Source organism: Hyaena hyaena, unplaced genomic scaffold (assembly GCF_003009895.1).
Source record: "Hyaena hyaena isolate Hyena2069 unplaced genomic scaffold, ASM300989v1 scaffold_27, whole genome shotgun sequence".
NCBI lineage: Eukaryota > Metazoa > Chordata > Mammalia > Carnivora > Hyaenidae > Hyaena > Hyaena hyaena.
Genome location: NW_024080659.1, coordinates 433,647 through 505,067, shown reverse-complemented (window position 1 = coordinate 505,067; position 71,421 = coordinate 433,647). Strand labels below are relative to the sequence as shown.

General features: G+C 48.2%; 1 protein-coding gene across 1 annotated transcript; it reads left to right on the top strand.

Moving 5' to 3' along the window:
• The first annotated feature begins 36,923 nt into the window (after nt 1–36,923).
• Nucleotides 36,924–71,134, top strand: TNFRSF13B (TNF receptor superfamily member 13B). Its single transcript, XM_039227405.1, has 6 exons — nt 36,924–36,981; nt 55,267–55,404; nt 59,440–59,685; nt 69,909–70,085; nt 70,510–70,762; nt 71,074–71,134. The coding sequence occupies exons 1-5, from the start codon at nt 36,924–36,926 to the stop codon at nt 70,758–70,760; spliced, it is 870 nt and encodes a 289-aa protein (XP_039083336.1). The 3' UTR covers nt 70,761–70,762; nt 71,074–71,134.
• The last annotated feature ends 287 nt before the right edge of the window (nt 71,135–71,421 follow it).

Sequence of the window (71,421 nt, the reverse complement as noted above, 5' to 3'; positions counted from 1 at the left end):
TGCCAAAGGCTGGGAGCACCTGTGACTGCTCCTCCGGGCCTTTCTCCAGCTGTGAGGGCAGGTGGGTTAGACCAGCTGGGGGCCTAGGGAGTTGCTGCTCAGCCAACAGGTTTGTGGGATCCGTGGACAGCTCCCCAGCTCGGCCCCTCTCTTGGGAGACATCCTCCATGCTCCCTCCCCAGGCTCCCCCGTGGACTGAGCCCCAGGGATGCAGGGGCTCACACAATGACAAGCACTTCATTGATTCCTTTGCTTCCCTGCCCTGCTTGTCCACTGTCCCGACCGCACCTCTCAAGCCAAGTCCTCGCCGTTGAGTCCTTGCCCCAGGGTCCGACTCTGGGACTCCGACCCGCCAGGTCAGGAGGTGGGCCCAGTGGGCTCCAGAACACACATTCTTCAGCACAACTGTGAGGCATCCCGTTGAGAGGGTGTGGCCTTCCCTGTGAGGCCGAGCCCCCAGGAACAGCGTGACACGAGGTAGAGGCTAGAGTTAGCTGGATGGGGTTTTGTCTGGGGTAGGAAGGCCCCCACTCTGGAAGGTCCCTCCTGGCTCCTGCCTTCCAAGACTCTTTACGTGGTTACAGGTGGCCTGATGAGTGTCATTTCAATGAGGATGAAATGTTTCAAGAGGATGTGGACCCAAGATTCCTGAGCCTCTGAGATCTTCCAAGGGGTCTTCCTTCTAGCGCCTCACCCTGTGCCTGCCTCATAGTATCCCTCACCGATGAAGGGCTTTGAGCCTCCACTTGCATACCTTCGGGGACAGGGGGCTCACCACTTACCTAGGCTACTTCTGTAATCATTTGAAAGCACGTCTCTCTACAGAGCTAATGCCGGCCACCCCGCTAGCCTGGCTTTGCCATCTAGAGAGCAGCCCTGCTGGGACGGAAGAGCAGAGGTCCAGGCAGGGTGACACTGGGGCTGTCACCGTCCTTTTTCAGCTCTTCGATTCCTGAGTTGCAGGCAGACAGACCAGGCCCGGCAATTCTTCGCTTCTTCCTCTTCCACCTCCTCAACATGAGCACAGTCTCTGCCCCTGAATGCACGAGGCAGATTTGCAGTGTTTACATGTCACGTGAATACAGTTATATAACTATCACGTGTGCGTGATTTTGAGGCTCATGAGTGCAGAGGTTTCAAGGTGAAAAGATTCTGTCTTTTTTTTTTTTTTTTCAGAAAAGATATTTGAACGTGGGACATTTTGGGAAGAGCGTGACAGGTGTAGGTGGTTCTGTTTCGGAAACCTGCCTTCCCTGGCTTCTAGGCTCAGCTGGACGGCTGCAGGATTAATCAGTTGCAAATCTGATCATTCTCTCCCCGCTCTGGGTTTAGAGCTCACGTTGCAAGCACAAGCCCACATTCCTGATGTGAGAGAGTGGGCTTATTCTCCGATGATGGGCACCCACGCTTCTAGAGGGTCCTTTAGAAACAGGCTCTGGAGAGACAGAGAGACCTCCCACGCGGAGCCAGTAGCCAATGGTCTGGCAGCAGAGCTGACTGCTAGCATCACCTGTCACAGCAGGGCCGGAGCCTGGAAGGAGAGCTGCACAGAAATCCGACAGCTCCTACTGGGGACGTTTGTTCTACTCTGGGCGAAAGCTTCCCGGAGGAAAGAACTTGTTTTATTTTTACTTCTGCTGCCATACAAAGTACGCACCTCTAAGTACACAGCTTGATGAACTCTTACCAGTGTGCAACCACCATCCTGACAGAGATACAACATTTCCAGCTCCTCGAGGGCCCCCCGCACCTCCTCCCAGCCAGGATTTGCCTCCAACAGCAGCCATTCCTCTCAGCCCTTTTCCCACAGATTAATTGTGCTTCTTTTTGAGCCTCATATGAGCAGAAGCATATGGAATGTGCTTTTTTGCGTCTGGCTTCTTCCCTGAGCAATTATGTCTGTGAGATGCACACGCGTTGTTGCACGTGGTAGTGAGCCGTGCTTTTTCGTTGCCATGTAACATTCCATTGGGTGAACACAGCGTCAGTTGTTGGTATGTTCTCCTGCTGATGGATATTTGGGTTGTTCTGAGTTTCACCTACTGTGAATAAGAACGTTAGGAGAAAGTGGCGTTTTCAGCTGAGTAGAGGTTAACTTGATGTCTGGAGGTAGCGGGGATAGGAAGGAACATTTGAGAAGGATGGAATGACACCTGCAAAGGCCTCTGGAGAGAGGGGTCCTACAGGCATGTGTGGCTGAAGAGGAGCCACTTCCTGGCATCACGTTTCCGGGAGATATCAACAACAGCGCCTGGGCCCCGAGCCTCTGCTCAACTGGCACAGTGCATGGCCCTCTGCGTCCCTTCCCACTCCTCATGTGCCTTCCTGGCCTGCAGAGGCTAGAACGCTAAAAGGCCGCATTTGCCAGGCTCCTTTGCAGCTAGGCTCTGGAAGTGGGTTAGGGTCCATCAAATAAACACAGCAAGTGAGATGAAGGGGGCAGAGGAAGGAAGGGCTGTCTTCTTGCTGCTTTGGCTGTGTTCTACTGTCCAGCAAGGCCACTGGGTCGTGGGATTCTCTGCAGCAGCATCCCAGGATCTGGTCTCGGGCTGCTGAGCTATGGGACAGAGCCCTGATCCCAGCTCTCTGCACCAAGGGAGATGTGCATGGTGCCTCCCACTGTCCCCCTGGTGGTGATGCAGGAGGCAGCGCCCTCCCACCCTGTAGACAGGTTCTGCAGGGATCTGGGAGCTCCCCCCTCCCTCCGGAGGCCTGGCGAAGGGCCTCTCGCCCAGCCTTCCCAGCGACTTCGTAAGTACCCATCACTATATGAAAGCCAGTGTGCTCCAAACACCTGGGGGGGTGGGGCATCTCACATCCATGGGGATGGCCCCTATAAAAAAATAACGCAGAAAATAACAAATGCAGGTGAGGATGCAGAGAAATCGGAACCCTTGGCATTGCTGGTGGGAATGTAAAACGGAGCAGCTGCTGTGGAACACAGTTGGTAGTTCCTCAAAAATTAAAAATAGACTCACCATATGATCCAGCAATCCCACTTCTGGGTCTGTATCTAAAGAATTGAGAGCAGGTTCTCGAAGAGATATTTGCACATCCCTGTTCATTGCAGCATTATTCACAGTAGCCAAGGGTGGAAGCAGCCCAAATGCCCATCGACAGGTGAATGGATAAACAAAATGTGGGGTGTGCACAGAATAAAGTATTATTCAGCCTTAAATGCCAACGAAATTCGGATACCTGCTTAACACAGATGAGCCTTGAGGACAGTATGCTCGGTGAAGCAAGTCAGTCACAGAAAGACAAGCACTGTACAATTCTATTTATATGAGTTTTCTAGAGTAGTCAATTTCACAGGGACAGAAAGCAGAATGGTGGTGGCCAGGCACTGCGGGGGAAGGGAATGGGGAATTAATGTTGAATGAGGACAGAGTTTCAGTTTTGCAAGGTGAAAACAATTCTTTTCATTAAAATGGTACATTTTATTTTATGTGTATTTTACCACAAGCACCTCACCACCACCACCCAAAAAACCCTCCAAAACACCTGGAGAAGTTTCACTTGTGCCACAGCTTTGCCCTGTGGTCAGTCTTTGCACATGTTGTCTTGATGGGTTCACACAACCTCCCTGAAAGACAGATGCACTGATCTGGGTCCATGTTACAAGCAAAAAGCTGGAGCTCAATGAGAAGTGTGATCGGCATGGCTGGGGATAGTACATCCGGAACTGGCTTTCAGCTCTGACTCCAGACTCTGCTCTTTCTGCTACAAAACACTTAACTTTTCCACCGCTTCAGCCCACCCACTGGCCCTATAAAGAACGGGAGGTGATCAGTCCTTTGGGGAGCCAGCATTTCCTGGCCGTCAGGGGCCTGCCCAGGGGGAAGAGGAAGACCACTGCCCAGTGATTCCTTAGGAGGACGGTGGGGTGATTTTCACACCCAGCATCTGCCCTCCTGACGTCCCGGGGGGCAGACCCCTTCCTCACACTCAGTGCCTGTGGGTCAAGCCAACTTGGGGATGGGGCATGGGCTCCAGGCAGCCCAAGGCTGAGCCTTCGAGCAGCTCCAGCCAGGCCATCCCAATGGTTCAGGACACCCCAAAGCCCCTGTGGACATTTTCTATAAGGTCACACATTCCAGGGATTTCTAAGCAGGGACACCGATGGGGGAGCAAGGGGGACCATTCGCCCTCCAGCACTCTGGCTAAGGGGGCAACGACCCGTTTCCCTGGCCAGGATCCTGTATCCCTGGGAAGTGTCGTCCCCCGCCACCTCCATTCCACCCTTACATGGAACAACAGGGACTCTCTGAAGCCCACACTCTCGGAAGGGAGAAGAACTCATCCCATCTCGTCCCTCCCTGGCGGATTAGTGCCCCGCAGAGGGAGGCAGCTCAGCCCCTGTCTGAGGCCTCATCGGGAAGCAAAGCAGTCGGGCCCATTGTCGCTCACCCCTCAACGCCAGCCAGCCTGGAGGCAGCAAGCCCAGGTCAGGCCACCCTGTGCTCCTCTCAGCTTGAACCAGGGTGGGGGTGGACGAGTGCTGGCGTGTAAACCAGGGGTGCCACCTGCTGGTGACAAGCGGGAAAGCCTGTGGCCCTTTGGGGAGGGACCCACTTGCAAGGAAGGGACTGAGGCGCTTTCTTGACAAGGTTTTCCTCAAGGCCGCAATGGCTTGCTGGGGCTGCTGTCACAAAGTACCCCAAATGGGGGCAACAGAATTTCATTCTCTCAGTTCTGGAGGCCAGAGTCAGAAATCAAGGTGTCAGCCAGGCCACATGCCCTCCTCAAGCTGTAAGGTCCTTACAGCCTCCAGCGGGGGCTGGCATTTCCTGCCATTCCTCCGCTGCAAACACAGGCCCCTTCAATCTCTGCCTGTCTTCAGGTGGCCTCCTTCCCTGTGTGTCCTCATCCAAATTTCCCTCGTCCTGTAAGGACACGGGTCATTAGATCGGGGCCCTCCTAATCCAGTATGGCCTTTCCTTAAATTGGTAAAGTCTACAAAGATTCTTTTTCCCAATATGGTCATATTCGTAGGTACCAAGCAGACATGAATTTCAGGGGTACACTGTTGAGCTCACCACAGAGACCCGATTCAAATGCTGCCTCCTCCAGGCAGCCCTTCCCTGCCCATGGGGACCACCTCCTGTCCTGAGCCCCAGCGAGGCACGTGGGGCCTCGGGGGCAAGTTCTGCATCACATTGCACTGGACACGTCCATTGTGTAGCGTTCTCTCCCCTATATCTGCCTCTCAGCACCCAGGGGGCATTGCCTGCTCTGGGAGCCCAGTCTGTGTCTCCAACCCCTCTCTTGTCTTGGTCTTAGGTGTATAAGTGGGACCGTCCCCAGGTCAGTGCTCAAACTGCAGCAGGATTCTTGTTTTCCTCTCATGGCGTCACCTTCATTGATGCCTAGACTCAGAGTACTTGAAGTGGAACTCAGCTTTTACAAGATGAGCCCATGGAAAGAACTCTCCGATTTCCATGGTGCGGCATCAGCTTCATAAAACCAATCTCAGAAAGGTCTGCGTGTATCCAGGTTGCTCAGCGAAAGGGCTATAGCTGGCGTGGTTTAAAGCAGCAGCAGCAAATACTGTCTGTTCATGGTGCTTCATTCTTGAAGAGGTGCAGTCCCTGCCAGCCAGCAGTGCCAAACACGATCTTCAAGATGGTTTTGATTCAAGTGTTTATGATGAATAGGGATGCTTTGGGTAGGGGAGTGGATTTCTGCCCAAAGTAGTTCCCATATACGACAGACAGGGCAAACTGACATGGCCCACATAAGCAGCAAAAGAGAAATTGGTATATGGAAATGTGCCTTTGAGATATAAACAGTTGAAAATGTGAATCAAGGGGCCCCTGGGTGGCTCAGTTGCTTAAGCATTCAACTTGATTTTGGCTCAGATCGGGGTCTCTCAATTTGTGAGATGGAGCCCTCTGCACTGACAGCAAGAAGCCTGCTTGGGATTCTCTCTCTCCTTCTCTCTCTGTCACTCCCCCACTCTCTCTCTCTTTCTCAAAATAAATAAACATTTAAAACTAAGTAAATAAATAAATAAAGTAAACAAATAAATAAAATGTGAATCAAATGTGGAGAGTGCCAGGGCTCAGTCGGTTAAGTGTCTGACTTCAGCTCAAGTCATGATCTCACAGGTCGTAGGTTAGGGCCCCACATCAGGCTCTGTGCTAACAGCTCGGAGTCTGGGGCCTGCTTCAGTTCCTGCTGTCTCTCTCTCTCTCTCTCTCTCTCTCTGCTCCTCCCCCACGCGCACTCTGTGTGTGTCTCTCTCTCTCTCAAAAATAAACATTAAAAAAATGAAAAAAAGTTTAAAAATATTTTTTAAAATGTGGAGAGTGCCAAAAAAAAGTTACATTACCATATTATGCCAAATTTGGAAACTAGAGTGGGGGGGGCGGGGCAATTGATCTGTTGTTGAGCCCACCTGACCTAAACAATAGGAAGGCCTTGGGGATCCTGTCTGCAACTTGTCATAAGGGGGAAAAAGCATAATCTCGTAGTAGACAACAATTATGATTATATTGAATGATAATCACTAATATTGTATCACCTGTATCTGTTGATGATATTCCACAGTTTTCATGAAAACTATTGTAAGTGGCTACAAAGCATTCTTCCCACTGGGTGTACATGGCCCTTAGCCGAGCTCTATTGCTGGATATTTGGGAATTTTCCAGCTTTGGGCTTTAAAAATGATACATCAGTGTATTATGTCTTCTAGATGGATCCCTGGAAGCGGAATTCCTAAGTCAAAGGGAAGAATGATATTTAGATTTCTTTATCAGAGATTTCAAATTGTTGGTGAGAGAGCCAATTTGGCTCTTAGATGAGTTGGGTTTGGCCCATGCAAAACTTAAAAAAAAAAATGTTTAAAAGTAAGACTATGTCCCATTAGAATTCATATTTCCACTAATCTTGGAAGATCGGAACTGCCCAATCAATCAGTACAATACATCCCATTAATAGAATGAAGGAAAAAAGTCCCATGATCATCTCAATTGATACAGAAAACGCATTTGACAAAAGCCAACACCACTTTTGATAAAACATCAAACTGGGAATAAAGGAAACTTCTGCAGTGTGATAAACGATGTTATGAAAAGCCCACAGCTGACATCATACTGAGTGGTGAAAAATGAGAGCTTTCCCCCTGAGACAGAAACAAGACAAGGATGCCTGCTTTCACCACTGCTACTCAACAGAGTACGGGAATTCTGGCCAGAGCAATTAGGCAAGAAAAAGCAACAAAAGTCATCCAAATTGGAAAGGAAGAACTAAAACTATCTATATTCACAGATGACATGAAAATTCCAAGAATCCACTGAATAGCCGTTAGTGCTGATAAATGAATCCAGCAAAGTTGCCAGATAGAGAATCAGCACACAAAAATTAGTTGTGTTTCTCTAATAGCAATGAACAATCCCAAAAGGAAAATAAGAAAATAATTCCACTTATAATGACATCCAAGAAGAATAACATATTTAGGAATAAATTTAAGCAAAGAGGTTAAAGATTTGTATACTGAAAGTTACAAAATATTGCTAAAAGAAATTAAAGAATGTCAAAATACCGGCAAAGACATCCCATGTTCATGGATTGAAAGACTTAACATTGTTAAGATGCAATACTACCCAAAGCAATCTACAGATTCAATGCAAACCCCACCAAAATCCTAATATCTTCTTCTTCTCTCTCTCTTTTTTTTTTAGAATGGAGAAGCTGATCCTAAAATTCATATGGAACTGCAAGAGACCCTGAATAGCCAAAACAATCTTAAGAAAGAAAAACAAAGTTGGAGGAATCACACCTCCTGGCTTTACAACTTAATTACAGAGCTATAGTAATCCAAACAGTATGGTACTGGCATATGGATTAACATATAAATGAATGGAATAGATTGAGTCTCCACAAGTAAATCCATACATATATGGTTGGTTGATTTTTGATGGGGTGGGGGGTGGGCATAACCATTCAATGTGGAAAAAATAGTCTCTTCAGCAGGTGGTGATGGGACAACTGAATTTCCACACAAAAGAATGAAGTTGGACCCTTACCTCACACCATATATGAAAACCAATTTAAAACAGATCAAAGCCCTAAATGTAAGAATAAAAGTTACAAAGCCTTTTGAAGAAGACCAAGGGGGAAAGGATCATACATTGGATTTGCTAAAGATTTCTTGAATATGACACCTAAAGCACAGGCAACAAGAGAATAAATAGCTAAATTGCACTTCATTAAAATTTAAAATGTGCTGCAAAAAACACTACCAAGAGGTAGGCTACCCACAGAATGGGAGAAAGTATTTAAATGAATATAGCTAATAAAGGTTTAGTATCCAGAGTAAATTAAGACCTCTAACAACTCAACAACAAAAAGGCAAACAATCCAAGTTTTAAATTAGCAAAGGACTTGAATAGACAGTTCTCAAGCACAAGAAAAGATGTATAATGTCATTAGGAAAATGTAAATGGAAACCACAATGAGATACCACTTCAGACCACTAGGAGGGAAATGATGACAAAAAAAGGGGAAAAAATGCAACATTGGTGTGGATGTGGAGAAATTTGGACTCTCTTACATTGCTTGTAGAAATGCAGGGGCGCCTGGGTGGCTTAGTCGGTTAAGCGTCCGACTTTCGCTGAGGTCATGACCTCGCGGTTCGTGGGTTCGAGCCCCACATCGGGCTCTGTGCTGACTGCCAGCTCAGAGCCTAGAGCCTATTTCAGTCTGTGACTCCCTCTCTCTCTGACCCTCCCCTGCTCACGCTGTCTCTCTCTCTCTCTCTCCTAGAAATAAATAAAAAAACATTAAAAAAAATTTTAGAAATGCAAATGGTTAAGCTGATGTGGAAAACAGCTTGAGGGTTCCTTAAAAGGTGACCATAAAATTGCCATATGATCTCCCACTCCCATTCTTAGGTATATGTCCCAAATAATTGATAACAAATACTTGTACACAAAATTTCAGGATTATTCACAATGGTCCAAAGGTGGAAACAACCTAAATTCCATCAACTGATGAAGGGGTAACAAAATGTGGTCTATCCATACACTGGAATATTATTCAGCCATAAAAAGGAATGAACTGGGGGCGCCTGGGTGGCTCCATCAGTGACTGACTCTTGATCTCAGCTCGGGTCTTGATCTCAGAATCATGAGTTCAAACACCATGTTGGGCTCTTGTGCTGGGTGCAGAGCCTATTAAAAAAAAAAAAAAGAGGGAATGAACTGCTGATACATGCTACACCATGGATAAATCTAATAAAACATTCTCTTAAGGAAGAAAGCCAGACACAAAAGATCATATATGGTATGATTCCATTTTAATGAAATATCCAGAATAAGTGATAGAGACAGAAGACAGATTAGTGGCTGCCAGGCCTGAGGGGAGGAAGAGATGGGGAGTGGCTGCTAATGGGGTAGGATTTCCTTTTGAGGTGATGAAAATGTTCTGGAACTGGACAGTGGTGATGGCAGCCCCCTCGGAAGCCCTCAGCTGGGACGAATTGCCCTGCCAGGTGAGAGGCAAGGACAGCTCAGGTCTCTGAGTCAGTGGACTGATGTCAGTGACCTTTGCCATGGGGCCATCTTCCTCCAACACTCTGTGGAATATGACCCACCACACAGGCTGCACTTAGAAAAATTGCAGTGCATTTTCCTAAACCTGTGTAAGTGCAAACAGCTTGTCTATTCTCTTTGTAAATAAATATCTTTGTATTGTCCACAGCCCCTAGGAAATGCCTTAAACCATAGGTGCCCAATATAGGTTTGTTCTTTTCCAAGATTTAGATCTTATCGTCCCCCACCCTCATAGAGGGATAAAAACCAGTCACCAGCATGCGGGGTGAACCAAAAGAGAGAACTGCTGTTCATACATCTGTGCACCCAACGTTCATCAAACATGCAGTACATACTAGGCTCTCTGGGCAGGTTAGAGCCGGTACAACGTCGCCGTGCATGTATCGGGGTCCAATTAGGAGACAGAAGCCACACCATCATTGGAATACAGAATGAATACTACAAAGATTATTGACAAAGGAGTGGCGTAACAAGGGATTCACTAAAGAGAAGTGAAGATATTTCTAAACAACCTAGGAAAGCAGAATGAGGAGCAGCCGCTACCCCCAGGGCGGAGCTGGAGCACCCAAGTGAGAGCCCAACACCCTCTCCACCAGAGCCAGGGCCAAGATCCAGGCCTCACTGGATGGGGCGTGGACACGGTAGACTGTCTGGCGGAGGAACGGGGTGCCAGCTGGGCTTGCTGGAAACCCACCCTCAGCAGTGCTGGGGAAGCTGCCCACAGGGGGGCGCCATGCCTCAGAACTTGCGGAAAGGTGTCTAGAAAGTGGGGAAAGCTGTCGTTTGTGTGTGGGTGTGCGCATGTGCGTGTGCGTGTGCGTACGTGTGTGTGAGCTATATGGGATAGGATGGTGTCAGGGAGGATCTTTCTGATAAAATGACATTTGAGCAGAGACCTCAAAGAAGTGAGGTAATGACAGTGTAGGTGTTGGGTGGGCAGAAGAGGATTCTGAGCGGAGCAAATAGCAACTGAAGAGGCCCCAAAGCCAATCTGCCTGATACATTCAAGGAACTGCAAATAGCTGGTGTGTGTGTGTGTGTGTGTGTGTGTGTGTGTGTGTGTGTGTGTGAGGGGGTGGGGTGGCAGGGCTGGAGCTGCAGATACAGGCAGGAGGGGAGGTAGGAAATGTGCTCTGAGATGACGTAGGGCCTCAAGGCCAACATGGGGACATTAACTTTTGTTCTGAGTTATACATGTGCATTTATTTCACAATAAACTCACAAGTACATGTAAGGGATTATGTGAGTTCGGAAGAAGGAAAGATCGGCTCTGGCTTGGCTGGGGGCTGAGAAGAGCAGGAGATTCGAGAAAGGGTGTCGATAAGCCAGGAGGGAAGACAGCTGTTTGGAGAGGTGTAAGCACGGCCTCTCCCCGACCCCTGGAGCAGGGGCTGCCTGGGAGCAGAGAGGTTCCCTGAAGTCCTGCCCCGCCCACGGCAGACTCGCATCAGTGAGACGAGTCGCAGTGCCCCCTGAGAGAACTTTCTGTGATGTTTGGAGATGGTGTATGTCCGCGCTGTCCAGTTTGGTAGCCACTAGCCACCATGGCTGTGGAGGGCTTGAAAGGTGCCTAGTGGGACTGAGAAAGTGAACTTTTAAAATTTGGTTTACACTGACATTTAAATTGCCACCAGAGACTAGCAGCTACCACGCTGGAGAGTGCAAGTCCTTGCTGCTTACATACCCTGCATAAACGGATTTCACCTGATGCCCCCTTCTTCCACAGCCTTGAGTAGAACTCACATGGGTGCTAAATAAAGCAAGTAGGACCTTGCCCCGCTGACCTCCTCCCCATGCCCCGCCCAGCTGTTTGGTCTGGGCCACACTGAAACCCTCAAGGTCAGCTCATCACCCCCTCTCATTCTGAGTTAGCAGGCAACAGATCTTTCCATTCTACTAAAAAAAAAAAAAAAATAGTTTTCTGTTTGCACATAAACCTTGTTCTTTGCCTGCCTGGTTAGTCTTCCAAACATCTGTGCCTCTTGTAAGAGGAGTGGTAAGGGGCTGGTCAAAACGAAACCCCACAGCCACAGCAGATGGTCACATCTGCCATTTGCACCTACCTTTTCTACCAAGAGCCAAGAATATTCAGGTTGCTAATTTGAACCCAAATAGTGAAGTTCTCTCCCTCTCTCCTTTTTGGGTTCTTATTCTGTAATTTCAGTTTTCAAAAACAAAAACCCTTCTGTATGCAAAGTTCTTAGGATGGCTGTGGTCTCCAGTGTGTTCCTTGCCAAACAAATGCATTTTGCTTGTGGTTTTAGAGGTTCACAATCACGCCATGTAGGAGCTGTGCTGTGCAGGGTGAAGGAGGGTTGGCGCGAAGCTGTGCATGAAGGGGAGAGGCTATGGAGCATTTTCGACGGGCAACTAGTGTGATGCCGTGGATACCGTGCCCCGCCCCCCACACCGTCATTGAGACAGCCAAAAACATCTCCAGACATTGTCCCTGGCTCCCTGGGAGGCAGAAATGCCTGGGTTGAGAACCACTGGTACAGATACATCTTGGACGGGAAGAGGGATGGCGAACACCTCCGAAGTCACCACCCTCCATCTCGGGGATGAAACTGTTAACACTCTAGATCCCCAACAAGCGAGCATGTCTGTGTCTCCCAACAGAGACAGTGTTGCCTGTGGGTTCTAAGCCTTAAACAGGAAGAGTACGTTCTGTGAGCTACACAGGCCAGATTCTTCATTTATTGTGTCTAAGTGTCAAGTACTGGGGACATGGCAATGAACAGAGTCATTAATTCACTCAACAAATATTTATTGTCTACTATGTGCCAGGCATTGTTCTAGGCACTTGATGTATTAGTCAAGTCAAGGTACTTCAGAGAAACAGAATTTTATATATATATATATGAAAAAATATATTTATGTATACCATATGTACTATCATACCAGGTTTACAAATTCTATATATCATACCATATTTACAATTCATTCTGCTTTTCATTTTGGATTTCAGTCTCCACTTAATTGCTGCAGCTGGTGTCAGGCAGATAGCCTCTGCTGGCTCTGGCCAGAAACAATTACATATATATATTTATTTATATATATATATATATATGGGCTATATATATGAGCTATATATAAATATAGGCAGCAAGTACAGACATATATGTGTATATATATATTCTCTGGAGAACTCTGAAGGGATATACGATATGTATAGAAACGCAAGGAACATAGGATATCTAAAACAACTTTGAAATGAAGTTGGGGAGATGGTACTGGCTATTTTAAAGCTGGTGTTAAAGCTATATAGTACAGTAGTAGTATATATAGTATAGTATAGCATAGTATATTAAAGTTATAGAGTATAGCAATACCACATATAGCTATGTGGTGTTGGTGTAGAGGTTGACAATGGAACAGAGATCAATAGAATAATTACTATTAATATACCATATATAAAAATTAACCCAAAATAGATCATAAGCTAAGTGTAAAGCCAAAAGTATACAACTTCTAAAAGAAAATGTATGAGAAAACCTTGGTTAGGCGAAGATTTCTTAGATATGATACCAAAAGCATAATCCATAAAAGAAAAAAATGGATGAGTTGATTTCATTCAAATTTAACTCCTCTGCTCTTCCATAGATGCTGCTAAGAGAATGAAAACACAAGACACAGACTGGGAGAAAATATGTACAAGTCATTTATGTGATAAAGGACTAGTATCAGAATATATGAAGAACTCTCCAAAGCCCAACAAGAAAAAAAAACAACTCAGTTTTTAAAAATGGGCAAAAGGCACCTCAGTTAATCAGTCAGTTAAGCGTACGACTCTTGATTTCAGCTCAGGTCATGATCCCAGGGTTGTGGGATCGAGCCCTGTGTTAGGCTCTGAGATGGGCAGGTAGCCTGCTTGTGCTTCTCTTGAGATCTCTCTCTCTCTCACTCTCCCCCAGCCTGCTTCTCCCCCGCTCATGCACAGGCACTTTCTTTCTCTCTCTCAAAAAAAAAAAAAAAAAAAACTGACAAAAACAATGGGCAAAAGATGTGAACAGACACTTCCAAGGTATAGGGATGGCCAATAAACACATGAGAAGATAGTCAACATCATTAGTCATTAGAGAAATAAAAATTACAGAAAACCATAATGAGATACTGTGAACACCTATTAGAATGGCTAACATTAGAAAGACTGGCCAACACCCAGTATTGATGAGGATGCAAGCTACTGAAACTCTCATTCCCCGCTGATCAGAATGTAGACCGTAGGACCATTTTTGATATTAATTTGGTAGGTTTTTGAAATTTTAAACATATGCCTATAATATAGATTCAGCAATTCCTAGACGCTTACCTAAGGGAAATGAAATCCGTCCATACAAATGTGTACAGGAATGTTTATGGTGTATACCAGCTCTGTTGGTGAATTGGCAAAAACTGGGAACAACCGAGGTGTCCACCAACAGGTGAATGGACATGTCTATGCAGAGGACCATTACTCAGCAAGGAAAAGGAACAAGTGTGTCCTGGAAAGGATGTGTCCTCTGGGGCCAGGGTGTCAGAGATGGAAGAGCCAGACCGCTCACTCCTTCCCATGGCTCCCCTCTCACTCCAGAAAAAAACGACTTCTGCACAATGACCAGACCCTCCACGCGGTTCCCTCACCTGCCTCTCCTCCCCCACCCCTCCTCGCATTCCCTGTGCTCCAGCCACACTGGCTTCGCTGCTGTTCCTCAGACTTGCTAGTCTTGTGCCCTTTGCCTGGAATACTCTTCCATAGAGAACCACACGGCTCCCTTTTCCTCCTCCTTCAGGTATTTATTTATTTATTTTAAATGTTCTTTACATTTTTTAAAATATTTATTTTTTAGAGAGTGAGAGAGAGCAAAAGTGGTGGAGGAGTGGGGAGGGGGGGACAGAGGATCCAAAGCGGGCTCCGTGCTGACAGGAGAGAGCCCGATGCAGGGCTGGAGCCCACGAACAGCGAGATCAGGACCTGACCTGATGTCCAACCTCAACCAACTGAGCCACCCAGGAGCCCCCAGGTCTTTATTTAAATATCACTTTGTACCTATGGGACACTAAAAGACGCCCAGGTCCTAATTCCTGGGCCCTGAGAATGTTCCCTCATGTGACAAAGGGACTTGGAAGACGTGGCTGATGTTGAGATGAGGACAGGATCCTGGATTATCTGGGGCGGGGCCTCAGTGTAGCCTCAAGGGCCCCATGAGAGGGAAGCAGAGGGAGGTGTGACAAGAAGAAGCAGGTATGGTTTTGAAGATGGAGGGTGGAGGAAAGGGAGGGCCCGGGATAAGCATCCGACTTCTGTCCAGCTCACCATCTTGCGGTTTGTGGGTTCGAGCCCCACTTCAGGCTCTGTGCTGACAGCTCAGAGCCTGGAGCCTGCTTTGGATTCTATGTCTCCCTCTCTCTGTGCCCCTCCCCTGCTCCCACTCTGTCTCTCTCTCAAAAACAAATAAACGTTAAAAAATAAAGAAAGAAGATGGAAGAAGGGGCCACGAGCCAAGGACGCTGGGAGCACAACTCTGGAAGCTGAGAACGGCCCCACGCGGATTATTCCCTGGAGGCTCCAGAAGGAGCCAGCCTGCCCTCGCCCGACAGTAGCCTAGTGAGACTGGTTTTGGACTTCTGAACTTCAAAATCATAAGTGGGTGAATAAACGAATGAGGGAATAAGTGCACATTGTTTTAAGTCACTGAGTTAGTGGCACACTCTTTACCCGGGCAGCCATACTCTACTACCTTGCTCAGCATTTCGGTCCCCACTCCCGGAACTCCTGTCTTCTTTCCATGCTTCATTCTCCCGTGGCCCTGATGAGGCTATACATTTTACTTATCTATCTTACTCCTGTGTGTGTGTGTGTGTGTGTGTGTCTCCCATAGTCTCAAGGGACGCAGGGGTACCTCGTCTGGTTTATCCGTGCTGCATTCCCACAACTTGCGATGTAGGAGAGCTCAGCAAACTACGTGCAGAAATGCAGCAGTTGACCACGTGCATATAAGATTTGAATAGTCAGAACAGCACAGGAAATAATTTAACAATACCCACATGGACCTTGTTTACGACTGGTCAAGTTTGCTCCGTGTTTCCCTTTCTTAAGCCAGAAAGCACCGCACAGATGGTCTCAATCCCCTTTGATCGGGTCCACCAGTCCCGTCCCCTCCCCAGAAGGAGTTTGTGAGTTTGGTTTGTGTGTTTCCAAGCCATTTTTGATATCTTACACCCGTGTGTAAGTGGACGTGAGTTAAGTCTGCGTCTGTCTTTACAATGCACACCAATGGTGAGACGCCTGGGTGGCTCAGCCTGTTGAGCCTCTAACTTCGGCTCAGGTCATGATCTCATAGTTCGTGAGTTTGAGCCCTGCGCTTCCTCAGTGCTGACAGCTCAGATCCTGGAGCCTGCTTCAGATTCTCTCTCTCTCTCTCTCTCTCTCTCTCTCTCTCTCTGCCTCTCCCCCAGTTTTGCTTGCTCTCTCTCAAAAATAGATAAACATGAAAAAACCCACACCAGTGGAGCCACAGCGTAATCTGCCTTTCTCCACTCATCACTGTGTTCTCGAGAGGCCCATGGTGGAGGCACGCGTAGACCTGGTCCCTTCTCTCTCCCGTCGCACGGTGCTCCACTATAAGCCCACATCACATTTGAGTCATCCCTTTCCCTGCTGACATATCAGGCAGGGTCTGGGCGGGAGACAGACCGGCCACTCAACGCGAGAAGGAGCTGAATAAAGCGGCTCTTCGGAAAGGTGTGGCCAGGACTGAGGAAAACAACACACCGAGCGTCCTTGCATCTGTCCCCGTTTCCAAAAGCGCTGCAGCGAACGTCTTTATCCTCGCACACATGTGCAGAAGCTCCTCCGAGGTCCCCTGTGAGGGGGCTGGCTGGGTCAGCTTATCCTCAGAATCTGCGTTTCTGTAAGGACGCAGGGGGTGACTATCCGGAGCTGTGAGAGTATGCACCTCACAAAGGAATTTACCCCAAGTCACCTCCTCCTGGAGTGGCCCAGAAGACTGCCACGGGCTGTCTTTACAGGACGATGTCCTCTACAGGTTAGTCTGCACGTCCCGACTGAACAAATTGCAATTCATAGAATGACATGGGGCAAGGGTCCTGGGCCCAGCCTCAGTCCCTTCGCTCGTGACCTGTGACTTTCTACTTGTGCCCTCATCCATCAGGGACAGCGACAGTGCAGCCGGAGCCCCACCTTGCCAAGAACCGGTGGGTGGCGGGTGGTGTGCGGGGGGCCAGGTCGGCTCGGGGCCCTGGGGAGCACCCAGCAGGTCACTGCAGAAATAGTTCTTCTCTGCAGAAAGAACCAAAGTGCCCGCCTTTCTCTCACTTCCTTTCTGGGGCCTGGGCGGGCTGGCCTGGGAGTGGCCAGCTGCTATTTACGGGCCTCGGCTGCTCTGTGTGAAACCCCAGTCCCTCCCGAGAGGAAAGAGTGGAGGAAGGAGGGGTGCCAGGTGACCTTGCCCTTGGTCTGCGGTGCAGTGGGCCCAGGTGTGGCGGTTATAGTCTCGAGTAAAACTGAGCCTAAGGTCAGGATGGCTCTGGGGCGGCAGGTGCCCAGGCAGAGCAACCCTGTGCACGTGCTATTTATAGACACTCAGACCAGAGTGGGCTGCCTGTCAAAGGATGGCATCCACTCTCCCTGGTTTGGACAGAAGGGGAAACTGAGGCTCAGGACATCGAGTGCCAGGTCCAAGGTCACACACTGAGCTTGGGACATAAACAGGACTAGCACCCAGCACCTGGGCTGCCTCCTCAGGGGATGGCAAGGTTGCCTATGTGGAGCACACATGAGTTTTGAGGGCCACAGAACATCTTCCGCCCTCCCCTGACTCCCCTGGCCACCCCCAGAGCCCAGGGTGGCTGGGGAAGGCTGTGAGATGGGGGTGGGGGAGCACAGTTGTAGGGCAGAAAGGATCCTATACACGCCTGGGGTCTCCAGACCTGCATCCCTTCCCCTCCTACCCACCTTCATGATTCATGTTGGCCTTTTATAATCTTTTCTTTTGCACCATCTAGGTTGCTCTTTGGTGTTCACTGGAACCTGATTTCACTGGAATAAAAATGGCTGTCTGGTATTCCTTCCTTCATTCCTTCTCCCTCCCTTTTTTCTCTGCTCCCCTTCCTCCCTCTGTCCCTCTCTTCTTCCCTGTACTATGTACTGGATACCATTCCAGACATGGTCAGGGCAGTCCTCATTGACAAGGCAACATTTGAGCAAGATTTGTAGGCAGTGATGTCTTACCCAAGCAGCTATCCAGGCAAAGAGTGTTCCAGGCATAGGGAACAACAAGTGCAAAGGCCCTGAGGCAGGCCCATGACTGACATGCTGCAGGCCCAGAGAAGTCCCCTGTGTGAGGTGGTGTGGCGGGGGAGAGCAGCTCAGAGCGGGAGAAGGCCCAGGCTCCATGACCTGAGGCTGTTGTGGAGATTCAGGCCGTCACTCAGAGAAAGCTGGGAGCCAGCAGAGGGCTCTGAGAGAAGAGCACTAAGCTCCTCTTGGGCTTCACAGGTCACCCCGATGTGTGTGGATCACACTGGGGGAGGCCATGGGCAGAGGGAAGGAGGTCAGTGTGGAGGCCACCGGGCTAATGCAGGGAAGTGACTAATGTGGCCCAAAGTAGGTAGGAATCAGGGAGGAGGTGAATCTGAGGATTGTTTTGAAGGTGACGCCTGCACACGTGCTGGTGGGTTGGATGGGAACAGGTGTGGAGGGAAGACTCCAAGCCCACGGCCCCGTGCGGTACAGGGTGACAGACTGACTGGGCTTCCATTTCGGCTCTGCCAGTGGCTAGCCGTGGGGCTGCCCTGCCGGGGCCTCCTTGATCCATCTGCAGATGGATGATGGCGTCTCACAGGCTCCAGACCACCTGGGCCAGTGTCCCGCTCAGCAACGGGCATGCTGTGGTACTCAGGAAGCTCCCGTAGTGACGGTCCCACCTGGTTTGCCACTGGATTGGTTGGAGGCGGTGAGATGGAGAAAGAGGAAGAAGTCAAGGTCGATTCCGATGTGTGGGGCCTGGGCAGCCAGGAGTTGGGAGCAACCATTACCGGGGCAGGGTATGTTGAGGCGGGCTGGGCCACAGAGGCAGGTCTGCAGTAAGTCTGGGAGGCCGGTTCAGAAGTGAGGAGGAGGCCCGGGAGCTGACGGGGACCCGAGGCTGGAGGCCAGAGGAGAAGCCTGGCACCGATGTGGATTCACGCACTGTCACTGTTATTACACGCTGAGCACTGGCCAAGTGTGTTAGTCAGAGTCCCCCAGAGGACGAGAATGGGTGGGAGGCATGTACACAAAGAGAGAGGTGTGTTGTAAGGAACCAGCTCTTGTAACTCACTGTGTCACTCACTGTGACCTCGGTCACTTCTCTTCTCGTCTCCCAGCTGTCCTGTTTGTGAGTACAGGCAGCCACTGGCCGGCTGTTTGGTAAGCTCCTGTCTCCTCCACCCGGGGCATGGTGGTGACCCGGTCCACATCTCTGCACTCGCACTGCATCCCCCCCAAGGAGACAGACGACCGGGCATCGGTGGCTGACACGTGAAGCCCTTGTAAGCCGTGACGAAGACAACCAGAGCTGAAGGTAGGGGTGCGTGGGCAGGGTGCAACCTACTGATGGTGGCCAGGAGAGGCCTTCATGCGGGGGGACTTTAGAACTGAGGTACAGAGGCAGAGAAAGCAGGTGGAGGATGCGAGGTAAAGGATGGGAACAAAGAGTATTTCCAGCGGAAGGAACAGCACATGCAAGGACTCTGAGCTGGGGTTGGGGGCGTCATGTGTGAGGTGTTAGTGTTGGATGAAGGTGCTGAAATGTGTGTTCAGGCGGAGAGGTGCTGTCTGGGTGGGCCAGGTGGCTGTGACACAGGTGTGTGGGTGGTGGTTGTGACACAGGTGTGGTGTCCAGGTTAGGGGAGGCTGGGAAGATGGAGGCTGGGTGTGAGGCTCGCACACCCACCCCGTCCCCTACCTCTGGGAAGTCCTCGTGGTGGGGAGGAGCTTGAGCTCCATGGAGTTTACAGCCATCCTGATCCCAGAGGCGGGTTGTTTCTGGAAAAAAATATCCAGGGCTTATCCTCCAGGGATAGGTAAGAACTGACACCTCGGGTCCCTCTCCAGGCCACCCCAGGGGGCCATGATGCCATCTTCTCCCTTAATTCTGAGGAAGGTAGAATTGTGTCACTCATGGTAACGCTGGGTGAAGAGCTTAACATGCTTCTTCTCACCCAGTCCTCACAACGATCCTGCGAGGTACGGCCACCGTCACTCCATCTCACAGATGAGAAAACTGAGGCTCAGAGAAGGTATGTGGTTTGCCCAAGGTGTCACAGCTGCCGGGAGGTGGAGTGCGCCTGACCCAAGCCTGTCTGACACAGCCCCAGCTGCTGCTGGAACCCTCCCGCACAGCCGGTGGGACGTCAGAGGCCACCACGCTGTAAAGTAGCCACGTGACTTGGCAGAATTCGCTAAGGCTACACACACAGACCCACGAGCCAGCAATCTCAGCCCTGGGGACGTGCCCAGCACACACGCGTCACCGCTTCTACCAGGACACAGGTCAAAAAGACAGCAGTGCTGCAGGCAGCACCTCCAAACTGCAAACTTCCCCCAGGCCCGGCCGCAGCAGACGGGATGAAATAACTGTGGCGACAGTGAGGGAAGCAACACCATACAGCAACGACGGTGCATGAATCACGGCCACGCGCGACACGAGTGCACCTCACACATCATGTCCAGTGACGAGAGCTAGAGGAATAGGGCTACACGGTTCCCTGAAGTTCAAGATCAGGCACAACCACTCTGGGGGGCTCTAGTCTGTCCAGGAGGGCTGTGGACAAACCAGGCCCCAGGCTCTCCCCACCGCAGCTGCCCACTCCTGGCCCCCAAGCAAGTTCACAGTGCGCTCTGGGGACCCTGGAGGGACCCCAAGGCCTTGCCAGGGGACGTGCCGGGTCCCCCCTTGCCAGTCACAGTGCCGTGTGAGGCGGGTTTCTTCGACACTTGCACCAAAGCAGCACAGCACCACAGGCTGGCTGCGGGCACAGGGGCCAGGGTCTCGGTGCTTTGTCTTAAGCCAGACCTGAAGGAGGTTCACGAAAATGTTCAAGTGCCGCTCTTCTCGCTAATTTCCTTCCATCGCATAGTGACTTTCTCATAACAATATGTTAGTTATCTTAACAAGTCATGGATGGAGCTAGAGAGTATGACGCTAAGTGAAATAACTCAGAGAAAGATAAACACTATACGATTTCACTTCTATGTGGAATTTAAGACACAAAACACACAAGCAAAGAGGAAAAAAAAAAAAGCAGAGAGACAAACCCAGAAACAGATTTGGAAATTACAGGGAAAAAACTGACGGTTACAGGGCGGGGGGTAGCGTGGTGGGGCTGGCGGGGGGTGGGGATGTTAAACAGGCCATGAGAGGGGCGCCTGGGTGGCTTAGTCGGTTAAGCGTCCGACTTTCGCTTAGGTCATGATCTCGCGGTTCGTGGGTTTGAGCCCTGCGTCGGGCTCTGTGCTGACTGCCAGCTCAGAGCCTGGAGCCTGTTTCAGTCTGTGACTCCCTCTCTCTCTGACCCTCCCCTGCTCACGCTGTCTCTCTCTCTCTCTCTCCTAGAAATAAATAAAACATTTAAAAAATAAATAAATAAATAGGCCGTGAGAGTGAGGAGGGAACCTTTTGTGAGGAGCACAGAGTGATGTGCGGAACCGTTGAGTCACTACATCGTACCCCGGGACTAATATAACACTGTATGTTAACTAACTGGAATGACAAACTGAAATTTAAGAAAAGAATTAAACCAAATAAAATAAATCAATAGATTGGTCTTGAACTTCCCAGCTGTAGTTTCCGACGCAGTCACTACCGATAGGTGTGCCCCACGAACAGCAGCTCTCTGGGTTCCTCGACTGTGATCAACCCAGGTGGGGTCCCCAGGGACTGGGGGCAGGAAACACATGCCCAGGTCCCCCACAGGTGCTGGGAGGCCCCCCGTGGGGCTGGTGTGACGGGGCCAGGTGTAGGGCCGTGCAGCCATGCCTTCTGTCAGTGTGGGCCTGGCCAGGCTCCGAAACCCTTCCTGTCGGGGCCACCCGTGGGGCCCCGCAAAGCTGTGCAGGTCATGAAAGACAGGGAAAGACCGAGAAACTGTCACAGGTTGGAGGAGACTGAGGAGATGGCGCACGTTGTGAGGGGGGCTGGATGGGACCCTGGAGCAGATACAGGAGAGTCGGGATAAACAGGTGAAATCGGACAGAGCAGCAGTTTGTAGTGTCACCCTCGTCCTGTGAAAAGCACGAGTCAACAGCTAACTTGTCATTCAGCTACGCACCAGCGTTGAGGTCTGAGTTCTGACAAATGGTCACGGGTGGGTGGAATGTCAGTGTTAGGGAGGGCTGGACGGAGGGCAGACAAGACCTCCGTGGTAGGTTTTTAATTTTCCCGCAAAGCTAAAATCATTCCAAAATGGGGCGCCTGGGTGGCTCAGTCGGTTAAGCGTCCAACTTCTGCTCAGGCCATGATCTCATGGTTCGTGGGTTTGAGCCCCGCATCAGGCTCTGTGCTGACAGCCAGCTCAGAGCCTGGAGCCTGTTTCAGATTCTCTGTCTTCCTCTCTCTCTGACCCTCCCCTGCTCACACTGTCTCTCTCTCTCTCTCTCTCTCTCTCTCAGAAATAAATAAAACATTAAAATATAAAATAAAATAAAATCATTCCAAAATGGAGGCACTTACTGTTGCAGCACCGGAACAGCCCAGCACCAGACGGGCCTCAGTCAGCACAGTGGTTCCCCTCGGGGAGCCAGAACCTGAGAAGGGCTGGGCACCTTCCATTCCTGGCTAGGGGGGGCTGCTGTCTGCAAAAGTCTTTCAAGCTGCGCACTTACAATGTATATATCATACCTTATGAATTTCCAGAATTTTAAGTTACAAGCAGTCTAGGACAGGAGCAATTTGTTTGGGCCATCAGGCCTCAGAGGCTCACCGGGCTGCGAGCCTGGGCCCAGAGCTGCCCGTGCCTCCCTCGCCTGGGGTTCCAATCGCAGAGGGACATGATCTGACCAGGTTCCCAGGAGGCCCCCCTCCCGACTCCCAGGCTGGAAGCAGCTAGGGATGGGGGTGGGGAGGCCAGGACATGGGTAGGGGGTCGGCTGACACAATCCCGGGGAGCTGACTGGCTTGGGGCAGGCATGCAGCTGGGAAGACGGTGTCAGATGACAGTGGTTGTACTTTGAAGGCAGAGCCAACCAGGTTTGCCACTGGATTGGTTGGAGGCGGTGAGATGGAGAAAGAGGAAGAAGTCAAGGTCGATTCCGATGTGTGGGGCCTGGGCAGCCAGGAGTTGGGAGCAACCATTACCGGGGCAGGGTATGTTGAGGCGGGCTGGGCCACAGAGGCAGGTCTGCAGTAAGTCTGGGAGGCCGGTTCAGAAGTGAGGAGGAGGCCCGGGAGCTGACGGGGACCCGAGGCTGGAGGCCAGAGGAGAAGCCTGGCACCGATGTGGATTCACGCACTGTCACTGTTATTACACGCTGAGCACTGGCCAAGTGTGTTAGTCAGAGTCCCCCAGAGGACGAGAATGGGTGGGAGGCATGTACACAAAGAGAGAGGTGTGTTGTAAGGAACCAGCTCTTGTAATTGTGGGGCCAGCAAGTCTAAGATCTGCAGGACAGGCTGGCAGGCTGCAGACCTCGGCAGAGCTCTAGACGTTGCTGTTTCAAGCCCAAAGGCCGTCTGGAGGCAGAATTCCTTCTTCCTCAGGGAAACTCAGTCTTTTGTACTTGTGGCCTTCAACTGATTGGACGAGGCCCACCCACATTGTGGTGGGTCATCTGCTTTACTCAAAGTCCACGGATTTTGCTGTTGATCTCATCCAGAAATACCTTCACAGTGACATCTAGGTTAGTATTTAACCAATTATCTAGGTACTGTGGCTCAGCTAAGTGGACACGTAAAATTAACCGTCACAGTGGGGAGATGGTGAGGCAGGGATGTCAGAGTTTGAGGCATGGTTCTTAGAAACAGCCCCACCTTCCTTTTGGTTTCTTCCTGGGCTTCTCAGGATCTCAATCCAGGTCTCAGGTGCCCTGCAACCCATCAAAGGCCTCACACAACAAGGCCCCAAACACTGGGCAAAGCAGAGCCCTTGGAAACACAGTGCTGTGTGAGACTATGCAGAAATATCTAAAGGAATTGCCTCTCCTGCCTCGACACCCCAGTGTGAGTTCTTGAGTTTGTTCTCGAGTTGTTGTGCTTCGTCCTTTATACAACTCTGTGCAGAGCGATGTCCTCTCAACCAGGCAGCGGACGCTCGGAGCACAGAGACCATGATTTCCTGTAAAGTGGCAGTGACGGGGAGCTCACTCCTCAGCTGAGGCAGCCTTGGATGGTGTTGACTGAAGGAGTTCTCCTCAAAGTTGCACTGAGCACTCTCTCCCCAGGTCCTTCCCAGCCCACGGAGTCTACACAGGATGACCGCCACGGTGGCGCCCAGGGTGTGGGAGCACTGTCCCGGAACCTTCTCTTCAGAGGAGGCGCAGTCTTACTCCTCACGACGAACAGGCTCCAGGTCGCAGGGGGCCCTCCTCTGATCACATTCATGTTCTGGAAAGCCCCTTCCCACTCTCCTCGGGGCCTGGCCAACAGCAGACTCTCTGTAGTTGTCTTTAATAACAAAGTGAGCCCATTCAAAGAGCCAAGTCCTAATCCTGGCACAGAGTTCCAAAAGTTCACTTCTTAAACAAATGTTTGTTTACTCCCTACCATGTGCCAGCCTCCGTGTGAGGGTCTGGAAATAAAATGGTCTCCCAAACCAACGTGACCCTGTCAAGGCACTGGCGAATCCCCTCAGGCCTCGCTGCTTCGCTGCACCCCAGCTCCCGGCTGCCGGGATCCAGAGCTCTAATGCCAGGGGGCCGCTGTGCTTGCTGTCCCGCAAGGCGGAAGTGCCAGGGAATTAATATGCCCCAGGGACAGCCCTCAACCGACAATACTGGTAGGAGTTGGTGTATCAATACCCTGCCCCCCATTCCCCAGGCGTAAGTTTTACACCGTTTCCCAGACTTGCCCTGTGGGATCGGGCCCCAGGTGCCCACCACAGCAGCTGGCAAGTAACATACTCTCTTGGCTGCTTTTCCTCCCTTGTGTCCTTCCCTTCCCCTTCTGTGCTCTTCCCGAACAAACAGCTTGCACTTAATCTTCCTCTCAGGGCCTGCTCGTGGGGAGCACAAACTTAGACAGCCCTGGCCCTCACGGAGCTTCCAGCTAGTGAGAAGATGGATAATAAATGAGTAACAACAAATCAATATATAATTTGAGATTATGATAAGGAGTGTGGAGGGAAAAACAGGGAATATATGAGAGGCCAGGTGGAGAGAAGTGTGAATGTACAGTTCGAATGTGTCAGAATGCAAGGCCAGGAAAGCCTCCTCAAAGGAAGTGACATTTAAACAGAGACCTGGAGGATAAGGAAAAGGAAACATCATTCCAGATGGAGGAGAGCATGTGCAAAGGTCCTGGGGCACAAAGGAGCTTGGCACTGTTGAGTTACAGGAAAGGAGCCTAACATCTCATTACAGTATAATGAGCAAAGGAGAGAGTGGTATGACAGGAAACTGGAGGGCAAGGCAGTGTCAAAACCCGGTATTGTCTGGTGAGTGGAACAAGAAGTTTTTACGTTTCTCTCAACACAATGGGGAAGCTTCCAGCAATGGTAAACTAGATTACCTCAGACTGGTAATTTCAGACTAGTACTTCAGACTGGTAATAAACTAGATCACTGCAGACCATTTCTCTCGCTGAGAATACTAGAAAGCTGGACAAAATTAAAAAGGAAAGCATGTCTATTTGAAGGTACCACATAACTATAAAGGTGGTGAGAAATTATGGGGATTATGGAACCGAGATCTGGGAGAGCACGGATGCCTAGAGAGGCGGGGCACACCGCTGATACCACTTCTCCCTTCAAGGGGATTACTGACTTGAAAGCAACATCTGAGAGGCTTAGAAGTTGAGCAGAGCTTTTTTTTCGGACTCTTGGGCCTTAGAGTTGAGAACCTGCCAAGGAGGGAGTGTTTAATAAACATCCAAAGTTTGGGGTCAGGATCCGTAAGGGCTGTGTGTGAAGAATAAAGATGAAAAAGACATAGACAAGCCTTCACAGGAACTGAATTTCAGCTAAGGTGATCCCAGCTTTGCTCCCTGCCCAAAACAAAAGTAAGAAGGAAAATGACATCAAGTTATCTATAATTTTTCATACTCAATGTCCAGGCCTACTTTTGTATAAGACTTGACCCCAAATAAGGGGAAAACACACACAGAGAGAAACATAATAAAAAGAGATCCAAGAGGATGTAGATATTGGAGTTATATCATGGATTTTCAAATAACTGCAATTAAATGCTCAGTAAAGGGGCTCCTGGATGGCTCAGTTGGTTAACTGTCTGACTTCAGCTCAGGTCATGATCTCAGGGTTCGTGAGTTCAAGCCCCACGTTGGACTGACAGCTCAGAGCCTGGAGCCTGCTTCTGATTCTATGCCTCGTTCTCTCTCTGGCCCACCTCTGCTTATACCCCCCCTCTCAAAAATGAATAAATATTTTTAAAAATGTTTTAATGTTCAGTGAATTAAAAGACAACATGAGGATTTGGGCAATGAATGGGACTCTATAAAAGGAAATCATAAAATGAAACATCACATGATCCAGAAATTGAAATCCTTGGTATTTACCCAAGTGAACTGGAAACTTATACAAACATTAAAAACCTACACCTAGATGTTTATAGCAACTTTACTCATAATTGCCAAATCTTGGAAGCAACCTTCAGAGGTGAATGGATAAATAAACCATAGTACATTCAGACAATGGAATACTATTCAACACTAAAAAGAAATGGGTTATTAGGCCATGAAACGATATGGAGCAACCTTAAATGCATATTAAGAACTGGAGGAAACGAATCTGAAAAGGCTGTGGACTACATGATACAGCTATATGACATTCTGAGAAAGCCAAAGCTGTGGAGATAGTACAAGGGTTAGTGGTTGCCCGGAGTTATAGTGGTGGGAGGCATGAATACGCAGAGCACAGAAGACTTTCAGGGCAGTGAAACAATTCTGCATGACACTATTGTGTATACATGCCATTATACAGTTTTTAAATCCCATAGAATATACATCACCAAGAGTGATCCCTAATGTAAACTATGGGCTTTGAGTGATGATTATGTTTCAATGTAAATTCACAATGGTAACAAATGTCCCACTTTGATGTGTGATGGTGATGGTGAGGAGGCTATGTGTGTATGAGAAGCGGAGTAGGGGCATATGTGAACTTTCTGTACTGTCTGCTCAATTTTGTTGTGAACCTACACTTGCTTTAAAACATAAAATCTATTATTTTTTTAAAGACTAGAAAAAAATCAACCAAAGAAAGGAAAGGAAAGGAATAAAAGAAGAAAGGGAGAGACAGAAGAAAGGGAAGGAATAATGGAGGGAGGGAGGAATGGAAGGAAGGAAGGAAATGAATGGAAGGAAAGAGGAAGAAAAGGGAATCAAGTGGAAATTGTGAACCTGAAAAATTGGGTAAGTGAAATTAAGAACTCAAAAAATAAATTTAATACCTGATTAGATACAACTGAAGGGAAATGTAAGGAACTGGAAGGTAGGTCACAGGAATATATCCAGACTGAAGAGAAAAAGAGAAATATGAAATGTGGGACATGGCATACAAGACCTAACATATGCATAATTGGAGTCCCAGAAGAAGAGGAGAGAGAAAGTACTGGACAGTGGATGTAGTTTAAGAGATAATGACTAAGAAAATTTTCAAATAAATGAAAAGACACCCAGCCATGGATTTGAGAAGGATGATGAACTCTTAGGAGGATAAATACAAAGAAAACCACATCTAAGTACAGCCCAATAATATCACTGGGAATCTAAAACAAGAAGAAAAATCTCAGAAGTAGGCAGAGAAGGAAAAAAAAATTAGAGAGTTTTTAAGGAGGGCCTGTATAATATCTACTTTACATTTTGAAAAGTTCATTTGCAACGGCTGGAGGAGAATGGGTGGTAGCAGGTCCATCGGCTGAGCAGAAGGTGACACGGGTCTGAGAGTGACGGCAGTGAGGATGAGAGGGGAACAGCCATGGGGAGGAGGGTCTGCATTTTGGAAATGGAATAGACAACCTGGTGTGGAAAAGACATGGGAGCAAAGAAAGGAAAGAATCAAGGTTCATCCCCAGATTTCTGGTTTGAGTAATTCAGTAAACAGTGATGTCATTTACTGAAATTGACAAGAACGGTTTGGGGGTATGTTATGTTGAGCAGGCGATTTGCTATCTCTGAGCCTCGTTATCCTCCTCTCTAGAGTGGGGTCATACTTGTACTCACCTCAAAACTGTATTATTATGGTTGTTACAGACATCCAAGCTGAAGTGTCTGGGCGATAGTTCAGGGCAGGCAGCTGGAAGCAGGGTGTCACCATTTGTACTCGGGGGCCCCTGTGTCCTTAGCCACTTTGGATCTAGAGCTGAAACAACTAGGCCAGCCCCGCCCTGTTGTTGAGGGGCCCGAGAGCTGGTTTAACACCTGTACCGGAGCCAATTTCCCACTTAATCAGGAAAAAGGAGAAAAATACATTAGCCTTTAATAGTAGCAGGAGATAAATTCAAGTCCTGCAACACAAAAAGGTCTTAAGTATTTTTTTTCTCCTTCACTCCAAACTTTTAAATTCTGCTTCTGCAACCTGATGCTTGCTAATCTGCCTTGTTCCATCTGCATTTATTGTTTTGGTTTGCTAGCCACTGGGATATTAACACTCACCCTCTTTCTTCCTGGAGGGAATTTTCCTGTGAGACAGGCTGCACCAGAAACGGTGTTTGGTTTTTTTGTTTTTCCTGAGGATTGATCTGATTCAATTCAATTCAATTCAATTCAATTCAATTCAATTCAATTCAGTTCAGTTCAGTTCAGTTCCAATATATCTGGAGGACTTTCTCTGTGTCAGGTACTGAGGAAGCCCAACATATTACTTCAATCATTCCTTTGTTCAGTAAACATTTCTTTTCTACTTCTCACATCCACCCCTGCAGGCCTCTTCCTCTATTACACTCATATGCCGAGTTCACCGTGCAGGCACTGTGAGCTTCCCTGCAGGAATTTTGACTTTTACACTGCCGTGGCGCCAGCACCCTTGCACACAGTAGGTGCTCAATTAATGCTTGTGGACTGAGTGAGTGAACAACTCTGCTTTTGGTCCCACTTGTTCTCTCTGAGAGGGTCAGGAGTCACTGGCAGAAGGACCTCCGGGTCAGGCAGGAGCTCAGGCTCATATCTGGAGCTGATGAACATCTGTAACAACTCCTGCTGTCCCAGCACCTGCTGGGAGGATCATGGGCCCCGGGGTCAGAGACCGTGGGAGAAAATCTCAGCTCTACCACGTTCTTGACTATGGGAAAAATGCTCAGTCTCTCTAAGCCTCAACTCACGTATCTGTAAAATGGGGGTCTTGGCGGCATCTGCCTTATTTTGAGGATTAAGCAATTTAAATAAAATAAAGCTTGTGCCTGGCCCTTAGTAGTAGTAGTTCAACTAACTGTGATCACTTACTGTTCTCCTAATGCCTCCCCCCAACACACACATACCATTGCCTTCACTGTGGGGCCCAAGCCCCTTTTCTAGCTAATCGCCTACTGTTTACAATAAGGGATTGCCAGAGTCCTCAGCACAGAAATCAGCAGCGAGGCCCCTCCTCCCTCTCATTCATGCAGCAACTGTCTGCGGGGGGCCTTTCGCGTGCCAAGCACAGCTGCACGTACCAGGGACATGGTGATGTCAGATGAAGTCGCTGCCTGCTGTGAGGTCGGCTGAAGCTTATGCTCTAGTGGGGGAGCAGACGACCTCCCGGGAAGCACATGAGCACGCTAGCTCGTTCTAAGCAGATGTGAGAGCTAGAAGGAAATAAACCAGAAAAAAGTGGTGGCAAGTGACTGGGCTGAGAACTCTGGCCATGGCTGAGCATTCCAGCAGGGAGAATAGCAGGGGCAGAGGCCCTGAGGTGGGAATGCGTCCGGCTGGTCTCCTGGAGCGAGCAGGGGAGATCGAAGGGAAAGCAGAGCAGAGAGGCACTGGGGCTAGATAGCATGGGGCTTTGTGCGGTTCCGTTCCTGGCTTTGTACTTCTAGCCTCACCCCCGGACGTCTGTGAATCGGTGGACTGTGGACGCAAATGCTCGCTGAGTCACCGCTGCCTCACCGCGGGGCCCGGCCTCGTCTTCTCACGAAGGACCCGGTTCACTGATTTTCCTTCTTTGAATTGGTCACCGCCCAGCAGAACCCAAAGGAACCAAAATCTTGAGGGCTTTGTTTTTAATTTCCAACCTTTTCATCCATTCATTTATTTGCTCAACAAATATTTGTGAGATGTATATTATATGCTGAATATTTTGCTGGCCTCTGAGGACAACTCACATACTAGCCTGGGGCCTAGAGATTTCAATGCCTCAGCTTTCCCATCTATAAAATGGGCAGGCTGGAACTGATGTCTATGAACTACATCTCTTCTAGAGTCAGGATGAGAGTGGAGAAGTCTGTAAATATCTCTGCCCAACATCACATGTACAAGAGAGGGCTGGGAGGGAGAGGCGGAGAGATGCTTCTTGCTCCCAAACTTAAGATATAAAAGATCCCCCATTTTTGAGTCTCGTAGCTCCATTCCCCACCCACTCTGGCACCGACCGATCCAAAGACTATGAAAGATTAAGAGATCATGGACTCACCTCTCCTTCCTGAGCTGCAGTGAGGAAAGAAGTACATTAGGCTGCCTTCTCTGTTTGTCTCCTGATCCAAAAACCTGGGTCAGTGGGCTGGGAGCTATTTGCAAGGCTGCACTTTTTGGTTAACAAAAGATTTCTCTGCTCACAGCCAAGGGGAGGGGCAGGACAACCAGAACCCGACTTCTTCTTTCGGTAAGAAGTCATCCTTTATTCTCTCCGGGAACCATTTAGGTGTGAGGGAGGAGCATGGAGAGGCGATGCTGTCCAGAGGGAAAGGGGTGGACACTGTAGGTACATCACTTACCATCTCTATGACCTCAGGCAAATCACTGTACCTCTCTGACCCTCAGTTTCTTCTTCAGTAAAATAGGAATAATAATAAATATGTTTCTGAGAGGATTAAATAAAATCTATAAATTGCCTTGTGCATGGTAACCCAGTAATCAGTGATGAGTATTATTAATACAAATATAGGGACATTTTGAATTGAGAATAATTACATTCCCTCCATGATATCTACCTGTTGGCTAATATAGAACCTCACTATGTTGGGGTGGGCTTCAGAGGCACCAGACATCTCTATGAGAGTGAATAGCAGTACCTCACCCCCCACGCCTCCTGTTACCACATTTCTTCCTTCCCAGTAAGTGACTGAAAGCCTTCAGGTGGCCCAGTGGCCAATAAACATCGGTGCACAGTCTCGCTAGTAATCAGGAAATGCAAATTAAAGCAACAAGACACCAATGCTCACCTATTAGATTGCGAAAACATCTGATACTGGATGAAACAGTCTGATAGTGCCCTATGTAGATCAAGAGATGGGGGGATGGGATAGCGATACCCTGCCAGTGGGAATGAATCTGCGTGGCCAATCTGGCAACATCTACTAAACTCCAGAAAGTGCACACCCCACAATTCAGAGGTCCTGTTTGAGAACACCCTACTAGAGGGACTTTCAAGTTTGCACAGAGAAGCATGCACGGGTCCGCCCAGGATGGCGTTGTTCATACAGCAGGGAGTCGAAAACAACCTAAACGTTCCTCAACAGAGGAGGGGTGGAAGACTACGTGTGGAATACTATAGAGCAGTTAAAAGAACTAGCTCTCTGTATGAATTAATCTGAGTCGATCTCAACAATGTTGGGTGGAAGTAGGAAAATGCATAATGACATACACAGAATACCATATATAGTGATATATACTGTATCGTTCACAGATAAACACATACTTATAAAGGTATAAGATAAGCCTGGAAGATGGAGCCATACTTATTATGATGGTTCTATCTGGTGAGGAGAGGGGTGGAGACTGGGGGCCAGGGAGATTTCAGAGCTGCAATGTTTTCTTTCTTAAAAGAAAATTTTAAAGGTGAATATGCCAACCTGTTCACCTGTAACTCTAGGTGGTAAAAATAGGGGTTTTGTTATCTTATTCACAGTTATATTCTGTGCATTTTTTCCAACAAGAGAAATGAAAAGAAAATCCATCAGAGAAAGCACGGGGCTAAGAAATGTAGAAGGAGCGATAGGTTTAGAAAAAGTGCTATACTTGTTTCAGACGACGACCATCAATGAATGGTGGTTGGGGACCAGGATGTGGAAGGTGCCAAAGTACCACCTGCAGGTGACACTACTGGTGGAGGGGGCAGGGTGCCATTACATGGGGGCGTTTGGTGGCACTAGCTTAACAGGTGATCCATCTGGGCGTCACCATGTAGGGGACAGTGACACCACGCACCACTCGATGAGATTCATTAGGAAGAACACCCCAGCCCCTGGGAGATCTTTTCCCCAGAATGGGAGACCCAAATCTGAGAGAGTGTGCAGACCTAGCATTCAGCTTCCAGGATCTCATACAAGATAGAGGAACGTGTTAAACCACAGCAGAGGAGGCAACCAGAGATGCAGATGCGGACATTCTGTAAGACAGAGGCTGAGTCCATGTCAGACAGACAAATGAAAGGACAAGATGAAAAAAGAAGAAGAAAGAAAAAAGAGCAAAAGGGAGGGGACTATTCAAGACCCCCAAATTGACTATAAAAAGACATAACAACCAAATGCCATAGTTGACCCTTGGCTGGATTTTGATTCAAAAGAGGCTGCCAAGGGGCTCCTGGGTGGCTCAGACAGTTAAGTGTCTGACTTCAGCTCAGGTCATGATCCCACTGTCCGTGGGTTCGAATCCCCCATCAGGCTCTGTGCTGACAGCTCAGACCCTGGAACCTGCTTTGAATTCTGTGTCTCCCTCTCTCTCTGCCCATCTCCCACTTGTGCTCTCTCTCAGAAATAACAAATGAATAAACTAAAAAAACTTTAAATTACATTAATAAATAAGTAAGTAGCACCGTAGAGGTTTCTTAAAAAAAAAAAAAAAAAAAGAGGCAGCCAAGAAAATCTTTGTAGGACAGCAGCAGAAGTCTAAATATGGACTAGATATTGGAAAATGTTCTGAATTATTATTGATTTTCTTAGGAGTGGAAATGACAAGTCTATGGAAGAGAATGTCCCCGTCCTGGGAGGTGTCCACTGAAATGCTGAGGAGTGAATGTCACAGCCTGCAAAGCTTTCAAGTGTCCCCACAGGAAAGTAGACAGCAGCTTAAGCCTTGCAAGATGGTCTGTGGGTACAACTTCCACGTTACTTCTCCTTCTTCTCTGAGTTTAGATTTTTCACAATAAAAAGTTTCGAGGGAAAATTTTTTAAATGGAAAGAGAAACCAGGTCTCCTCACCAAAGTTTGGGGCTCTGACTGTAGAGACTGCTTCTTTGAAGTGGGTTTTCTGAAGGTATTTAGCATTTCTGAGAAATAAGCACAAATCGAGGGAATGGGTACATTAGCAACACAGGAAATTCACATCTGAGTCGTATATGTAAATTGCAATCATGAAAATCAGGGCTTTCACTGCATTTCTAAGAAATGTCCTTTTTGGGACACTCTTGCTTTTGTCTTACCTCTAGGACTCTCTCACAGAAGGTTCAAGAGTATGGCTTAGAGGGACCAGGGGATGCGGGTTGGCAGACACCAGGCCGTGGATGAGACAAATCCTCACTGCCTCAGGGAGACCAGAAGGCTGAGCTTGGGCAGAGTTTCTCAGGCCCAAAATATCACCAGCGCATTCGTGTAGAGTGGAACAGTGTCACTGGAAAATATCGGTCAATGGGACGAGCTTTCCTGTGACCAAGGAGAGAGGAATTCCCACTTAGGGATTTCAATCCATTCGATGAGACACGAAGACATAAATGTGTACTTAATGAACATATATGTAAAGGGTTTAGAATACTGCCTGCAACATGGTAAGTGCCACATAAATGCTCATCATTGTTATTATTCCTAACGGGCATTTTAAGAGCTTGTTTTAAAAGGTAAGAATTGATTGATAGGATATATTAAGTGAAAAAAAACTCACATGCTTACAGTGTGTTTAATCTGTACAAACCAGCAATTGTGGAAAAAAAAAAGTGTGTTGGGTGGAAGGCTGAGGCAAAAATCTATCATCTATTGACACGTACATGCGTGTAAATGCCAGGGCTGTGCCAGAAGCCCGTGTGAACCAGATCTGGTCACAGTGGCTGCCTTTGAGCAGGGAAAGGGCCGACTAGAGTATCTAGATGTGGGAGAACTTTCTTTTTTGCCACTATATTCCCTTTCATGTGGTGTGAAGTTTTCTTTACCATGTGCTCATTTTAACTATTTAAAATATTTGAATGAATCCTCCCAAACCTGGAGGTATGGGAGGGATCTTTACCCTGGGTTCCACAACTCTTCTGTCCCCTTAAGTGTGGAGCTTAAAATTAGAACCCGACGTCCCCCCTGGGACACGGCTCAGAGAGGGCTGGTTTCAGAATGAGGTTCAGAAACCTCCAGCACCTGTTCTGAGAGAGCCCCAGGAGGGGGGGAATCTATTTTCATGGGTCGTGAAATCTGAGCTCAGAGGCAGCAATAATGAATAATTGTTGGCAATTGTGTGGCACCGGTGGGGAGGAGTCACAAGAGCTTGGGTCTGGGCTGTTCAGCTTTGTGTTCGTCCATTTGATCAGGAGAAAATGAGGCCCACAGAGGCTGAACAACTCCTTCCAAAAATGTCCCATAGCTCTGCTCTGTCTAGTTTCACAAAGCCCAACATCAACCAAAAGAAGCCAGAAGAAAGAAGCGGACAATCCCATCTGTATGTTCCTACTTATACAAGGTTCAGGAACAGGCAAAATGAATCTATGGGGACAGAAATCAGGGTGGTGGCTATTCTGCGGCAGTGGGGTCACTGCCTAGAAGGGGCAGTGAGGAGCCTTTTAGGGGGCTCCAAATATCCAAAGTCTTGATCCAGGTAGTGTTGCCTGCGTACGCACATATGTAAACAATCATGGACCTGCACACTCAGAATTCATGAATTTTACTTCATTTAAGTTACACTTCTAATGAAAGAAAAATAGAAAGCAAATAAAATCCGTTATCTGTAAAAGGTGTTTGAACAACAGCGTTAACAAGCTCTGAGCAGCAATGAGACCTGAGGAAACCCTACCATTCTGTTCTTGGCCACCCTAAAAATCAGACTGGATTGTATTTCATTTTCATTTCATGCCTAACCTATGCCTGCTTTACATCTCCGAAGTGCTATCTCGTTGAGCAAAGAGCTGTGCATGGCTGCAGAGAGCAGCAGTCAGTCCAGCGGGTCTGTTTCTGGAAGGCACAGGCTGTTCAGGCCAGAGACGGCTTTCTAACGGTCAGCGCTAACCCCCTGGGAGCCCGCTGCTTGGTGAGGTGGTGAGAGTCCCAGCTCTGAGAGCATCCAACATTGACTCTCGGCTTGCCCCATTTCAACAGGCAGAAAGTTCCTGGCAACAGTGTCTATGATTGCCTCTGGCTCACAAATCTACCTACCAGCCTAGCTGTGGCTTAGTTACTTTTCACTGACACAAGTAATACATAAGTATCTTCTCTGTGTAAAAATTAAAACATTACAGATAGGACTGAAGTTCCCTTCCACTATCACCCACAAACCTGGTCCCCTCTTGTCCTAGCTAGAGGCAACTATCGTCATCATGCACACTACGTATGGGGCCACGGAGAATACAATTCATGATTCTGTTTTACTAAAAGATGTCTTACGGTAGGTATGATGCTACAAGCTCTTTTTTTTTTTCTTTCACTCAGTGCTTTGTCTTGACCACCACTCCATGTCACTGCTTACAGTGCATCTTCTCCGGATTGATGCAATATCTCCTTTGCATACTATCCCTGGTTATGACCTCATTTTATCCAGCCATGCTCTGTTGGTTGGACGTTTATGTTGTTTCCAGATGCACCCTATTATTAGCTTGGCTTCTGCGAACATCCCTGTGCACCCGTGGCACATGGCGAAGAATTTCTGGGTTGTGGGTTGGGTGTATGCTGTACGCTTTCTTTGGTCCTGGAAGATTTCCCTCCAAAATGGTGGTACCACCTCCCTCCCTCCAGCAGGGCGTGAGGTCACATTTTCCTAGGTCACCTCCAGCTCTCAGTATTATCAGAGTTTAAGATTTTGCCAACCTGATGGATGAAAATTCCTGTTTCATTGTTGAAGTTGTGTCTGATTATTGAGACTGAGCGTTTTGTAGGCTTATCAGCCATTTGCATTTCCTCTGCTTTTGTACTCACCTTCATCCAAATCAGCCCTTTGCTTCCCTCCCTTCTGCCCTCACTCCTGTCCTGCTTCCTGGGATGCCCTCCTGCTTCCCCTCCACCTCCCTGATTCCTTCCCTTCCCTCAAACTTCCTCCCTAAATTCCGCGGGCTGCTACATTTGTCTCACTCCATTCTTAATCCCACGGAGGCTTCAGGGGAGTTGGGAAGCCATGAAAATCAAGTTACAATAGTGTGATGAGGCTACAGTGCTAATATAATTTCTTGAGAACTGACTATGTGCCAAGAACTTGCCCTAGGAATTTAAGTGTGCTAGCCCCTTTCATTCTCCTAACAACCTGTGGGCCAGGTACTGTTATTATACCCACTTATGAGAAGAGAAAATGGAGGCACAGAGAAGTTAAGTGAATTGTCTCAAAGGCTCCCTGCTGGTAAGTGGCCATGCTGAGATTCAAACCCAGGCAGTCCTGCTCTAGCGTCTGCCTGTTGAATGCTTTGATAAGGGTGAGGATAGGGCTTAGGAAGCACAGAGAAACCAGGGATGGCTTCCCGGAGGAGTTGGCCCCTCAGTTGAGCCTGAAGACAGAACAGGAGATGATCCAGCAATGAAATACAGAAAGGTTGTCAAGGAAGAGGGAAGGGCTGGAGGCTGGGGAGCTGGTCGTCCTGGGTGCAGCCTGGGGTGTGTGCCAGGGGGTGGGAAACCAAGTGGGGGGTCAGGGCCAGATCGGGGTCATGTCAGTTTATACTCATCTTAAGGCCAGGCCAGTCCCCCCTGATCTGCGGGCCCTGGTGGGCAGCATGCAGTGGGGACTCCGCAGAATGCCATTGGGGACTCCTGAAGCACGCCCAGGCCACCGACCACGGCTCCTAACACGCAGGTGCAGGGGCGGGAGGGGGTGCCGCTGATTTACATCCTACAGGTTGAGGGGAAAACCCAGGAAGTGCAGCTCAGGCACTAATCAAATCTAAGGCTAATAATAAACGTCCTGAGTAATGAGTGGCTTCGGCCGGAGCAGGCGAGGCGGCCGGACCCGGGCGGGCCAGGAGTGGTGTGAGTAGCCGGGGAGGTGGCCGGGTGGGGGTGAGTGGGGCTTGGCCAGGGGCGCCCCGCCTGGGTTCGGTGGGGTTTGGTGGGAGTAGCGCCCACAGCAGATGGACAAGCTCGGGCAGTCCGGGGGCCGCCCCAAGGCCGGGGGCTCCGGGGGTTTGCAGCTTGCATTCCAGGAGAGGGGCTGGGAGGCCGGAGCATCAACACATAGCACGAATTCAGGCTGAGACACCCCCAGTCCCCATCTGGCCGGGGGACCTGAGTCAGGATGGCCAGGGTGTTTAAAAAGTATTTCACCTCGAGGCTGACATTTATGTCAAAGCGGAAGCAGAGGTTAATGAACCTTCTGCACACATCCCCTGGCTTTAACAATTATCAACATATGGCTGGCCTTACATCGTCCACGCCTGCCGTTTTCCCCCTCCAGCCCCACTGGGTCATTTTAAAGCTAATAACAAACATTGTATTATTTGATTTGTGGATACCTCAGCATCGATCTCTTAAAAACTCTTTCAAAAAACAAAAACCAAAAAACTGTCGTGCATGACCTAGTACTAGTACCAAGTAGCCGATCAGTGTTGAGATTTCCCAATTGTCTGATCAGTGTCTTTTCCAGTCAATTTGTTCAAATTAGGATCTGAACACAGACCACATTATACCTTTGATTATATGCTTTAATCTAGAGCAATTCCCATCTGGCCTCATTTGTTCCTCCTGCTGTTTATTTATTGAGGAACCTGGATTGCATATCTGGTAGAATTTTCATCAGGGTTTTATTTTTTTATTTTTTTTTAATATTTTTATTTATTTCTAGGAGAGAGAGAGAGACAGCGTGAGCAGGGGAGGGTCAGAGAGAGAGGGAGACACAGACTCCGAAATAGGCTCCAGGCTCTGAGCTGGCAGTCAGCACAGAGCCCGACACGGGGCTCGAACCCACAAACCGCGAGATCATGACCCAAGCGAAAGTCGGACACTCAACCGACTAAGCCACCCAGGCGCCCCTCATCAGGGTTTTAAAGGTTCCTTCAAAGTCACAAAGTGGGAAGCACAGGTCGGTGGAGCTGATGAGCCCAAGTCCATCACTGCGCAGATGGGACCCAAGGCCGGATTTGAGGGGCTGTCAGGGTCCAGGGTGGCACAGCCTGGGTTCACATACCACTCGCTGCTGCTCTGCCTCCCACGTGTCAGTCAAGGAGCATAGATTTTCTCTGATTCCTTTTTTCATCCAGTAACCATGTCCCCAGACATGTCCCCAGCAAAGGGCTCAAATGTATAAAATTTCTGAGACAGGTGGACCAGGCGAAGATACCCATGTTGACACAGGGTGAAAGTGCCGGGGCCCCCAGGACCACGGGCTGGGAATGGGTCAGAACCTGACCTGGTGCTGACTGAGGCTGCCTGGGGTGGCAGAATCGGTCTTGGCCTGCACTCAGGGGTTCAGGCTCCCCGTGTTCACCAACTCCCCGTGTGACCTTGGATGGGTCCTTCCCCTCTCCAGGCTCTGTTTCCTCAGCTGCACGATGAAGAGGAGCCTCTGCCCCACCAGATGTCCTTCAAAACCTCAAAAGGGCTTGGGACCTGCCAGAACCCCCCTTGAGGAGTCACAAGTAAAGGCTCTGAGAAGGGCTGCAGAATTTCTTTCTAAGACTTCTATTCTGCCCAGCCTGTGTCAGTCCTGGAGTTTTCCTGCCCTGAGCTGGGGCTGGACGATGGTTCTGGGAGGAACCAGGTGGCAGCACACCCAAACGGGTACTGTGTCCCTGTCAGACTTCAGAGCTTGGTGGCTTCCAGAGCATGAATGAGTCTTGGAAGCTCTCTAGGACTGCCTTGCCCAGTCTAACCCTCTGTCCACCCAGCCATCGCTTCACAGGGGTTAGCATCCTGCTTGTCCTGTCCCCAAATGAGGGAAGGGTCAGAAGTCTCTTTTTAATTTTGTTTGATTCTTTTGTGTTGTACAATTGCTTTTTGAGGGGTGCCTGGGTGGCGCAGTTGGTTAAGCAGTCAACTCTTGATTTCGGCTCAGGTCATGATCTCACGGTTTGTGAGTTCGAGCCCTGCATGGGGCTCTGCACCCTCAGCTCTGTGCAGTGCCTGCTTAGGGGTCTCTCTCTCTGCCTTTAACCAGCCCCCCAAATAAATAAGTAAACTTTTTTAAAAATCGGCTCTTTGAGTAAATAGTGGTCACACACCGGAAGCCCAGACCATATAAAAATGTATATACTATGAAGCCTTCCTTCCCTCCCTGTCCTCCATCCGCCCAGTTCCTGCCTCCCCTGGAATAAACAGCTTTATCGACATAGAATTTCCATGTCTTAAAGTTTACCCATTTAAAGTGTACAAGTCGATGTTATTTATTATATTTACAGACTGGTGCAATCATCACTGTAATCTAATTTTAGAACATTTTCATCACTCCCCACCCCTCATTCCCTCCCCACCCCCAGCCTTAGCCTCTCTCTAATCTACTTTGTCTCTATCCACCATTCTTACATTTAGATCTATGATCCACTGTGAGTTAGTTTTTGTGTGTGGTGTGAGGTAGGGGTCTAAATTTGTTCTCTTACACATGGCTATTTTGTTGTCTCAGCACTATGTGTTGAAAAGATTATCCTTTCTCCAATTGAATTGTCTTGGTACCCTTATCAACTGACCATAAATGTTAGGCTGTATTTGTGGACTCTCAATTCTGTTCCATTGGTCTATACTTACCTTTATGTCAGTACCACACAGTCTTATTTACTATTGCTTTCTAGTAAGTTTTTGAAATTGAAAAGTGTGAGTCTTCCAGCTATGTTTTTCTTTTTCAGGATTGCTTTGGCTCTTCTGCATCTTTTGCATTTCCATACGATTTTAGGATCAGCTTGTCAGATTCTGCAGAAAAGCCAGCTGGGATTTTTATTAGGATTTCATTGAATCTGTAGAATAATTTGGGGGAATATTGCCATCTTAACAATATTAAGCCTTTCAATCCATGAACATGGGATGTCTCTCCATTTATTTAGGTCTTTTAAATTTTCTTTCAACGATGTTTTGTAGTTTTCAGTAAACAAGTTTTGCACTTTTTTGTTAAATAGATTCCTAAAAATTCTATTTAAACACCATTTTTTGTTTCTTAAGTTTCTTTATAGTGTTTCTTTATGTATATGCCAACCCTTATAGATTTGAACTTCTCCCCCTCTTTTCAAAAAGAAAGAAGGAAGGAAGGAAGGAAGGAAGGAAGGAAGGAAGGAAGGAAGGAAGGAAGGAAGGGGTCCTAACAGCCATGTTGTTATGTACCCTGCTTATCTTTATTTTTGTTTTTCCACATAATATATCTTAGAGTTCTTTCGTAGCAACATATAAAGAACTTCCTCATTTTTTAATAGATGCATAGCCCAGTATATAGGCATATTATAATTTATTCATTCACTCCCTTATTGACGACCAGTGGGTTTTTTCCAATCTTTTGCTATTACAAACATTGCTGCAACGGATTTATTATCTCACACTTTGGGATAAATCCCAGAGTTTAATTACCATATCAGTGGTAAATACATAGTAATTTTGACAAATTGCTGCCAAATTGCCCTCCATGAGGGTTATCCCTGTTTCCTCTCTTTCCATAGTCAATGAGAGTGCCAGTTTCCCTACGACTCTGCCAATAGAAGGTGTTATTAAGCTTCCAGATTTTTAAGTCTATTAGAGGGAAGATAGTATCAGCCTAGTTTGAATTTATCTGTCTCTTAGGAAAGAGACCAAACTTCTTTTTTTTTTTTTAATGTTTTATTTATTTTCAAGAGAGAGAGACAGCGTGAGCAGGGGAGGGTCAGAGAGAGAGGGAGTTACAGACTCTGAAACAGGCTCCAGGCTCTGAGCTGGCAGTCAGCACAGAGCCCGACGTGGGGCTCGAGCCCACAAACCGCGAGATCATGACCTAAGTGAAAGTCGGACGCTCAACCGACTAATCCACCCAGGTGCCCCGAGACCAAACATCTTTATGATGTTTTCCCCTGTCTGTGAACTGTCTGTTTATTGTGTTTGCCTAATTTTCTATTGGGTAGCTGGCCTTTTCCTTTCCGTTTATAGATAAAAGCTGCAAATATTTTTGTTTCCATTTTTCATTCACCTTTGGATTTTCCTTAAGGTGTTTTTGATTTTTTTAAAAACTTTATTTCTGAGAGAGAGACACATACACACAGCGTGAGCAGGGGAGGGTCAGAGAGAGAGGGAGACACAGAATCCGAAGCAGGCTCCAGGCTCTGAGCTGTCATCACAGAGCCCGACACGAGGCTCAAACCCATGAACCGTGAGATCATGACCTGAGCCGAAGTCGACCACCCAACCAACTGAGCCACCCAGGTGCCCCCAGGTGTTTTTGGCCATGTTTGGCGATTTTTTGTTTGCTTGTTCTGTGTAGTCTATTTTATCAGTCTTTTTACAGATTTTGGATATGGAGTCATAGTTAGAAAATATTCCAAGGTTACAAAGAAATATGAGATCATTTTTTCTTTAGAGCTTTTTAGAATCTTATTGTTTTTCAAATATACATCTTTGGGCTGTTTTTTTTGATACAGGGGAAATTATTTCCTGTGCTGGCTTGTGGCCCAGTTACTTTTTTAAAAAATTGTTTTAATGTTTATTTATTTTTTAAGAGAGAGAGAGAGAGACAGGGTGCTATTGGGCAAGGGGCAGAGAGAGAGGGAGACACAGAATTGGAAGCAGGCTCCAGGCTCTGAGCTGTCAGCACAGAGCCCAACTTGGAGCTCAAATTCACAAGCCACAAGATCATGACCTGAGCCGAAGTCAGACACTTAACCGACTGAGCCACCCAGGCGCCCCTCTGGCCCGTCAGTTTGTCTCTGCCAAGAATATTCTCCCTTAAGTTTTGAAAGCAAAAGCCAGGAGTTTTGTTTTCTCTTCTCCCTCCACTAAGACACCTTTACCCTGATTCCTACGTGAATGAAGGAAATGCAGGCAGGGGAGGGGGCAGAATAGAACTGAAATATTGTCCCAGTCCAGCTGTCTGTAACACGGTGCAGAAATGGAGACTGCTTTTCATTCCACAAGTCTTTACTGGGGACAACGATGTACAAGATCATTTATGAGCATTTATCAGGGACCTACTCTGTCCTGGTATTATGGAAGGCACTGGATACAGAGATGAAGGGGATAGTGTAAAGAGGCAGAGTGGCTACTCCCAAACATCAAATTACAAAGCAAGAACCATCACCAGGAAGCCATGCTTAGGCCACATGGTCATCCAGGAAGGCACATGTAAGACAGCTCAAAGGAGAGGCAAGGGGACAAGGCAGCTATGGGGACAGGGGTTTTAGAAAATTATGATGCTTAAGCCACAAGTTGAGGTTGTGGGAGCAGTTCCCAGGCCTGGAGTGTTAATTTGATGATACTATTGGTATTATTAATAAATGATATTATAATAGTTTTCTATTATTATAAATGATTGTATGGTTTTATATGTGTATAAAAATGATTGTAATTGTCACTACAATTAATCCAGTATACTTTTTTTTTTTTAACATTTTTATTTATTGCTAGGAGAGAGAGAGACAGCGTGAGCAGGGGAGGGTCAGAGAGAGAGGGAGACACAGACTCCGAAATAGGCTCCAGGCTCTGAGCTGGCAGTCAGCACAGAGCCCGACACGGGGCTCGAACCCACGAACCGCGAGATCATGACCTAAGCGAAAGTCGGACGCTCAACCGACTAAGCCACCCAGGCGCCCCTTAATCCAGTATACTTTATACCACTTATACCAGACTAATACCCACCACATGGCAGCCATGTCTCTGGCCAGTTACATGCATGTCATGTACATGTCCTTGAAAGAAACTTCTCTGCAGAGAAAAGCCTATAACGTCCATTTTGCAGATCATGAAAACTGAGGTTTTGTGCCCTTTCCAAAGGTGATTTGGTGATGACACGAGGCGTAACTGCACTTTCCCCACCACAGACCCCTTTTCTCTCTCACGCATGTGCTGTCACTGAACTGTGGCAAATCTATTTTCAAAATGAGCTAACAGGGGGCAAAAATTAGAATGGGTAGAAATGGTCGTCATCTTTTTACAAGCGCAGACCTGAGAGTGGCCCCTGGGTGGCTCAGTCGGTTAAGCATCCAACTCTAGATCTCACCTCAGGTCTTGATCTCAGGGCCATGAGTTCAGACTCCATGCTGGGCTCTGCACTGGGTATGAAACCTACTTTAAAAAATTCCCTATAAGCACAAAACTGAGAAAGTGACTCGACTAGTACTCCCAGGACCTGGTTTAGTTCTGACTAAGATCCAGCATGGGGATGGTGGGCTCACCACCCTGAGAATCTCTGAAAGGTAGTTTTGGGTGCAGATGGGGGCTGGCAGGGGTTAGTCCCAGAGCTATTTTCAATAATTCAGAAGAGCCCGGTAAGAAGTCACATACAACGAACTGAAATGAAAAGCCGCCTTCTCATTTCCTTCATCTCCTCTCCTCCCCACTCCTCTCTCCGCCGACTTCCTTCTTCATGGGAATAAAAGCGGGCTTGTAAGTGGTCACTGGCAGTTCTCCCACGTGTGACCAGGTGTCAGGCTGTGACCTCCTCCGGGCACACGCCCCATGTCTTCATGGTGGAATCTCCTTGTGACCCCACACCGCCATTCACAGCCTAGTACAGACGCCCCAGCTCCTGTGTTCACTCAAAGATTGGATGAGAAATCCCTCCTGTCTTGAAGCTTTTATGGTCCCTTCTCTTCAAGTCACATCAACAGATTTTCTTGGCAAAATTCCAAAGAGCAAGAAGGAGGAGCTGAGGCTTTTGCCCATCATGCTCCTTTCTCATGGGGACAGGACCCTCTCCCCTCCATGGAGGGAGACATAGGGTTGTCTTGGGCCCTTGTGGCAGGAACTGGACCTTTTAATTTTCCTTTGACCCAGGTCCAGGCCTTGGCCAGTACAATACTCCATATTTCAAGGAGTGGCGTTATTAATAAGGGCAATAGCTCAGGGGGTTAACATTTACTAATTGGATAGTACCATACCAGGCCATTACATACCAGTAATTGGATCAGTAATTGGATAGTACCATACCAGTACCATTACATGCACTTGCCATGCATGTAATGCTCACAATGGCCTTATGAAGTAAGCAATAACAACCCCATCTTACAGATGAGGATGCTGGGTTTCAAGAAGGCGAAGTTCTGCCCAAGGTCACACAGCTAGGAAGTGCTGGACCCGGGATATATAGTCCAGTGGTTCCCAGCCATTGCCACCTGAATGCTCAGAATATAATATGCACACACTGCTCACACTGCTAGATCTTGACTTTTTGATTTTAGACATTGTGCATTAATTTCCTGCTTTCTAAGATGAGAACTCAAGTCTTATATCACCCTCTGTGTATCCAGCAGCCCCCCTCCACCCAGTCTCCCAGAGCACCGTGTTTAGTTAGATCCGTGGAGACTGTGAGTAATTCTGGTGCAGGCAACGGGGCCGGCTCCGTGGCACGCGTGTCAGGCCTAGCCGACATACTCCCAGGCAGCCGGCACATCTGCCCACTCTGACGCCCTCAGGATTTCCAGAGAATCCAACAATGGAAATTCTTTCGGATCCCCCTAGTCAACCCGGGTGCCCCAGGGTAGACTACCAGCTAATCGGCTTGCCCTCAGATGTAAAACCCTCTCCAGTTTTGTTCTCCCGTTTCTTCCTCTCTCTTGTAACTCCTGGTATTGCCTTTGTTCCTTGACACTGGTCCAATGACTGTCTCCGCTCACGCAGATGAGTAAATTATTTTATAGGAGACATAATTCAGAGTCTCTGAGTTATTCACTGACAGCTGCTCACACGTGTATGATGATGTGGATTTTGTCCCCAGCTGAGTCATCCATGTGCTATGGTTTCCCAGGGGTTGATAGCTTCTGAGTTTTATCTACATGTACCTGTGATTTACCTCCAGCTCCGTGACAAACCCAGCCTGTCAACTGGCCCAACATACTCACTTGTCTATTGCTTCAATGTTCATCAGAGACATGCCTTCCCTCTTTCCTCTGATTTTAGCTGGGACAGGGTGCCCTCCAGGCCTGCAGGCAGCTCTCTCCAGAGACTTCCTTCAGCATCATTCTGAGAATTTCTACCTGCACCTTTTTGCTGACCTGGATCCTATGTTTCTCTCCGACTCCTCACCATTTTGTTTACTCCCTATGTTGGATGGAGCATGTCCCCCAGTAGCTTACCAAGAAATGGTGCGTGGATGGAAGATACAAGTTGTGAGATATTGTACACCTCGTAACGCCCTTTTTGGACCCCATGCTTGATTAATAACAACTAGTGTTCTAGACTGCAAACAGTTTTGTATCATAAATTCAAAGCACTGTTTCACTTTCTTCTTCCTTCTTGTTGGCTTTCTTGCGGTAAAATATATACAATGAAATTTACCATTTTAGTCATTTTTAGTGTACAATTCAGCAGCGTTAAGTACATGCACAATGTTTTACAACCATCACCACTACCTCGATCCAAAATTTCTCATCACAGCAGCTTCTTGCCTCCCCTCGGCACCTGGTGACCTCTGGTCTACTTTCTGCCTCTATGATCTTGTCTGTTCTAGGTGCCTCGTGTAAGCAGAATCACGTACCTCTGCCCTTTTGTGGCTGGCTTATGTCACTCAGCATAAGGTCTTCAAGATTCCTCCGTGTTGCTGCAAGTGTTAGTACTTTACTCATTTTAATAACCAAGTGATATTCCAGTGTACATAGCACTTTTGATTTATCCCTTCATCAGTTGATGAACACTTGGGTTTTCCACTTATGGTCTGTTGTGAATAACACTGCTGTGAACGCTGGTGTGCAAGTATCTATGTGAATTGTTGCTTTCAGTCCCTTTGGATACATACCTAGGAGTGGAATTGCCGGGTCATATGGGAGTTCTATATTTAACTTTGGGAGGTACTACTAAATTGTTTTCTAAAGGGGTTGTGACATTTTGCATTCCCGCAATCAATACACAAGGGTCCCAATTTCTCCACATTCTTGCCAAGACTCATCATTTTTTCCTTTCTTGATAATAACCATTCTAAAGAGCATGCAGTGGTGTCTCTAGTTTCAATTTGAATCTTTCTAATGACTAGCGATGTTGAGTATTTTTATATGCTTATGGCCATTTGGATGCCATCTTTGGGGAAATGTCTACTCAAGTCTCTTGCCCAGTTTTGATTTGAGTTGTTTCGGTTTTGGCTGTTGAGTCTCAGGAGTTCTTTATATCTTCTGCATATTAATCCCCTATCAGAAATATTATTTGCAAATATTTGCCCCCATTCTGTCAGCTGTGTTTTTTCCCTCACTCTCTTTATGCACCGAAGTTTTAAATTTTGATGAAACCCAATATATCTAGGTGTTGTATCACAAGTGGTATTGTCAGATTGAATGCATGAAGGTTTTGCCCTGTTTTCCTCTAAAAGTTTTATAGTTTTGGTCTTAAGTTTAAGTCTTTGATACATTTGGAGGTAATTTTTGTATATATCATAAGGTAAGGGTTCCACTTCATTCTTTTGTATGTGGTTGTCCAGTTTTCTCAGCACCATGAATTGAAGGCTGTCCTTTCCCCATTAGATATTTCAGACCTCTGTTGAAAATCAGTTGACTATTTATATGAGAGTTTATTTCTGGGTTCTATTCTATTCCACTGGTCTGTGTGTCTATCTTTATTTCAGTGTCACACTGTTTACTGTTTAGCTTTGTAGTAAGTTTTAAAATCAGAAAGTGTTAATCCACCAACTGTTCTTATTCTTCAGAATTGTTTTAGCCTATTCAGGGCCCCTTGCAATTCCATATGAAGTTTTAGGATGAATACTTATATTTGTGTAAAAAAGTCATTGGGATTTTGTTAAGGATTGTATTGAATCTGTAGATCACTTTGGGTACTATTGCCAATTGAACAATATTAAGTCTTCTAGACCATGGACATAGGATGTCTTTTATTTAGGCCTCTTTAATTTCAGCAGTGTTTTGTAGTTTTTCAGGGTATACTTTTTTGTTTGTTTCTTTGTTTGTTTTTTGCCACGATGGTTAAATCTATTCCTAGGTATTTTATTCTTTTTTTATGCCTTTGTAAATGGAGTTGTTTTCCCAATTTCCTTTTAGAATTGTTTGTTGCAAGTATATATATTTGTGTATTGGTTTTGTATCCTACAACTTAATATTAGCTCTAACAGGTGTGTGTGTAACTTTTAGAGGCTTGACATATAAGATCATGTCATCTGTGAACAGAGATCATTTTACTTTCTCCTTTCCAATTTGGATACTTTATTTCTTTTTCTTGCCTAAATTCTCTGGCTGGAACTTTCAGTACTATGTTCAATTGATGTAGTAAAAGTGGGCATTCTTGTCTTGTTGTTGATCTTAGGAGAGAAGGTCTCAGTCTTTCATCATTGAGTAGGATGTCAACTGTGAGTTTTTTCATATATGGCTTTTATCATATTGAGGAAATTCTCTTGTATTTCTACTTTCCTGGGTGTTTTTTTTTTAATCATGGAAAGATGATGAATTTTGTTAAATATTTTCTCTGTATCTATTGAGATGAACATATAGCTTTTCTTTCCATTCTTTTAATGTAGTGTGTTGCATTGATTGATTTTCATATATTGAACCATTATTGCATTCCAGGAATAAATCCCACTTGGCTGTGGTGTAGAATGCTTTTAGTATGTTGTTGGAATTTATTTGCTAATATTTTCTTGAGAATTCTTACATCCATATTCATAAGGCATATTGGTCTATAATTTTCTTTTCTTATGTTGTCTTTATTAGGCTTTAGTATCAGTGTAATGCTGACCTCATAGAATGGGTTAGGAAGTATTCCCTCCTCTTCAATTTTTTAGAAGAGTCTGAGAAGTATTAATGTTATTCCTTCCTTAAATGTTTGGTAAAACTCACCAGTGACACCATCTGGCCATGGGCTTTTCATTGAGAGGTTTCTGATTACTGATTCAATCTCCTTACTTGTATTATACAAGTCTCTTCAGATATTCCTTCTTCGTGTGTCAGTTCTTACAGATTGTATGTTTCTAGGAATTTGTCTATTTATTTAGATTGCCCAATTTGTTTTATGTATAATTGTTCATAGTATTCTCATAATCAGTAAAATCTGTAGTAATGTCCCCACTTTCATTTCTTTTTTTAAATCTCTCTCTCTTTTTCCATTTTATTTTATTTCCATCATGTTAACTGTACTCTTTAATCCTCAAGCCCTATTTCCCCCATCCCCCACCCTCCTCTTCTCTGGTAACCATCAGTTTGTTCTCTATCATTAAGAGTTTGCTTCTTCTTCTTTTTTAATGTTTATTTATTTTCGAGAAAGAGAGTGTGAGCAGGGGAGGAGTAAGGCGATGGAGACAGAGGATCCAAAGCATTCTCCATGTGAGTCCAATGTGGGGCTCGAACTCACGAACTGTGAGCTCGCGACCTGAGTCAAAGTTGGATGTTCAATTGACTGAGCCACCCAAGGGCCCCAAGAGTTTGTTTCTTGGTTTGCCCTTCTCTCTCTCTCTCTTTTTTCCCCCTTTGTTTATTTTGTTTCTTAAATTCCACGTATGAATGAAATCATATGGTGTTTGTCTTTCTCTGACTGACTTATTTTGCTTAGAATTATACTCTCTAGCTCCATCCATGTTGTTGCAGATGGCAAGATTTCATTCTTTTTTATGGCTGAATAATATTTCATTGTAGATATGTACCACCTCTTCTTTATCCATTCATCAGTTGATGGACATTTTGGCTGTTTCTATAGTTTGGCTATTATAAATAATGCTGCAATAAACATAGGGGTACATGCTATTGGTAGGAATGCAAATTGGTGCCGCCAGTCTGGAAAACAGTATGGAGGTTCCTCAAAATAACTAAAAATAGAACTACCGTATGACTCAGCAATGGCACTACTAAGATATTTATCCAAAGAATACAGAAATGCTGATTCAAAGGGGCACACGCACCCTAATGTTTATAGCAGTGTTATCAACAATAACCAAATTATGGAAAGAGCCCAAAGGCCTATCGACAGATGAAAGGATAAAGATGTGGTGTATATATGTACAATGCAATACTACTCGGTGATGAAAAAGAAGGAAATCTTGCCATTTGCAACAACATGGATGGAACTAAAGGGTATTATGCTAAGTGAAATAAGTCAGTCAGAGAAAGACAGATATTTGATTTCACTCTTATGTGAAATTTGAGAAACTTGAATGAACATAGGAGAAGGGAAGGAAAAATAAGATAAAAACAGAGAAGGAGACAAACCGTAAGAGGTTCTTAAATACAGAGAACAAACTGAGGGCTGCTGGAGGGGAGGGAGGTGGGAGGATGGGTTAAATGGGTGATGGGCATTAAGGAGGGCACTGGCTAGGATGACCCTGGTGTCCTATGTAAGAGATGAATCACTAGGTTCTACTCCTAAAGCCAAGACTTCGCACATGTAAACTAACTTGAATTTAAAATTTAAAAAAAAAAAAGAGAGGGGTACATGTGTCTCTTTGAATTAGTATTTTGTATTTTAGGTTTTTTTTTTTTTTTTTGGTAAATACCCAGTAGTGCAATTCCTGGATTGTAAAGCAGTTCTATCTAATTTTTTGAGGAACCTCCATAGTGCTTTCCACAGTGGCTGCACCAATTTGCATTCCCACCAACAGTGCAAGAGGGTTCCTTTTTCTCCACATTCTCACCAACATTTATTGTTCCTTGTGTTGCTGATTTTAGTCATTCTGACAGGTGTGAGGTGATATCTCACTGTGGTTTTGATTTGCATTTCCCTAGTGATGAGTGATGCTGAGCACCTTTTCATGTCCCACTTTCATTTCTGACTTTAGTAATTTGAATCTTTTATGTTTTTCTTAGTCAGTCTGGCTAAAGGTTTGTCAATTTTGTTAATCTATTCCAAGAACCAACTTTTGGTTTTGTTGATTTTCTCTAGTACAGTTTCTTTGTTCTTTATTTTACTTATCTCCACTCTAATTTTTATTATTTCTTTCCCTCTGCCACCTTCGCATTTAATTCACTCTTCTTTTTCTATTTCCTCATGGTGTACAGTTAGGTTATGACTTGAGAATCTCTTCTTTTTTAGTGCATGCATTTACAGTTATAAATTTCCCTCTTAGCATTACTTTTTCTGTATCCCATAACTTTTGGTATCTTGTGTTTTAATTTTCACTTATCTCAAGATATTTTCTAATTTTCCTTGTGATTTCCACTTTGAGACAGCAGTTGTTTAAGAGTATGTTGTTGAATTTCCACATATCTGTGAATTTTCCAGTTTCCTTCTGTCATTGATTTTTAGTTTCATTCTATTTTGATCAGAAAAGATACTTTGAGGGGCGCCTGGGTGGCTTAGTCGGTTAAGCGTCCGACTTTCCGACTTTCGCTTAGGTCATGATCTCGCGGTTCGTGGGTTCGAGCCCCGCGTCGGGCTCTGTGCTGACTGCCAGCTCAGAGCCTGGAGCCTGTTTCAGTCTGTGACTCCCTCTCTCTCTGACCCTCCCCTGCTCACGCTGTCTCTCTCTCTCTCCTAGAAATAAATAAAACATTTAAAAAAAAAAAAAAAAAGAAAAGACACTTTGAATGATTTCAATGTTTTAAAGCCTGTTAAACATTTGGTTTGTGATTCAATATATGGTCTATTGTAGAGAATGTCCCATGTACACTTGAGAAGACTGTGTATACTGCTGTTGTTGAGTGTAGTATATTGTATATGTCTATTATATGTATTGGTTCATAGTGTTGTTCAAGTTCTCTATTTCCTTATTTACCTTTTACTTGGTTCTTCTATCCACTACTAAAAGTAGGGTATTGAAATATGGAAATATTATTGTAGAACTATCTATTTCTCCCTTCAATTCTGTCTTTTTTTTTGTTTCATATATTTTGGGGCTCTGTTGTTAGGTGCATGTATGTTTATAATTGTTATTACCCTCTTGCTGTATCAAACTTTTACCAGTATATTTTGTCCTTCTTTGTTTCTTGTAACTGCCTTTGATTTAAGGCCTATTTGTCTGATAATACTATAATCACCTCAGCTCCCTTTTGGCTATTATTTGCATGAAATATATTTGTTCATTGTTTTTGGTTACAATCTCTTCGTGTCCTTTTATCTAAAGGAAGTCTCTTGTAGACAGCATATAGATGGATACTGCTTTATTTTTTAATCCAATTTGCCAATTTCTACCTGTTAAAAGGGGAATTTGGTCCACTTACTTTGATGTGATGACTGACCAAAAAGGGATTTACTTCTGTCATTTATCTGTTTTCTGTATCTTATGTTTTTGATGTTATGTTTTTTTTGTTCCTCAATTCCTGCATTACTACCTTTTTTTGTATTTAGTTGGTTACTTATAATATAACATTTTGATTCACTTTTTCTTTCCTTTTTTTAAATGTTTATTTATTTATTCAGAGATAGTGAGGTGGGGATTGTGGGGAGAATCCCAAGGAGGCTCCATGCTGTCAGTGCAGAGCCTAACACAGGGCTCCATCTCACAAACCATGAGATCATGACCTGATCCGAAATCAAGAGTTAGACGCTTAACCAACTGAGCCACCCAGATGCCCCTCCTTTTTTTTGTACTTTTAAAAGTTACTTCCTTAGTGGTCACCTTGGGGATTATAATTAACATCTTAAACTTATAACAACTTTATTTGAAAACTAACTTAGGTTTGATAATATGCAAACATTCTCTTGCTATATCTCTGTCCCTTCCCATTTATACTGTTATTACCTCTTTATACATTTTATGCCCATTAAAATAGGTATATAATCATTGTTTTATGCATTGGTCCACTAAATCATATAGGGAAAAAAAGAAGAGTTACAAGCCACATAGAAAATATAATAATACTTGCTTTTATATTTACTTATGTAGTTACCTTTACCAGTGTCCCTTATCTGTTTTCATGGCTGTGTCTATGTCTAGAGTACTTACATTTCAGCATGAAGGGCTCCCTTTAGCATTCCTTGTAGGCAGGTCTAATGAACTGGGGATGAATTCCCTCAGCTTTTGTTTATCTGAAAACGTCTTAATTTCTTAAGAAATTTCATTCTTGAAGGATAGTAGTGCAGGATATGTAATTCTTGATTGGCAAGTTTCTGTCAAATTCTTTTTTCTGTGAATATGCCATATTTTCTCATTTCTCTGTATGTTTTGTAAGTTTTCTGAGAACTGGATATTTTAACTATTACATTATAGTAATTCTAATTCTCTCATTTCTCAGGGATTGCTGTATCTTGCTTGTTGACAGCTGGAGTCCATTTGTGGCTTTTCCAAACTAATTTTGCAAAGTATGCATTTATTGTGTGTGGTCACTGAAGTTTCTGTTCCTTTATCTCTGTGGTCAGCCAGTGACCTGATTTCCTTAAGTTTGGCTCCCAAGAGTGGGAGGAAGGGAGCACTGTCTCTTTAAATCCTCTGGAAGCCACTTCAGCCATTGAGGGTTTAAACAATGGTCACCAACCTCTGTGCTAGCCCCTCATGGATCAAAAGCAGCAAACAGCAATCAGGGCCTACCACCCCAATATTTGGAGGATAAGGTCCTTCTTGCCCATCCATGTTCCAGCCAGTTGCACCACCACTAGGGACAGCTGCCCGCACTGCTGCATACATGGGGTTGGAGACCGAGGAATGGTAGCCACCACCATGGAATACGTTGAAATACACCAAAATTCCAAAAATTTACCAGCGTCTTCATCCAGTTCTCCCCTGCGTCAGTTCCCAAACAGTTACTTCAGATGGTTGCTGCTAGCTCCACATCTGTTAGGTGGGAGGGAAGATTCCTGGGGCCTCCACTGTGCCTGACAGTGTTCTCACATCCTGGTTTTGATTTGAGATGCCCACTGACTTCCCAACACAGCTCTGTGGGTAACCGGCTTGTTCTCAGGAAGGTTTTAGAATCCGCTCTTAATCTCTGGTCTGCCTACATTTTATGACGATGGGTCATGGCTTGTGAGAGTTTATTGTGTCAGACACCTGACAGGTTCTTTGATTCCGGAAGTGATACCCTTGAAATCTGTTCTCTCTGGAACTTCCATTAGTCAACCTCAGGACTTCCTGAAATAATTCTGTAATTTTCATATCTTTTCTCTCCCTATTTTCTAGAAAATTTCTTCAATTACATCTTGCAAACCCTTCTACTGACATTTATATTCTGGCTATTATATTTTTAATTTCTAACAATTCTTATTTGTTCTATGAATACTCATTTTTAAACACAGTACTCCATTCTTTTTCATGAATGTAAAAATTCATCTATCTTCCTATCCGTATCAATGGTTGTTACTGTCGCCTTTTAATTTTCTTCCGTTCCTCACGTTGTCTCTCGTGGCGGTCAGCATGTCCTTTCTGCTTGCCCTGAGTTCTCGTTCATGCAGAGGTGGTGCTCCAATATCAAGACTTGTGGCTTTTGGTTCACGACTGAGATTGAGGCAGAAAGAGCTGTTGGAAGTTCTGGGTAAATGAATGGGGTTGGTAATGTAGAAGTTTTGCTCTCATCGGGTCAGGCAGCAAACTTGGTCATTTTCTTGAGAGAATCTCTCAGTTAGTGCTTTTAGATCTTTTCCTTTGGGTCAGTTTTCCCAGAGCAGAGTCTGCTGATTTCCTGCCCATTGCTGGATGAAGAAGGAGACATTTTTAAAAACCCTGGCCATACCACTCCTTAGCTAGTATTTTGGGGAGAGTGGACCTTATGGCTACCCTCAGCTGTGCCTGGGAAGACACCAAATCTTCTGCTTGGGTTGGTGAGAGACTGTTACCTGCTTGGAGATCGAATCTGGCTGGGGTCAAGTTCTCTTTCTATAAATTTTCAACCAGTCTTTCTTTCATCGTTTTGCCTTCCCGTGTCCCATTGTTGGAGATACTTGGTACCTCTAATTCCAGAGGCTTCCTGGGATTTTATGGTTCACGTCAGCATCCTTCTCCCTGCAGGCATGAAAGAAAAGAGATCTTTACCTGTAGCCAGTCACCCCAGTCCATATGTCTTCCATATTCCAAAATGTTGCTCAGATCTGTCCCCTCCTGCAGTAACTTCTTCCTCTCTCTTTCTCTTTGAGGATAAACATTGTTTCCTGTCGTTTTAGTAGAGTTTCAAGAGGGAAAGAAGATAAGCCCATGTGTTTAAGGTACCATGTTAAACTGGGAGCCACTGATGTCTTCTCGGCTTACTTTCATTAAAGAATAAACAAATGCCTTGCAAAATGTTTAGAAGGAGAAGTTTTGGGGAAGCCAGGAAATCAGGCAGAAAATAAGAGAAAATGAAGCATTCATATCATGGAAGACTCAGCAATACAAAGCAAACGACTGATAGAGCCTCAATAGAGAGGTGTGCCAGATATATTGTGGAGCCAACAATCAGACACAAAAGTTCAGGAATGGGCAATATTAAGGACCGACAGTGATAAATGTCAGAATAGAAGTTACCTCCGGAGCGAAGTACTGGACAGGAGGGGACCCAAGAGAGTCTTCAGAGTGCAAGAAATGTCTACACCTCATAGTAACCCCGGTGTATACATATGGAGAAATGCATCAAGCTGTGTACCTAAGATGTGTGCACTATACACACATCACTTCATGTGTCTTGTACCTCAGTAAAAAAAGAAGAGGGGGATGGAAATTGGCACTTATCGAGTGCTTGCTGTATGCTCGACACTGGTTAGATCTGCTTTTCTTTTTAGTCATTTAATGAGCACCTAATATGTCCCAGGCACTATGTAGTTTCTGAGGCCCTAGCAGTGAACAAAACAATTAGAGTCCTTGCCTGCATGATCCTCACAGCTAACGGGGGAGATGGTATCAAATCGTCACACTCATAAAAGTGAAGTGAAAAAAGTGACAAGTAACAGTGTGCAAAAGAAGAGGTGTTTCTTAATCTGGGAAAGAAAGAATCGGGCTTTCCTGAGGAAATGAAATTGAAACCGTGACCTAAAGGATCAGGAGAAAACAACCAGCAGAGAGGGAAGTAGAGCATTTTATGAAAAAGGGACAAGCAGGTAAAAAGGGACTGTAGTAGAAAGAGGCATGTTAAAGAGGGAAAAGAACAGAGATGAGAAGGGCATGGCTGCTGCGAGAGAGGGGGCCCCCAAACTGCCATTTCGCAAGTGGGAAGACTGAGGCTTGGGGGGGTGAAATGGCTGCCCCAGGGAAGCCAGCAAGTGCGGCTGGGATTGGAAGCTAGCTTTGTCTGGCTCCCCCTCTGCTTGCTGGAACAGAGTAGGAACGTGAGTGGGAGAGCTGTCTGGGGTCTGACCTCCAGCAGGGTGTCAGCTGCCTTCACGCTCCCTGCCTCTCAGCTCCACAGGGCCTGCGGACGGGGGTGGCCATGGGTCAGTGCCCCGAAGAGCAGTACTGGGATCCCCTACTGAACATCTGCCTCTCCTGCAAACTCATCTGCAGCCATCAGATTCCACGCACCTGTGCAGCATTCTGCAGTGAGTTCCGGGGCCTGAGCCCCATGGGCTGGATCACCCCTTCCTTCCCCCCAGACATCCCTGTGGCCCATTGCGCGTGGGTGCCTGAGGAGGAGGTGCTGGAAGGAGATGTATACTGTCGCACCCCCTGCCCCCTCGATCTTTCTGCTCCGGCCACGCTGGCCTCCTTGCAGTTTCTTGAACATGCTGTGTTTCTTCCTGCCTCAGGGCCTTTGCATGTGTTTGTATCCTCTGCTTGGAATGCCTCTCCCTGTTACTCTTCCCTCATCTCCCTCCTACTCAACCTTCAGGTCTCAGGCCAAATGTCAGAAGTCTTGTCTGATTGCCCAACAGAAATTAAATATTCCCTTGTCATTTTCTGTTCTGACTTGCTTTGGAAACTATTTATTATAAGAATGATCACAGAGGATGGCATAATAAATCCCTTTCTACCCATCATGAATTTTATAGATTCTGCCTTTTTCTCCAACACCATTTTTTTTTGCTTGTGTATTTTAAAGCAAATCCAAGAACTCATAAAACTTTACCTGCAAATACTAAATCATGAATCCCCAACACATAAGGGCCTTCAAAATATCACCTTGATACCTTGTCACCCCCAGCAATAATTCCTTAGCATCATCTGTACTCAGGCTATATCCAATTTTCTGTTTGTCTTGAAAAAGAAATTTTGCTTGCTATTCTTTTTCCCCCCAGTGTTTATTTATTTTTGAAAGAGAGAGACACAGAAGGGGAGCAGAGGAGGGGCAGAGAGAGAGGGAGACACAGAACCTGAAGCAGGCTCCAGGCTCTGAGATGACAGCACAGAGCCTGACATGGGGCTCGAACCCACAAGTCATGAGATCATGGCCTGAGCTGAAGTTGGATGCTTAATCGATTGAGCCACCCAGGCACCCTTGCTTGCTATTCTTTTTCATAACTTGTTCTTTTCCTTGATGGAACTTATCATGATTTGTGTTATGTTCTTTTGTGTGTATTTATTTCATGTCTGCCTCAACCATCAGTCTGCGAGGGGTGCCTGGGTGGCTTAGTCGGTTAAGAGTCTGACTTTGGCTCAGGTCGTGATCTTGTGGTTTGTGGGCTCGAGGCCCATGTTGGGCTCTGTGCTGGAAGCTCAGAGCCTGGAGCCTGCTTTGGTTCTGTGTCTCCCTCTCTCTCTGCCCCTCCCTGCTAACACTCTGTTTTTCTCAAAAATAAATAAACTTTAAAACTTAAACAAAAAAAACCCATCAGTCTGTGAACTCCTTTTGAGCCTAGCCACCATGACTGAAATATAGTAAGGGATTCATAAATACTGATTGAGTGCAGCTCAGAGAGGGTGCGTGACCTGCCCAAGGTCACACAGCGTAACAGCAGAAAAGTTAGGATTGAACCAGGACTCTCTGACTCCAAAGCCATGACTCTGAACCTCGACTGGGTGACTCTTCTACCATTATGAGGTAGAATAATCATTATGTCATTCCACAAATATTCATGGAACTCTCTAGCCCTTTGAAAATAGGAAACTGACATGATCCTTCAGGGGCTATCATCTGATGGGAGAAATAACACAATCCAGGAGAGAAGGCTAAAGCACCACAAAACACTACGGTTGGGAGAGACCCCTCTGGCCGACGGCTTGGGGAGCAGGGAAGGAATCTGGGGGCAAGTGCCACCTGAGATGGATTGTTGAGTCTGTGGACGCGGCAGTCAGATGCGGGGCCAGGGCACTCCGGGAGGGAGGAGCAATGTGGGCAAAGGCATGAAGATAGAAAAACGCAAGAGGAAATATCAAGACCCACAGGGGATGTTTATGAGGTCAGGCAGTGAGGGCTGGCGGTGCGGGAAGCTCCGGTACCACGTGCAGCAGCCATACTGGGGGTCCTGAGGAGGGGAGGGGGTCACACCTAAGACCCTGGGAACACCACCACCCTCCTGTCAACTCTGTCTCCTGAGTGGCAGTGCCAGTGGTCCTATGTGGCTTAGTGGGACCCTGGGGCAGAGCCAGGGCAGGGGGAGGTCACCGGTCCCATCCAAGTCTTCCCTGAGATCCCAGATCCACCATCTTCCTGGTCCTTTCCTTTTCCCGGTCAAGGACATAAGAGCTGGTGTGCTTGGGCCGCAAAGAGGCACAAATGAATGGATGCTTAAACCTTCCTTTCACCCAGCAGGTATTATGTGTTGGGCACTGTGCCGGCCACCTCAAATCCTCATAGCAACTCTAAGAAGTCAATATCAGTATTACCTCTGCGTTGGAAATGAGGAGACTGAGGCATGGAGAGGCTAAGACCCCACAACCTTCAAGGGTAGAGCCAGGATGCTCAAATCTGTTTGACCTTGAAGGCTGTGTCCTTACCCTCTATCTGGCGCTGCCTCTGGAATGTACCCTTAAAATCCCCTGTGTGAGTCCCATTTTCACATAAATAGAATCTTATTTTAAAGACAAGGGAAACTTGTCCTGTGAAAGTACAGATTTCTTTTATGCACTCAAAATTGCTCTCTTAGGGGCACCTGGGTGGCTCAGTTTGGGTAAGTGTCCTATTTCAGCTTAGGCCATGATCTCACAGTTTGTGAGCTTGAGCCCCACGTCAGGCTCTCTGCTGTCAGCCTGGAGCCTGCTTCAGATCTTCTGTCCCCCCGTCCATCTCTTCCCCTCCCACATTTTCTCTCCCTGTCTCTCCCCCCTGCCTCAAAAATAAATAAACATTTTTTTATGTTTTTTATTTATTTCTGAGAGAGAGAGAGAGAGAGAGAGTGAGCAGGGGAGGCTCAGAGAGAGAGGGAGACACAGAATCCGAAGCAGGCTCCAGGCTCCGAGCTGTCAGCACAGAGCCCGACACGGGGCTTGAACCCACGAATTGTGAGATCATGACCTGAGCCGAAGTCGGACGCTTAACCGACTAAGCCATCCAGGTGCTCCTACATAAACATATTTTAAAAATTGCTCTCTTAAAGCAAGTGTGATTGGGCATTAGTTTGCTTGGCCTCTGCTCTGACGGCTGTTTAAGCTCTTATAATTCTCATTCATTAAGACGGAAGAAACACTATTAGTTTGGGCTTTTCTATCTTCCTTCCAGCCCCCTCCCTCAATTTGCCAAGGTGGCTTCTGGTCTTCTCCTCAATCCTCATGTTAATATGAAATGTTTCTCCTTTATAAAGTTGGGAAAATGCCAGTAAACAACTTATGTGATGATGTAATAACCCAGATTTCAATTTTAGAAGATAACTAGAAATTTCTTATATGTTTAGAAACTAAGAAATGCACTTTTTAAGTTTTATTTTTAAGTTTTATTTATTTACTTTGAGAAAGAGAAAGAGCAGGTGCATGTGTGTGGGAATGGGGGAGGGACAGAGAGCGAGAGCGAGAGTGAGAGCGAGAGAGAGAGAGAGAGAGAGAGAAAGAATCCCAAACAGGCTCCTCAGTGTCCATGCAGAGCCCGACACAGGGCTGCAACTCATGAACCACAGCCAAAGTCAAGAGTCAGATGCTTTACAGACTGAGCCACCCAGGCGTCCCAAGAAATGCACTTTTAAATAATCTATAGGTCAAAGAAAACATAATAATGAAAAGTAAAACCAATGTAAAGTAGATACAGGAAAAATACTACACATCAAAAGTGTATATTGCAGCTAAAACAGTACTTAATGGACAATGTATAGCCTTCCACTTACATATTGGGAAAAGACTTGCATTACTCTGGAATTGCTTTTGGGGAATTGAATTATCATTTTGTAAAATTTTTTATTAAAAATTTTTACTGTTCATTTATTTTTGAGAGAGAGACAGAGACAGATTGTGAGTAGAGGAGGGGCAGAGAGAGAGGGAGGCACAGAATCTGAAGCAGGCTCCAGGCTCTGAGCTGTCAGCACAGAGCCTGACGCGGGGCGCAAACTCACGAACTGTGAGTTCACGACCTGAGCCGAGATCAAACACTCAACCAGCTGAGCCACCCAGGCGCCTTGTGATTTTGTTTAAACTGCGATGCCCTTGGAGGCCAGATTCACAGGTCCCACAGGTGTCTGTCATCCAGTAGCATTGCTCCTTTGTGTCCCCAGAGTCCCTCAGCTGCCACAAAGAGCAAGGCCGGTACTACGACCAGCTGCTGAGGGACTGCATCAGCTGTGCCTCCATCTGCGGACGGCACCCCAAGCAGTGCACGTACTTCTGTGAGAACAAGTTCCGGAGCCACACGAACCTCCTGCCGGAGCTCAGGACACAGCTGGCCGGGGAAGCCGAAGCCAGGCCAGATGACCTGGGAAGGTACCAGGGAACAGAGCACAGGGGCTCGGAGGCCGTTCCAGGTAAGCCCCCAACCCCAGGTCGGCCTGCGAGGCGCCTGAGGAGCCAAGTGGGCAGAAGGGCGGGTGCCAAGCCTAAATAAGGAGGGTCTGCAAAGCAGGGAGTGCAGGTCCAGGCAAACGGCCAGAAGGTGGGGGAGGGTCATCACAGGATAGAAAAAGATATTTTTTAAGCAACATATCTAGAAGTGTGTGGGCCAGAAGGAAGCAGGAAGGGGAAGGAAAAAGACCTGATCATTGAGAGCCTTATAGTTGAGGCTATATGAGTCCTTAAAACATGGGCAGCAGGTAACCGGCAGAGCCAACCTTGTGAGCAAGGTCTCTGATGGCAGGTAGGCACAATGGGGATGTCCTACGAATGAGAGGGACAGAAATGTCACAACACAGCTTAGGGTGGTGTTGGCCGCTTGGGGTATGGTGAGAAAGGTCCCTTGAATCAGGCACCTACTACGTGCCAAGCACTGGAAGTGTGTAATTATCCTTCCAGAAAACACCTCCTGACTCACCCCTTTGCTCGTGGTGTCGGGAAGGATGGGAGGGCAGATGCCATGCGGATCCACAAACACTTGAGATAATTACACTGCTGGTCTGTCAGGGGAGAGATGATAGGCCTGAAGCCCCTGGGGCCCTGATTGGTTTTTTCCCTGTGCTGTGACTTTCCTCACAACGGCACCATTTCTGTGATGCTAGAGCCTAGTGCTAAGGCATCAAAGGACAGGTGTTGTGCACCCTGATAATGGAGGTTGCCCGACTCCATGTTCTACTCGGTTAGACTGTTGTCTTTTTCTCTTTCTGTTCTCGTGTCAGTGAGCTGTTGCTGTGTAACAAGCAGTCCCAAAACTCAGTGCCTTATTCTTCTGTATCTGGATGTTGGCTGGGGTCAGCTGTGTTTGGCTGGCTGAGCTAGACGTGGGTCTGCTCCATGGGTCTCTCTTTCTGTTCCTGGGGCCAGCAGGCCAGCAGGCCAACAAGGCATGTCCTTCTGGTGATCACGTTGGGAGTGTAAGAGGTAGAAATATACCAGGCTTCCAGTTGCCCAGGCTGGGGACATGCATTGTATCATCACTGACTACTGCCTTCTATTACTCAAGTTGCAAAGCCAGTCAGATTCCAGGATGGCGGAAGAGATGCCATCGTTTGGTGGGAGGAGAGACAAAGACTGTGTAGCCATGTTGAGTTTGTGGCTGATTTTAATCTAGCACAGCCTTTCGTGAGAACTGCAGATTCACCTGCAGAGGACATGGATACCGAAGGACTGATGTTCAGGACCATGAGGTGGGGCTGGGGGGACACTCGTTCCTCCGGTGTCTGGTGACCTGTGTGTCTAGCCTGCAGTTGGTGATGTATTTGGATTCTTCCGGCCAAACCCAGAACTTTCCCACCTCTGATGCAATAGAGTCCCCTTCAGATCAATACCACCCATTTTACAGATCAAGAAACAGAGTCTCAGAATTTAGGGTGACTTGCTGAGAGTTGTGTGATGAGTGCATGAGCAACGCTGAGCTGGGATTCAAGTCAAGTCTGGGGGCTCCAAAGTTTATCCACTCTGCTAGAGCAAAAATCCCAGAGTAGCATTCACGGGATTATCACTTCCTGAGGGTAACCTGTTGTCCGCGGGACATGATTAGCTATTCCTGTGTGTGATGATCCGTCATGAGCCCCAGCCCTACAGGGCACCCAGCCACAGGGCGACAGTGGGTAAGGCAGTCTCCTCTGGGGGGGGTGGGGAAGCTTGGAGGCAGACTGGAGTAATGGGGGAGGCTGTGGAATCAGGGTCTGACTCCAAGCCAGACCCTAGTTCCATCCTTCACTGTGTGACCTTGAGCAATTTACTTCACCTCTCTGAGCCTTGGTTGTGAGAGAATGGGGTCATATGTCTTCGTGGGGCTGTTGTGAAGAGTACAGGAGAATACTCATTAGGGTCAGTGAGTACCCACCATGAGTACAATAACTGCTCCTTTAAAAAGAAAACATGGGCTTAAGAGACAAGGTGGAGGAAGGGTATTCCAGGCAGGGGAACAGCATGTGTGAGTGTTGTGAGGGGTAAAGTGGCGTGAGGGGCTAGAGGAGCTTTGGGCCAGAGGGGGAGACGAGGAGGGGCGGAGGGCTGAAGCCGGGACAGCGGGGCCTGCTAGGGGGTGGACAGGGCCCTGGGAGGGATCGGGTGCCAGCTGACAGGGCTCCATCTGCCAGGATGGGGAGACTGACGTGTGTGCTCCGGAGCAGGGGTGGGGGGTGCGGGTGGGCAGGGAAGCTGCGAGAGAAGTAGGGGCTGGGTGGCAGGGAGTTCTGAGGGGTGGACGCTGGCAAAGGCAGCAGGGGCTGTGAGAGCCCGTTTCTAGCAACAACGGAGGCCACAGATGACAAGGACCTGGATGGCCCTTGAGGGGCAGCGCATTAACATGAGGTTGGTGGAATAGGAATGTCCTCACGGCTGGGCGGACGGAGGCCTGGAGCACAGCAGGGCCGCTCAGCCCCTGGGATGGCCGGGCACCGGAGCCCTTCTGGGAATAATTTTAAAGTGCATCAAACAGGGGCGCCTGGGTGACTCAGTCGGTCAAGTGTCTGACTCTTGATTTCAGCTCAGGTCATGATCTCGCAGTTCGTGAGCTTGAGCCCCACATCAGACTCTGTGCTGCCAGCATGGAGTCTGCTTGGGATTCTCTCTCTCTCTCTCTCTCTCTCTTTCTCAAAATAAAAAAAATAATAATAATAGCATAAAAAAAAGTGCAGGAGCGCCTGGGGGGCGCAGTCATTTAAGCCTCTGAATTCAGTTTAGGTGTGATCTCATGGTTCATGGGTTTGAGCCCCGGATCGGGCTCTGTTGACAGCTCAGAGCTTAGAGCCTGCTTTAGATTCTGTGTCTCCCTCTCTCTCTGCCTCTCTTCCACTTCCACACTCTCTCTCACAAAAATAAATATTATTTAAAAGTACGTTAAAAAAATCACATAGGGTTACAAAGAAACCAATGACGTTGAGATACTATCAATATAGTATCTCAGAGTATTAAATCAAAGTAAACACTAAATCAAAATATCACCAAGGTATTGCACAAATTGCAACCTCAGAATGAACCTAAGTGCTTCTCTATCGATGCATTAAATGGCAAGAGGGGGCGGTGGGCTACATGATGACAGGTGATTTCATCATCTGGACACACTGAGGCGGCCTTCAGGGGCACCTGGGGCTCTGTTAGTGACAAAGCCACAGTCCACTGCTCCTGCCACTCGGGGCCGTGGCCTCCACAGACGGTGGAAGCGAAGGCTAACTCTCAGCTGGCCATCAGCGAAATTAAAGATGTGTTTTTCTTACCCAAGGCTGCGGAGCCCCCAGACTCTATCTGTGGGCCCCCCGGTCCCCAGGTTAGGAGCTCTGGGTGGTGTTGGGAGCAGGGCTCCCAGAGAACCCACTGGCACCTGGATTCCAGCCCACGCCCTGGGTGAGCTGGGGAAGCTTCTGGACGGCTTGTGCCTATCTGCCCCCATCTGTAGCCGTCATAACAACTCACAGGGCTCTCATGAGGCCTAACTGCCTCTGAGACTTGGGGGCCCGGGACCACACCCAGCATGTAAGGGACGTCATTGGGTGGGAAGAGCAGAATGTGGGTCCTTTCCTGGGCTGGCACATCAGCGCCCGGTGGCCCCCAGGCCACAAACCAGGGGGCTTAACACAGATGTCCTTCTGGCCGCCTTGGAGGCTGGAGGCTGAGGTAGAGGTGTCTGCAGCTGTGCTCCCTCTTCTGGCTCTAGGGGAGGGTCTCTCCTCACCCCATCCAGCTTCCGGTGGCCCCAGGCCTTGGCGTGTGATGGCCCCCATCTTCCTGTGGCTCCACTGCGTTTGTCTTCTCTCCTAAGGGCACTGGTCACTGAACTTAGGGCCCACCACAATCCACATGCTCTCTCCTTGAAATCCTTACCTTAATTATACCCACAAAGGTTTTTTTCTAAATAAGGTCATAGCTGCAGGTTATGAGGGGGCGTGTCTTTGGGGGGATGGAACCAGGAGCAGGGGAAGGAAGCAGAGGGACCGAGAGCTCCGCGCTGGGCCTCCCCATGGGCAGTTGATGCCGGCCTTGGAGGCAGCCAGCACCCTGCCATGGGTCCAAAGCTCTGGGGATCATCTCACGGGAGAACTTGGATTTCAGGGGCCTGCAGGGTGGCAGTTGGTCCCACGAAGGGAAAAGATTCCCTGGGGACCCAGGAGGTGTGAGGAGAAAAGGGCTGAGAAGGAAACCCTCTTGGGGGGGGGGGGTTCTGACTCTGAGGAGTCAGAGTCTCCTCCAGACACAGTGCAAAGAAGCAGTTGGGGAGAGCAGAGCAGAGCCCAGAGGACTGTATGTCCACAAAGGCAAACAAGGAGGAAAGTTCTGGAAGCAGTAGGTCACACCGCAGAGAAGTTTGTAAAATGCCCACAAGTTCTGGCCACAGTGAAGTCAGAGGACCCTCTGAAGGGCCATTTGCAGGCGTCCCTAGGTGGACGTGGCCCTGACCTGAGGAAATGGTGGGGGGCAAGGCAGGGAGGTGAAGAAGCCAGGCCTCCTCTCCCTTTCCACGCTCAGCCTCATCACGTATCAGGACTTCAACATCCCCATTTCAGTTGGTTTCAACCTAATTCCACCAGATGGGAGTGCACAGGGGCGGGGGGGGGGGGGCGGGACACAGGGGCGCAAACCGTCCTCTGGCGTGTTCACTGAGTGGCTCTGGATGCCAGGCCTGGGGCTCAGCCCCACCCTGACCATCACAGGCAGGGGCGCTGAAGCCAGAGGAGGGGAGGGTGCGTGGGAGCGGGGAGCCAGCAGCAGCCAGGGTGACGGGGAGCGCTGAGCCCTGGGAGAAAAGGCACAAGGCGGTCAGAGCTGGAGTGCAGGCTTGGCAAATGGGAAGCAAATGGGAAGCAGGACAGGCGTCTAAGGAAGAGACACAGCAATTAAGACTCATCACGGGGGTGTGGGGGGGAACAGCCATTTTCTCTCTGGGGGTCACAGCCATAGAAGCATTTGGGGGTCGGGGAGAACACCGCTTTAGTCCCAGGAATCGCTCAGGGTCTCCTTTGGTTTCAGAACTCTGGCTCCACTGGGTGGCCCTGGGGGTTGGTCTTTTGCTCGGCTTTTTGCTTGTTCCCTCAAGGGACACAGTGCACACACCCCCCCCATGAGGGAGGCCCCACACGCGAGGCTGAGGTCCTCACCAAAACCCTCTTGACAAAACCCTGGGGCAGAAGCCAGAGAAGAGAGCGTGGACAAGTGACCTAGACGTGAAGGCACGGAGGGGACGCTGGTGAAATCGGGCAGAGAAGGGACGGGATGATTGGCAGTAGCTGGAGTGAGACCCTGGGTGGAGGGAGGCTTCCTTCCTTGTTGGAGCGGATTGAGCAAGCAGAAAGGGGGTTGGGCCTGATCCAGGGCTGGGGGAGTGGCCGAGTAGGAGCCCTTCTGCCAGCAGGATGGGGGTTCACTCTCAGAGGGGGTGGCCCCAGAAAGAATGGGGACTCAGGGGTCCCAGGCCCTGGTGGGGGGTGGGGGGAGTGGAAGATGTGGCATTCTGGAAACAGTGCCCCCCCATCCTTTTCCAAACTTGTCTCCCAAACTGTCAGCCAAATGTCACGCGCGCGTGTGCACGTGCACACACACACACACACACACACAATAGGGGGGGTCATCTGTGGGCATTTGCAGGCCCCCCATTGACCTAATAGTGAGGCTCACACTCACTGCAGGAAACGCCTTCTCAAGGCAAACTTTGGACCACGTGTCACCGGCATGTGCAGAGAGAAGGAGGGAAAAACGGGGAGTCCAGGGTGCTGGGCCGGTCTTCCCCATGGACGCAGCCCACAAGGCGTGCACCAGAGTCTTCTGAGAGGGAGGAGCAGAGATCCCCGTGTGCCTGGCGTCATACCATTGCCACCCCAAATCCACTCCTCCCCTACGGACAGACTGCCCTGTTCGCTGAGCTGGGGCAGCGTGGGGACACCTGGCGACGCGCTGGACCAGTCCTTCCAGGGCAGCTGCCTCGTGTGTGTTTACTTGTGTTACGTCAGGGATGCCAAACAATGCTGACAGGCATATCATTCCTCGTTTTATAGAGGAGGAAACTGAGGCCCCGAGGAAGCAGAGTAAAGTGTCCAAAGCCACATGCACCTCCAGCAGCTATGGCTGCAGGTCCCAGGCTTAAAGTCACACTTTCCGGCTGAGGCAGTGGTGCCCAGCTTCCAGAGCCACAAAGGCCCATTTGCTCCACCTCTAGGTGACAAGCCATCATGTTAAGACCACTTAACTGTGTCTCTAAGAGAAAATTATAATGTTGATCAACTGGCCAGCCCGAGCCTGAGCTGGGGACAGCAGCAGTCTGGGGGAAATCTATTTTTAGATAAGAGATGGCTTTGAAGACAGTAAAACAAAACAAAACAAAACAAAAGCAAACAGCAGCTTGAAAATAAACGCCCCTGCGCTAGGGCCAGCCTAGTTCCCAAGCAGCCAGAAGCTGTGAGTGGTGCCCCTGGTGGCTGTTCTCAGAACTGCATCTCCCCGGGCTGTATCCCCAGAGCTGGATTTTCAGACAAGGACAGAGAATGCCTCCCTTTTTCTCGCAAAAACTTTTGACTGTGCCCCTTTGCTCCTGGGATCGACAGACAAGGAAGCGCGGGGCAAGCCCTCTCTGTCCGGCACGGTCACGGTCACCGAGGGCCGACTTCTGAGGTTGTGGACCCAAATGATCTTGGCGATTGGACAAAGGAGAGCAGAGAAGTGCACACACCCCGCGTCTGCCCCCATGAGAGTCTGGGCACTCCCTGCTGCCAGACCCAGTGCCAGGGCCCACTCAGGTGGTGTGGAAAGCCGCGTGGACAGCTTTTCCGTTAGCGGCCCCGCCAGCAGCTGGCACTCTGTGACTTCCCCGCCCTCCCAGTCGGACCTGTTCGACTCCAGGGTTCTTTGAACAAAGCGGACCACCAGAGCTGTTTTCTGTTTCAAATAGATGACATACACAAATCATTGAAGAGAAAAAGAAGAAGGTGTGGGGAGAAGTTTCCATCCCATCTCCGGCCACCTGTTTCCCTCTCAGAGAAGTTGATGACTGCTGGCATCCACAGGTCCTTAGTGCTTCTCATCACTGCTGCATCCCAAGTGCCCACCTCCTGCTTTTCATGCAAACATCTTGGGGTCTGTCCATCTTGGCCATCCCAGGCTTCTGCTGCCATGGACAAGCTCCAGTGAATGCCTGTGTCCATGTGGGTGGGATGTGGCCCTGGAAGGGAAGTTGGCAAATCCACGGAAATCAGGAAAGTGTGTTTTCCATGTTGGTAGAAGGTTCCAAATGGCCCTCAAACCCTCACCTACAAGATGCTCTTGTGAGATAGATGGGAAGGGACACCTGTACTTTTTTTATGTTTTTTTTTTTAATTTACTTTTGAGAGAAACAGAGCACGAGAAGGGGAGGGGCAGAAAGAGAGGGAGACACAGAATCCGAAGAAGTTTCCAGGCTCTGAGCTAGCTGTCAGCACAGACCCTGATACAGGGCTCGAACCCACGAACCACGAGATTATGACCTGAGCTGAGGTCAGATGCTTAACCGACTGAGCCACCCACGCACCCGGTCCAGTACTTGGGGCAGGTCACCAGGCAGAAACTAGGTCCACTGTCCGCAGGAAATGGCAGATCGCTGGTCTGGACAGGGAGGGGCGAGGAGCAGCTGGGACCAGCCCCTTAGGAGCACAGTCACTGGTTGTCTGCTGCAGCATCCAAAAGGCACTGAAAACTTTGTAGCCTCCAGAGAACCGCTTTATTATCTTGTGTGATTCCTTGGATTACTGGGCTCAGCTGGGCAGGTCTGGGGTCTGCTTGGGGTGTCCGTGTAGCCACAGGTGGGTGCTGGGCTCTGATGCTGGCATGGCTGGGCCTTGCTCCTTCTCGCGGTCCCCACTCCCCGTGACCTTTCCAAGGGGCCCCTCCACGTGGCTTCTCCAGCTGGCCTTCTCGAGGGATGGCTCAGGGCTCCCAAGAGAGCAGAAGCAGGGGGCTGCGGGCTCTCAGAAGGGGCAGAGCAGGGCTGGCACAGATGGCCTCTGCCGTCTGAGGTTTCAGTGAGGCCCAGCAGGGCACTGACTTGAAGGGCAGGCTATGGGGAGGTGGTTCTTTGGGGACCATCTGTGGTCAGTTGCTGCCACGCCTGGGTGTTGGAATTTGCACTGAGAACGTCTGAAATATGCAGATGTTTGGACTTTCTCCTTGAACCTACATGGTGGTGCATTTGGACTTAGCAGTCTGGTAGCCGGGCATCCATCCCTGATGTGAAGGCTGCCAGCCTCAACCCTGTTGAGTCAGTCGTATGAGGTCATCTTATTCCAGAGATGAGCAGGAGCAGGTAGGCAGGTAGAAAGACCTGGGGGCGGGGGGGTGGGGTGTGTGAGAAGTGCGGATGGTCAGCCTGCTCTGCCCTCGGGCCTGTGCTTCCTTGGTTCCTCTTTCCTCTTAGGGCCTCAGTCTCCAGATCTGTAGCACCAGCGTAGGGTGCGCCGCACTGGGGGTTCTCTGCTTCCCCCTCCTCCATGGCTTCTCTGAGCTCTAGGCAAGGGACAGGGAGGACAGCACCACCCACCCAGAGCTCCTGTTCTCCCTCTGTAAATGTCAGGGGGGGCACCTGCCACTGTTACTGAGGAGCATATGTAAGGAAGAGGGCAGTGCCCTCCCCGCTGCCTGTGTGGCCAGCCCGGAGCACTGGCCTGGAGCCCATCAGACCTGCTCCCAGTGGCAGCTGCGACTGGGGAGTGTGACTTTGAATCTCAGTTTTGTCACCTGCAAAGTGGGGTGTAAAACCGTGCAGTCATGGTGGAAAACATCTGGCAGCTCCTCAGAAAGTTAAACAAAGAGTTACCCTCTGACCCAGAAATTCCGCTCCTCGGTTTGAACCCCCAAGAAAACCGAAAATGCGCATCCGCGTGCACACTTGTGCACAAATGTTAGCAGCAGCATCATTCGCAACAGCGAAAGGTGGAAACAACCCAAACCATTGGCAGATGGATGGAGAAACAAAATGGGGGGGGGGTGACCATAGAGTTATCCAGCCACAAAAAGGAGGGAAGTCCCAGCACGCATGACAATGGGATCAACCTTGAAAACATGCTCAGTGAGAGAAGCAGACACAACGGGCCACATATTGTGCAATTCCATTCATATGAAGTGTCCAGATTAGACACTGCCAGAGTCCGAGTGCAGCTTAGTGGTGCCCGAGGCTGGGGCGAGGGAGGTGGGGGGTGACTGCTAGTGAGTACGTGGGTGACAGAAATGTCTTCAGAGCACACGGTGGTGATGATTGCACGACTTTGTGAATATACTGAAACCCACTGAGTTGCACACTTTAGAATGGTGAATTTGATGACGTATGAGTTCTATCTCAGTATCGAAAGGCGGGGTGATCAGTCCTCCTTCGGATTACAGGAGATGCTGCCCGAAGCGCCTGCATATAGAAAGGGCTCAGGGGGCGGCCCACACCATGCATACATTACACACACGTGTAAATCTGGCTCATCTGTCCTTTTTTACCTGGGGCTTACAGAGCAGCCCAATTCCAGAGGCCAAGGAAAATTTCAAGGGGAGAGCTTTGGCTTAGGGCTGAGTCTTCCTCTGGCATCCAAACCAGAGGCTCCAGGCCCTGAGAAGAAAAGTGATCCCCAGCTCCCCAGGAACCCCCTGGTTTGCTAACCCAGATTCGTTACAGCTGCGCCCAGCTCCCTGTCAAATATCCTTCCCCAGGATGGCCTGGGTCATCTCCCTGGGACTATGGTCTGTTCATTTTTCCATTCACTGCTAGTGGTGTCCCAATCTACGTCCTACAGCACGAGCAAACATAAAAAGGGCCAGCTCCAGAGGTGTCCAGCTGTGAGGTCTTGGAAGAAGTTGCCACCAGGCTTGGGGGGGGGGGTGCGATTTCTTCCAAAGTCCAGACAAGGGTCCACACGAGCCACGCCTCCGGGTGAGGAAGGGAACCAGCCTCTCCAGGAGCCAGACAGGTCCATGCATGACACGCCGGGGGCCGGGGGGGGGTGCTCACCCTCTAAGGTGGCGGGGGGGTGACCATGTGGCTTGCTTGGGTCTAACGACGGAAAAGAAAGACGGTAGGGCAAGGGGGCTGCTAGCCTGAGGAGGGGACACTTCAGGGAAGGGCCCTGGGCAGTGAAGGGCCCCTCCTGACCTCAGGGCCTCACGGCTGTGTTGCAACCCCCCCTCCCGCCAGGGCTGAAGCTGAGCTCCGACCAGCTGGCCCTGGTCTACAGCACACTGGGGCTCTGCCTCTGCGCCATCATCTGCTGCTTCCTCCTGGCGGTCGCCTGCTTCCTCAAGAGGAGAGGGGACCAGTTCTCCTGCCAGCCCTCCCCGGCCCCGTGTCGGACGCAGGCCAAGTCCTCCAAGGGTGAGCGGGAAACAGGCCCTGGCACTCCGGCCGCATGTGGGGCCAGCTGCGGGAGGCCCCTCTGTCCCGCACTGGCCCTGCTTCCAAAAGGAGAGCCTCTTTTCCTTCTAGGTGCAATCAGGTTCAACACGCAGACAAGAGATGGCGCATGCGAGGAAGGGCGGGGGTGGGGCGATGGCCATCGGGCTGGCAGGGCCACAGAGCTGCCAGGGCTGAGGCCCGGCGGAGGCGGTGCCCCTGTGCTCCTACGCAGGCCCCCCCAAGCAGAAGGGGGCCTGAAGAGGGGGCTGCCTGTGCGGCGGGGCGGGCAGGCCAGTTTACCCGCTGGGGAACCCGACAACCCGGCCCCCTGTCCCCTCAGTGCAGGGTGGTCGAGGAGGGGTCAGGGCCAAGGCCAACGCCATCGCCCTCTCACCTCCCGCAGATCACTGGATGGAAGCTGGAAGGGCGGCAGGTGTGTTGCCGGAGCCAGTGGAGACGTGCAGCTTCTGCTTCCCGGAGCGCAGGCAGCCCACCCAGGAGACGGCGGGCGCACCCGGGACCCCCAGCGTCATCCGCTCTGGGAGGTGGGGGCGCCTCGGCAGGGCCGCGACCGGACAGCCCTGCACGCGTGCCCCGGAAGGCGGCCTTGAGGTCCTGTGCGCTCCTGCTGAGGAGGGAGGCCCGGCCTCATAAGGGTGAGATCGGGAGACAGATGGGGATGAGGGAGAGACGTGGAGGCAGGGAGAGAGGTGGAGAGGGGGAGACAGAGGTGAGGGGAGAGAGGTAGAGGAGGAGGGAGAGAAGTGGGGGAAGGGGGAAAAGAGAGAGAAGTGGGGGGAGAGAGATGGAGGAGGGGGAGAGAGGTGGAAAGGGGGAGAGAGGTGGAGGTGGGGAGAGAGGTGGAGGGGGGAGAAAAGGAGTGGGGGAGACACATGGGGAGAAAAGAGCTGGAGGGAGAGAGGTGTGAGGGAGGGGCCCTCATTGACTTTACCCGTCTCCACTGTAGGTCGCCATCACCTAAACACCCGCAGTGAAGTCATATACACCTGCTGGACACAGCCCCCAAGAGCCCTTCTTTAGAAATAAAACCTTCCCCGGCTGCCCACTCCTCCCTGTCACTGGTTTCCGTTGTGTCTCCCTGGTGATGCCTCCAGCTGTCCCACCCCTCCCACTGCGCCCTGGGGCTTAAGGCTCAACCACAACGCAGCCACCTGGTTTCTTAGGACCTGCAGGCTGACGGTGCCACCAGGCTCACGACCGAGCTCGTGGACCTGTGCCGGGTGGGAAGCAGCGGGTACTCGCTGGGACTGTGTTTCACGCTTTCATTCAAGAGGGAAAGCCAGAAAGACGGGAA

Coding starts and splice junctions, on each gene's coding strand:
- TNFRSF13B (XM_039227405.1), top strand. CDS start 36,924: ATGAGTGGCTTCGGCCGGAGCAGGCGAGGCGGCCGGACCCGGGCGGGC. Junction 36,982..55,266: donor CCGGGCGGGCCAGGAGTGGT/GTGAGTAGCCGG, acceptor CCTGCCTCTCAG/CTCCACAGGGCCTGCGGACG. Junction 70,086..70,509: donor GCAGGCCAAGTCCTCCAAGG/GTGAGCGGGAAA, acceptor CACCTCCCGCAG/ATCACTGGATGGAAGCTGGA.